Source organism: Podarcis erhardii, assembly GCF_964252035.2.
Source record: "Podarcis erhardii genome assembly, chromosome: W".
Taxonomy (NCBI): Eukaryota; Metazoa; Chordata; class Lepidosauria; order Squamata; family Lacertidae; genus Podarcis; species Podarcis erhardii.
The window spans coordinates 22,424,315-22,496,403 of NC_138506.1; positions in this window are offsets into that span (position 1 = coordinate 22,424,315).

The window sequence follows — 72,089 nt, forward strand, 5'->3', positions numbered from 1 at the left end:
TTTGGTTTTGCTCTTATTTAATTTAAATCCTGCTACCTGCCCGAACTCCTGAATCAACTCCAGTGCTTTTATTGCACTGGTTTCTGGATCCTGTAAAGTTAAAACCAAATTATCAGCAAAGGCTTTTAATTAGTATTGTTTGGATCCTACTGTAATGCCTTTGACCTCCTCCTCTTTCCTCAACATATTTAGCAAGATCTCCAGAACCGAAATAAATTGAGGCATTCTCAAAGTAAAGGACGGATTGAACTCTGATTAATAAGAATACACACAGAGGCTTGAACCAGCAAGACTCTGGGAAGGGTGCGTATAATAATCTGTCTCTCCACCCCCTGGCCCAAGTCGTTTTATTCACAAAAGACCTTTTTACAGAGTGTTCTAAGAACCAATCAGATTTCTTCTGAGCATTTCAATAAACCCCACGTGGGGACAAAGTTAAACTACAAACACTAGTTAAGCACGCATACTTTTGGGGTAAATGAATGAAAACTACAAAGGAGTGCATTCAGCAACCCCGGATTTCATAAACAATCAATACACATGATAAGAAGGATGGCCAGGAAGACAGCGATCATTATCACCTTTATGTGAGACCTGTTTCCTGGCCCTAAGATTAATATCCTAAGATTAACATATCAGAAAAGCTACAGCAAAGAAACTGCCCACTGTCTTTGATGACCCAGGACCCAGGCCTGTCTAAGTGTGTATGTGACTTGTGAAGAAAGAGAAATGGAACAGAGATGCAGAGGTGTGGATTGATCAAGAATCATATCAAAATAGTTTAAACCCAGTCAACACAATGCTTTCATTGCTGACACAGATGGTTTACTCTATATTTGTTGTAATTCTTCATAGCAATCCCACCTGATCACTACAATAAATAGCAGAGGGGAAAGTGGGCACCCTTGCCTGGTTCCTTTCTCAATTCTGCATTAATAGCATTTAGGAATTCCTGTCCAACCTCAATTCTTTCTAATATTTTTTTTGTAAAAAACCAAGAAAAGTTGTCAAAGGCCTTCTCAGCTTCAATAAACATTAACATTGCTTTACAATTTCTTTTCACTTCCAACCTTTCTAATACAACAATTATATTCCTAATGTTATCTTTCATATGTCTCCCCGGCAGAAAACCTGCCTGATCCTTGTCGATATAATCTGATAAAACCTTTTTCAATCTGTTGGCCAAAATATTTGCAAAAATTTTATAATCCACATTAAGTAATGAGATCGGTCTATAGTTTTTCACATCGGATCTATCTTGATCTGGTTTTGGAATCAGGGTTATAAATGCATCTTTCCAGGTTTCGGGTGCTTTGTCTCCTCTTAAAATCTTATTGCATACATCCGCCAATGGCTGAATTAACCAATCTTTCAAAGTTTTGTAGTATTTTGCAGAAAGACCATCTGGTCCTGGGGCTTTGCCAAGCTGCATCTGGTTTATTGCTGTCTCCACCTCTTGTCCTGTAATCATAGCATTAAGTAGGATCCTTTTACCCTTGGGAATTTTTTGCATTTCATTTACTTTGATAAATTGCTCAATTTTTTCTTTATCTTCGTTACCTTTTTTATACAGCAGTTTATAGTATTTCTGAAAACAGATTTTCCTTCTGATACAATATTTGTAATGGTACTTTGTTTCTGTCTCTGTTTTAATTGCCAAGCAAGCAATTTTCCACATTTATTTGCAGATTCAAAATTTCTCTGTTTCATCATTTTTATTTTCCATTCTATTTCCTGGTTAATAATTTGAGAAAATTGTATCTGCAAAACTTTTAATTTCTTTTTGAATATGCTGGCTCTTAGGATTGGATCTTAGACTCTTCTCTTTGTCTTTTAATTGAGACAGAATATTTTCTTTTTTCTCATTCTGTATCTTTTTCTTAATCAAATTTTGTTGTATGAGGAATCCTCTCATTACAGCCTTACTTGCATCCCAAATGACTCTTGTTTCCACCTCTGAATTCATATTTCAAAATAATCTTTTAGTCTTTTGAGCCTTACTAATCAACTGCTCATTCCTCAACAGCTCATCATTCATTCTCCATCTGAAGGATCCCTGCAGAGATAATTTCTCTCCACAAACACTGCATTGTGATCTGAGCAAGTCTTTGGGCAAATTTCAATTTTAGTTACCCTGGGAGCCAAGTCTCTGGATATCCATAAATAATCGTTTCTCGAAAATGATTGGTTTGCATTTGGAAAAAAAGTAAAGTCTCTTTCTATTGGATTTCGTAGTCTCCATATGTCTGACAGATCATATTTATCTGCCATATCAAATAAAGTCTTTGGTAATCTGCCAGCATTCTGAAATTTCGAATAGCGAGGTGAATAGAGGAGCTGTTCCTTGCATTCTGAGCAGATAGACCTCTCCTCTTAAAATACGAATTTCCCAATCAGGCAGCTTTTCACCTCAGAAACCCATTCAAAGCCCCCACCCACACTATCTCAGTACATCCAAGCAGTGACTGTACATGTCAACTCCTTTTGCCTCCAGGGCCCTGATGAGAAAAGATGACGTGAAATTTCTGCGTGTAAAGCAGCAACTGAAGGTGTAGGAGCCTAGCCTGGAAAAAAGAAATAGGAGACCAGCATTTATACTCTCAGAGTCTCCTGGTGAAGGCATCCTGAGTTTTTTTACAGGAAGTTTTTAATCTGCACAGTGATTCTGCAGCAGTGTGTCGGGTGGGACCCTCTGGAGGTTTGGAAAACCGGCTTCGGCAGGATATCGTTCTGTGCCCTGCCTGATGTGGTGGGCCTCTGGGGGACTGCTCGGAGGGAGTCAGTGAATCAGCCCGCGGAGGGTTTCCCTTCTGGGGCTCTTGGATATCCTTCATTCTGTATAGGGCGGTGGGAGATGGCCTCTAAAGACTAACCTGGGGCCGGAATACAAGGTTATCATAGCTGTACATGCGCTATAGCCAAACCCCACTATTATCCTTTTCCAGCTGCACATAAATTGCCTAAATAAGGCAATTTTAATTTTAATGTAATTTTTAGCCGTTTTATTACTGCTGTCCCTTTGGCAGCATTGTTTTATTATTATTATATTCTGACTAGGTTGCTGCATTTGTGAAACAGCGCTGGTCGCATGACTGAGGTGAAAACTACAGGCTTAGGACAATCGCCAAGATCTAAAAGCAGAGAACTCAAAATAGAGAAATATACTGAGGCTGCTGACGAGCACATCAGGCAGCTGCTGCAGAGAGCAGGTGGGAATATAGATTGATATCCCCCCTTGCCCCCCAATTTAAGGCTGTCATACCTGGGGTAAACTGCCCTCTCTTTATATCAAGACAACTTTTACCATGGTTTTTACTAGAAGAACATATAAGGAGTTGGGTATACTGCCTGACTCGGCAATCAGCCCCCCGGGTCCTGGTAAAAGACAAAGCAAAATCACAAATTACTTTCCTAAGATGGAGGAGGGTAAGAGTCCACAAAAAGAGTTAATTCTTGATGAAGTAATACCCCCCTCTCTTTCTGTTCTTGATTGGACGTCTTATTCTAAAGAGATATATCAAGATACTGGAAATATTAACTCCCCATGCAGCCTAGCGCAAGAACTAGCTTTAGCCGAGGAACTTCAGGAGGGAAACACCTCTATTACTAAGGAACAGCTGCCCACGGAAGAAATTACATCAACCCATCAAAACCAGATACCTATTCCAAAATACTCTCAAACAGAATTGAGTGACGGCCGTCCTTTGGATTATTCCCTAGCAATAAGTTCTGATCTAGCCAACATAAAAAATTATTTAACAATAACAAATGGGCTACTGCTGACGTTAGTAGAAAATTTCACACCTCAATTAAAAGAGATAAAATTAAATGATTTGCCCCAAGAACATAAAACCGTTGAGCTAGTGGGGACGAACAAACCAGTAATAAATAAGAATCTGCAAAGACACAACTCAAGGGTAAAAGTGAAGAAAAGCAAAAATATCAAAACAACAAGGAAAGTCAAGTATACCCGCAGTAATCGAAACATACATTGGCAGAAATTGTTTAAACTTCTGCCCTCGGCCCCAAATAAATCGACCACACGGGGCAGTAAAAAGAAGGGTAAAAAGAGGGGAACAAAGAAAGTCACACAGCAACCGGCTAAGGAGGACTCGCCAAGGCTGACTCCAGTAGCAAGTGAGAAGGCAGAAGTAACAATTCAGTCCCTGGATAACCAACTATTTAACAAACCTGATGCTGCGGAAGTAGAGGCCTCTACCTTTGAAGGCAATAAAACACTTAGCAAATCGAACAGCGGGGAAGAGGAAGCGCTTAGTAGAGATGATACCCCCCTTCAGACCTGGCAAGCTTCCAGACAGGAAAGAGATTGGACTTTGATCCTAAATCCCCAAAAATTGGTTCTCACGAACTTCCCGAAGCCTAAGGGCTTCCTTACAGGGAAACAGCGAATAATGAACTTTGTATCTAGCCTAAATGACATACTGCCAGGAATGGTTAATTTTAATGACATCACCTCGGTGGAATATCTACATTATGATGGTCACTCAGTGAGAGCACTGACCACTTTTAGGGATCAGAACCTGGCCAAGTTTATTTTTAGGTCAAGACCTGCCTTCTTAAAAGCACGGATAACAATACTTAGGCTCTTTGAAAATAAGGCTCCTTTGAGCCCCCTTTTGAAAACTAAGCAGGCAAATCTTAGAAAGGGGAAACAACTCTCAAAATTCTGGCCTGACAAACAGAATCCGCAATGCCTTGTGAGCAAAGGTGAGGATTTCTTTACTATGGAAGAAAATATCCTAATTGACCAATTCTGGATGTTCCCACCATTAATACAAACTGACATCTTGGGAAGACTAGACAAGCTAAGAGATAAGCTGGCCGAGAGAGCTTCAGGCAACGAGGTTATTAAGGGGGACCAAAAAAAGACCACAACACGTAACCTTCAGATTAAAGCGGAGATTAACTTTCCACCAAGAGAGAATGTGCCACCCTTCAAGGAGAGCACTCCATCACCCCCCCGAAGGAGAAATATCCCTAAGGTGACTCCACCAGACGTATGGGACAAAATGAGATACCTAGATGAAACAGAACTGGGGCAAAATCAGGCCGCAACAGAATAGCCACAGAAGGAATTTATGCATAATAAAGATCCGGTGTTCACAAACGTGAGCACTTTGCATCCACCTACTGAAATCATAGAGCGGCTGGATAGCCCGCCATACAAAAACGATAGGCGACGGATACATAGAGCGATAAACCCTAAAAGTACGTTAGCTAATAATTGACAAAGACTCGACTGTGATAAAGCCAATCTTAAATTTCTATCATGGAACATTGCTGGTTGGCTCAACAAGGCGACTGACCAATCATTTGTCAATTTTATTCAAGATCATGATATAGTCTTCCTGCAAGAGACATGGCTAACAGGGGACTTAGATGTAAATGGTTTTGCCTCATTTTCGCTCGCAGGTTCACCAAGCAACAAAGGGGGACGAGTTAAGGGAGGGCTAGGCATTCTAATATCCACAAAGTTGAGAGCATCTTTCGTCGAGCTGGAGCCTCTGAGCAGTGTGGCCATGGCATTATTAATGAAATGCAGATATTGCACACTTCTATTGATTAATATATATGCCCCTCCCCAAAGAGGCAAGCAGCTTATCAAAAATATCTGGCATAGGCTAGAATCATATGTCGATGAGCTAATGAATCAAACTCCTGCAGCGGCAGTGCTGCTGGCTGGGGATTTAAATGCCAGAATTGGCCAATCAGACGAAGCGTTATATGCTCACTTCCATGACGTACCTCCCATTTCTGAAGAAGCCCATTCTATTCCCCCAAGGCTCTCAAAAGACAAGGGCTGCAATTACGCAGGCCTATGCCTTCTACGTTTTTCCAACAATCTGGATCTGACTGTATTAAATGGCCGTGTCGACAGAGAACCCAGTGGGGAATTTACATTTCTATCCAACATGGGAGCCTCCACTATCGACTACGTCCTGGTGTCATCTAACCTTTTGAGCAGAGCACGGGAATGTAAAGTGGTGGAGAGGGTTGACAGCGACCATCTACCGCTCTGTTTAATACTGGATGTAAGAAAAGATTTATTTTGCTCTGATAAACTTGTAGCCCCATGTTTCGAAAACATGGAGCTAAGATACTCACGTATCAAATGGTCCAGCAAATTGAGTGATGAAATATCGGAAAGACTTCACTCAGATACTTTTCTTGCTAGAAAGGAGAACCTTGTTAATTCCCCAACTCCTGAGGCTAGATTAGACATGTTCCGAGAACTGATTTCGTCCCTACAACCTTATCTGACCAACAAAAAAACGCCACGGCAATCTCTACACTCTAATAAATCCAAACCTTGGTTTGACCAAGAATGCATGGCTATGAAACGCCTCCTGCTGGATAAGTACAGGAACTATAGAGCAGCAAACTTACCTTCGCTTCCATTAGACTGGTTTGAGTTAAAACGCAGTTATAAAGCTTTGATTAACAAGAAAAAGCTCCAGGCACAAAGGGAGGAATGGCAGTGCCTAGTGGAGGCCTCCCGAAGGAAAGATTCTGCCATGTTTTGGAAAACAATTGCAAAAAGCTGGAGAGACTCCCAATTGAAATCGAATACTCTATACCAGCTGGAGCATGGGAGGCCTACTTCCTCTCATTATATTCATCAAATCAACTGGTTCCAGCTCTGCTTCCTGCTTCAAGTGAATTTGGCAAGGAATGGCCCCCTGTGACCACAGAAGAAATTACTGGCCTTATTCAATCTCTTAAATCAGGGAAAGCCCCGGGTGCTGATAATATTCCACCAGAAATTCTTAAGGCAAATGTTGAATGGTGGGCCCCTGTGCTAGCCGCCTTGTTCACTAGTATAAATCAAGCAGCTATTATCCCCGAGGACTGGGGTTTAGCCATCATCATTCCAATATTCAAGAAAGGAAACAGAACTGAGCCAGCTAACTACAGACCAATCAGTCTATTAAGTATTATTAGTAAACTGTACGCTGCTCATTTATGTGATAAATTAGTGGAGTGGATGGAAAGAGAGCATATTCTATCAGAAGCTCAAGCTGGCTTTAGAGCAAAGCGTTCAACTATAGACCAGGCCCTTATCCTTCAACACCTGGCAGATAAATACTCTAGAAAAGGGGGGTCTTTATATGCAGCTTTCGTCGATTTTAAATCGGCTTTTGATCTAATACCAAGGGACAGACTCTGGGAAAAGCTTGGCGCTACAAACATAGATAAACGCTTATTACGCCTTATTCGTGGTCTATACGAAAACACCAGGGTGAGGGTAAGATGCGATCGGTCAGCCCATCTAACTAAAGAAATTCAAACGCACTATGGGGTTAAACAAGGATGTGTCCTCGCGCCAACGCTATTTAATTTCTACATCAACTCTCTAGCAGTAAATATGGCGAAAGAAAATGCCCACCCTCCCAAACTGGCAGGTTTGCCCATCCCGGTGCTTCTGTATGCGGACGACGCAGTCCTACTCTCCTTTTCCTGTGTTGGCTTGAGGAAGCTTTTGAGATCACTTGCTGACTATTGTCAAGAGGAACAACTTTCAATAAATTACAGCAAATCTAAAATTATGGTGTTTTCAAAAAAAAGAAGGAAACACAAATGGAGAATAAGTGGTCAACCTATTGACCAGGTAGCAACTTTCAAATACCTGGGAATAACTTTTCAGGAAAGGGTCTCGTGGCACCAACAGATGAAAAACGCCATTGCCAACGCAGGAAGGGCCAATAAAGCCCTTACAAGATTTTTTCACGGGAAAGGGGGGAAATACGTTCCGGCAGCCTCCCAGGTTTTTGCTGCAAAAATACTCCCATAACTCACTTATGGATCCCAGGTTTGCAGTTTTAAAAATTTTGCGCCTATGGAGGCATTTCAAACAAAATTCTATCGGTGTCTATTGGGGATCCCCCCCTGTGTATCTAATATAGCTGTCCGCTTAGAAGTTGGACAACCACCTGTTAACGCACGGTTGTGGATTCTAAAGATACACTATTGGTTAAAACTTATTTTTTCCCCAGCCGGTTTGGCTCCTTTAACACTCTTTTTTTTTTTTTTTTTTTAATAATATTTATTAAAGTTTTCCAATTAATTACAAATTAATAAAACATCCAATTTCAAATCTTTTTCCAATTACATCCCTTCAGGACTTCCCCTTCCCTCCCCCCCTTGTATTCCCAATCTCTCAAATGATCTCAACAAGTTCTTCTCCTCAATTCAAACTTGTTATCCTTAACCCAAATTTTTTTTTTTTTAAAAAAACATTATTTTCCATTCCCCTAAAATCGGCTTATTCCCACCACGAGTTCCCCCCTTTAGAATACCATGTAGATGTATATAACCTAAATAAAACGTAGTTTACGCCTTTAAGGATTCCACATTTCCCACCCCCCCTTTTCCCGGTTGCGTTCCCAATGTTCCTCAATGTCCGATATTTCCACGTCTCTCTAAATCATAGCCCTTTGCCAGTCCTCTTTAGTTTCGAATGTCCAATCATGGAAGGATTCTGTCTCAAAGAGAGGCCCATTTTTTCCATCCAGATTTTTATATCCAGGAGTGAAAAACTCCAAATTATAATCCTTAAGCTTGTCAAATCTGGATGTCCCAAATGTCCCCACTTTTAACTTGGTCCAATTCTTGTTATTTTGTTGTTCTTATTGATCACACTCCTCTTTCTATTTCTTTCTGTCCCTGTTTTCCTGCACAAATGTCCTAATTCCAAAAGTTAGTTCCTTTACAGAGGCTTGTTATTCAGAAACAAAACATTACGTCAAGTTCCTTTCATTCCACAACAGATGATTCCATTGTCTTCTTCGGTGTAGTGGCCTCTGTAGTCATAATAATGTTCCATTTCTGCAGTTTCCCAGGAGATAAACAGTTCAGTTCCAATTTCCAGCTAAAACTTGTAATGTCCCTCGGCTCCTCTAGGTGGATTGCAAAAGCTGAGTTCTCTTCCAGATCACATCCATTAGCCCTAGTAACTTTGTAATCCTTATTTAAAACAATTTGTATCCAATTTATAACAAATATAACCAGCAAAGTCCTTGTAACATAGTCTCTATCTTATTTTCCGCTTTGACAGCTCTTTGACAGCTGTCAAAACTTGCCTTTCTCCTCTCCAAACTCCGTCATCGATCGCTCCCGGGGTTCCAGGGGGGGTTGTTTTTAAGTCCGAATTCTACTTTCCTCCTCCAGCTCAATCTCATGTTCTTCACTCGTGAGGTTAAAAACTTGCCAAAATGATGTTACTCCGATCTTAGTTATCAGATCCTTTGCTTTGACCCTTCTACAATGGAGGGGGTGGCTGACTTCCTTTTTTGCGCCTCCCCCGCTCGCTCCGAAATTTTTAAAATTTTTGTCCCTCTTTTTAATCCAAGTTCCAATTACTTACAGGTTGTTCTTTTAGGTCCGAATTTTCAAAGGAAGAAGACAGCGCTCTCCGCCGAATGGCATGCGGCTTCGCACGGCAGGGATAGCAGAGGACTCAAAACACCACGCTTCTCCCCGGCACCCGATCCGTAGCCTTTAAAAAGGCTCCTTCACGAGTCGGGAGGGCGCTAACGGTGTCAGCCGAGTCTCCATGTCCACGGCCCCCGTGGCCGTGGTTTTTAAGGGTCCCCGCATCGCCGGTGCGGTAGGACCCAGCCCCTGCCGTGCAGGCTCCCTCCGGAGCTCGGAGGGAGTCCGCCATTCGGCGATGGCGCCGACCCGGAAGTCGGCTCCTTTAACACTCTTAGACACCTTTCATTCTACCTGGAAAGCTTCCCTGTTTGAAAAGATAAGAAGCTTAGGATTCTCCCCGCAGATCTTGATAGCGGCAGGATATGAGAGAGCCAAAAGTCAAGTGCTTCAACACATTAGGGACATAGAGTTGCAATGTCATATGGGCAAAATGGATAAACATGCCACAATTAGAGACTTTGGGAGAGGGTTTTCACCCGCAAATTATCTGGCTAATTTACAAATACCTAAGTACAGACACTCCTTTACCCTGGCCAGATTCAACGTTCTGCCCTCTGCCCTGCTGCTAGGCAGATATGAGGGCAAACCATATGAGTCACGTGTTTGCCCATGTGGCTCATCGGAAGTGGAAACAAGTCTGCATGTATTGCTGCACTGTAGTTACTACGAGGATTTACGCCTGACCTTTATTGCCCCAGTTCTACAAAAGCTTAAAAATGAACCAGAACTCCAACGTATGAGAGCCTTGGTAGAAGATAAGGTTCCTGAAATTACGATCAACGTTGCCAAATTCTGTGTAGCCGCTATTAGGCGTAGGAAACAAGAGCTTTCCAATGTCAATATGCAGGTGAAGGCAAATACTTAATTTTATTTATGCTGTCTAATTTTAATTTGCTGTTATGGCCTAATCTGTATTGAAATTGTCCTTTGTCCTTTGTTTTTTTCCGGTGTTATGCTTCGCTGACTAGCTGTACGAGTTAATCTGGTCTGTGACCGTTTAATAAAATTTGAAATTTGAAATTTCTGTCTCTGTGTTTTATCCATAAATGTTGATGCTACTCCATTCAGATCTCCCATCAGAATCAATTTATAATCCAAATATTCCAAAAGTTTTAAATCCAGGTTCTTGAAAAATTCTGCTTTGCCATCATTTGGTGCATAAATTCTCCCCTCCTCGTCCTTAAATAACTTTTTGGGGTTCCATTTTTCTTTCACATAAAAAACCACTCCTTTTTTTGACTTTATCTGATGAAATAAATTCCTGTCCAAGTTTCTTATTTTGAAGGATCTTTCTATGAAGTCTAATGACATGTGTTTCTTGTAGACAAATTATATCCAAATTCTGTTTTGCCAAAACATGGTAAACTTGATTTCTTTTTCTGTGTGAGTTCAAACCATTTACATTCCAAGAGTAAATTTTTAAAGCGATCTTAACTTTTTAGGGAGCCGCTGCCCCTGCCCCCAAAGAATGGGAGCTTTCCAATCCAAGTTCCTTTGCGTTATTCTCCAAAAATCTTTTTTTCTCCGACAGTCTTAATTCTTTGCTTTCTCCCTAGAAATTTGAAAGAGAGACCTTCCGGGAACTCCCACCTGAAGAAGATGTTCTTCCTTCTTAGAGCACTGGCTAAATCTGTGTAATTATTTCTCAGGGCCGAAAAATGCTTCGGGATCTCCTTAAACAGGACAATCAATTTGTCCTCAATCTTAAGACTTTTTTTATAATGGTGGCCTAAAATAATATCTCTTTGCTCCTTAGTCTTAAAGACTACCATACAATCATGCGTAATTTTAGAATCTTTTTTGGTCCAAATCTATAGGCCTTTTCAATCCAAGAATTTAATTCCTCTTTTTGGAGATCCCAACAAGCTGAAAATTCATCATTTAGCCAGTCCTTCAAATTATCCTGCTCTTTCTGTGGTACCCCTCTCAATCTCAAATGATTTTCCCTCTCTTTCATCTCTAAAAACTCAATTGAATTAGAGGCTTCTTGCTGTGTTCTCTCCAAATCAGTAACTCTCACTGTTTCCAATTGTGTTAATCTTAATTCATGGCCTGACACATCTGTCTTAACCCCTTTCAAATCTTGTCTTAAGTCAGCAAAGTCTTTTTTCAGTTCCTGTATGCTCTGTTGATTACCTCTTACTTCAGTTTTAATCTCAAGTAACAGTTGCATCACAGACTCTTCAAAAGTTTGAGCTTTAAAGCCCCTCCTTAGCTTTGTTTTGTCGAGCTTTTCTCCTTTCTCTCCCCCATCCATAGCTTTTTTATCCAAGGTCAGTCTCAGTCACAGTCACAAAGGGGAGATGAGGAGGAAGGCAGATTTCCTCCACAAGCCTCAGTTTAAAGTTCAGCAGTGTCTCCTTTCACTAATTTCCTTTTTACCCCTTTAACTCCTCAAATGGAGCTCCCAAATGGATACTGTCTCACTTAGAATTTATATTTGGCGGTAGAGATACTGTTAATAGTATTTTAACAGCTCAGGCAGCTGCAGTTGCTTTGTTTTTCCCAAAGAGGAAAACAAAAGTTGAAAGTATCCTGTACCTTTGTGACGTCACAATGGAGTCTAGCCTTCCCCACCAGGTGGTCCACTTCCGAAAAGAAAAGGTCAATTATTTCCAGTCTATTTTCTGCAGGGATTAATTAAATAGAAAGTTCCCCCCCTTCCCCCTGCTTGAAGGGGGTTCTAAAAAATCAACTTGAAAGTCTTTTAAAAGTCCTATTTTAGTTCACGGCTTTGGCAGAGGTAGCTGTTTTCTCCATTGCTTCAGCGGAAAGGGACCGACCTCCGTTTTTAAGTCCCTTCCCTTACAAATTAAATGTCCCAATTGTATCCTTTCTCCTCATGATTTTCCAATTAAATTTTGGAGAAATTTTGGCCGCTCATGATCGCAAGACTCGGAGCTTCGTGCAGTGAAGAAAGCGAGACTATTCCCAAGTCTCCATCCCCGCTCACTCTCGGAGCTCTTTTTAAGAGCCTACTGGGGAGCGGGGCAGTCGTTCCAGGCACCCTCAGGAACACCAGGTCCTCAGAATGCTGAATCTGAGGGTTTTTTGGGTTACCGTGACGCTCTAGTGGTTCCCCAGCCTTCAATGCACTGGGGCTCTTTCAGATGAAAGGGCTCTCATCTGCCATACCGGGTGACCAACCAGAAGTCTCAAAGCTGTGGAGGTTTTGTCGCATACCTAATTTATTCCCCCCCCCCAATTAAACAAATAAAAGGACATAACAAACATGTATGAGAGAAACAGATCTCTCATACTGCCATCTTGTCTCTAGGCAGATCAAAGAAAAAGACACACAGTACTGTCGGGATATCAAACCCTTTAGGAGAAACTGGCAACTCTCCCAGGCACCCGGCATGATTCCCTGTTGACCTCCCTGGCTGCATTCCCCAGCAAGATCCAGGCTAGGTTGCAATAGGCGATCCTTCTCAGCGTGAGAAGAACACACCCCTCTTTCCTGCCCCCCCCCCGGGGCAGGGGAAAGAGATAGACAGAAACGTATTTACATGCCTTTATTTCTGTCTTTGCAGCATTACAACAAAACGTGACTGCTCTCTTCAAGCTCCAGCAGTCTAGTGACAAACACTTCCTGGATAGGAATAAACGGAAGAGCTCATATTACACTCTGAGCTAATTCCGGTGCTTCGCACTGTGAATAGACTGTCCCTCTGATTCCCACGGGCAGTCCCAACATTCCCATTATGTTTACTTTTCAAGCTAGCACTTTGCAGCTGCATTGCATCCATATCGTAACAAGTAGTAGGGACGGAAGTCTGGAAGAGTAGCTTCCGCCCCCTCCTTTTTCTCAGACAGAAAGTAAAACGAACATGATCTGGTGATCCTTGTAATGGAAGGCATGAAAATGCTGACAGTACCTCTACTTACGGACCCGATCCGTTTCGGGGTGCAATTTGCACCCCAAAAATTCTGTAAGTAGAACACCGCTTCTGTGCCTGCGTGTGACGTGATAGAGCACGAAGCGGCAAACCCGAAAGTAAACACATCCGGGTTTGCCACATTCGTAACCTGAAAAAATGCAATGTGAAGCAAACACAACTTGAGGTATGACTCTATTGTAAACTCTGCCTTTTCAGGAACATGCTTCTACTGTGTGGAGGGCAGTCCAGTCTGGAGGTATCAGCTTGAAGGACAGGCTCACCATAGAATTGCATGGTAAGAGGACCAGGTCAATGAGTTCTTATTTCTTGGGAGTTGTATCCAGTGCTAGTCCTGCTCAGAGTAGACCCGCTGAAATGAATGGACATGGCTAAGTTAGGCCCATTAATTTCAGTGAGTCTGGTCTGAGTAAAAATTAATCGGCTAGAACACTTGGCTTTTGTTGTTACACATTTATTACCTTAAGCTATTCATCAGGTCCTATAGTTCAGAACGCCCAATCATTAGGAAGCTATTGGGTGGGGCTACTTGAAATTGCTGGGGAGGGAGAGGGATTGTTCTGTCACTGATGCCTCCACACTCTCTAAAAGCTGTGGAAAAGTTGAATTAAACTGCCCGGCGCAACTTTTTAGTATAATTAGGTCTTTACCGTCCCTTGAGTTTCTTTTTTGCATTTGTATCGATGCAAGTAGAATTCTGCGTATGGCAAAGACCCAGAGTGGAAGAGTCTGCTTGCATCTGACTGAATGTCAGCAGACATATCCTGGCGGCATCTTTCTTGGGATTTATGGCACATACAGAAGCTAGTCCATTAGGGCACCTTGGGCACTGCCTCGCTAACTGTCATCAGTCTGCCCTCAGCTGGCCACACCTGCTTGCCTTGCTATTCTCATCCAGTCTGAAAAGTGGAATTGCTTGTCAGCTTCTTCTTTCTCAGTCTCAGTATTGCCCTTGTAAAACTCAGCAAGGAGGAGGGTGGGAACAGAAACAGAGTTATTGGCTCCACCTATCCTTGTCTCTGGCTGTACCTAATGTTCGTCTCCCTACCTTCTGCCCCACTACTTCCAGTGGGTACCAGCCACCACTACGTTGTAGCATACCTGTTCAGGAACGCAGTGTGTGCAAAAACGAACAGGTGTAAACATCAATTAATGTGCTTCAGTGGAAAGCTGGAGAGTGTTTGTTGGGATTTTGCCCACATGCAGCTTCCCACAGAGGCAATTAAGAGTTGGCCGAAGGCCAAGAAGACTGAGCAGAGGGAGTTATTTTGCCTAGAGATATGGGGCCTTGGATACAACTCTGCTATTGGCCAAGGTCTCCACATAGGCATGACCTTCCCTGGCTGGATGGTTGGTCAGTGTTGTGTTCTGAGAGTCGTTTGGAGTTTGTTCAAAGAGAGAGTTTAAGATCCGTGCCTGCATCTTGTATATAGTAACTTGAATGAATGAATTTATTAATACGGTCACAGACCAGCATCAACACACACAATATCGTAGATCATAAAAAAATCAGAAAAATCAGAATACAAGGGACAATATGAATATAACAAAGATTTTTTTTTTAAAAAAAAATAATTATTAGCGCCCCCCCTGTAATTAACATTTAGGGGTTTGGTCATTATGGGATACCACTTGCTTCCTGCGATTGATTGCAGACACACAAAATTTAGCTACATTTAATGTAATCTTGGAATTCTTGTCCTCTAGCAGTAGTTTTAAACTATGATATTCCGATTCTTTCCTGGACTTTTGCACAACAGGTGTAATAAAAGTCAGACGTATATCCTCATAAAGACGACAACGTAATAGTACATGTGAAGCAGTTTCAACTTCCAACGAGCCACAGGGGCAGACCCGTGCTGTATATGGTTTACCCTCGAATCTGCCCTGAAGTAAGGCAGAAGGGAGAACATTAAATCTAGCGAGGGTAAAAGACTGTCTGTATTTGGGAACCTGAAGACCTGACAGATAATTAGCTGGAGAGAAACCTCTCCCCTGGTCCCTTATTGCTGGGTGTTTGATCATTTCACTCATATGGCATTGTAATTCTACGTCCCAGATACGCTGACGAATTGTAGTCCTAGCTTTCTCGAAGCCTGTCGCTATCAGGGTCTGCTGTGGGATCCCCAAGCCTTTAAGCTTTTCCAGCAGTGTAGCTTTCCATCTGGATTGGCAAGTATCTAATAAGGTTAAAGGTGCCAGCCCAACCGGGAAGAAAATAAGCTTTAGCCAGTAATGGATCTTCAATATCCATATCCGGGTACTGATAGGAATTTGCCCAACCTCCAAACGAACCGCTATGTTGGATATGCAAGAGGGGATCCCCAGCAGGCAGCGGAAAAACTTAGTTTGGAATGCCTCTAAAAGAGTAAGGTTTTTAAAGCTGCAGATCTGGGATCCATATAACAGTTGTGATAGTATTTTGGCAGCAAAGACCTGGGAGGCTGCCGGTATGTGTTGGCCCCCTTTCCCGTAAAAGAATCTTATTAACGCTTTGGTAGATCTTTCTGCATTTGCAATGGTATTGTTAATCTGAAAGCGCCAGGAGCCCCTTTCCTGGAAGGTTACACCCAGGTATTTAAAGGTTGCTACCTGTTCTATTGAGCGATTGTCTATTCTCCATTTGTGCCTCCTCCTTTTTTTGGAGAATACCATGACTTTGGTTTTGTTGTAGTTAATTATTAGTTGTTCGATGCTACAGTATTTGGTAAAAGATCTCAAAAGTTTTCTTAATGCAACACAAGAAAAAGAAATTAAAACTGTGTCATCCGCATATAAAAGGACCGGGAGGGGCGTACCAGCCAGTTTGGGGGGATGGGCATTTTCTTTCTCCAGATTTCCTACTAGCGAATTGATATAGAAGTTAAATAAAGTAGGCGCAAGAACACACCCTTGCCTAACCCCCTGATGGATTTGGATTTCCTTGGATAGGTGGCCCTGTTGGTCACACCTTACCCGGATCCGTGTATTTTCATATAGACTGTGGATGAGATACAGTAGGCGTTTGTTTATATTTGCGGCGCTTAGCTTTCCCCAAAGCCTGTCCCTCGGTATTAAATCAAAAGCAGATTTGAAATCTATAAAGGCCACATATAAGGAGCCTCCTTTTCTTGAAGTATATTTCTCCGCAAGATGTTGGAGAACAAGGCCCTGGTCTAATGTTGACCGATTTGCCCTAAAACCCGCCTGTGCTTCTGAGAGAATGTGGTTTTGTTCCAACCAGTCCACTAATTTATCACATAGGTGGGCAGCGTACAATTTGCTAATGATACTTAGGAGGCTAATTGGCCTGTAATTAGCCGGATCTGATCGGCTCCCTTTCTTAAATAAAGGGATGATGATTGCTAATCCCCAGTCCTCAGGGATAGTGGCCGATTGGTCTATGCTGGTAAATAGGGCAGCTAGCACAGGGGCCCACCATTCAACATTAGCCTTAAGGAGTTCCGGTGTAATGTTGTCTACACCGGATGCTTTTCCAGGTTTAAGGGATTGGATGAGCCTATAGATCTCTTCAGTTGCTACTGGGGGCCATTCGGCGCCAATATCACTCGAAACTGGGGGCATGGCCTGCAGATGTTGATTTGATGTATATAAAGTTGAAAAGTAAGCCTCCCAAATCCCAACTGGTATAGTATAATCAATTTCAATCGGGGAGTCTTGCCAACTTTTTGCAACTATTTTCCAAAAAGTGGCTGAGTCTTTCCTTCGAGAGGCCTCTAATAAACGTTGCCACTCCCCCCTTTGGGCCTGAAGCTTTTTCTTTTTAATCAGATCTTTATATTTACGTTTGGCTTCGAACCATTCCGCAGGCAGCAAGGGTAAGTTCGCTGATTTGTAATTCCTGTACTTATCCAACAAGGAACGCTTCGTAGCAATACATTCCTGATCAAACCAAGATTTAGATTTGTTGAGGAATAAAGATTGGCGCGATGTCTTTTTTTGAGTCAGGTGGGGTTGCAAAAATGAGATCAGATCCTGGAACAAGATTATTCTAAATTCAGAACATGGTGTGTTTAAGAGATTATCTCTTCTCAAGAGGAATATGTCCGAGTATAGCCTTTCAGATGTTTCGGCATTCAATTTTTCGGACCATCTAGTACGTGAGTATCTCAACTCCATGTTGGGGGACCTAGGAGCTTCAAGTTTATCGTTACAAAAAAAATCTTTTCTTGCATCCAATAGGAGGCAGAGCGGTAAGTGATCACTATCAACCCTCTCCTCCACTTTGCACTCAAGGGCTCTATTTAGGAGATTAAATGATACCATAATATAGACGATAGTGGAAGCTCCAGCATTTGATATAAAAATAAATTCCCCTCAAGTCTCCCTATTGTTGCGCCCATTTAGTATGACCAGGTCCAGTTTGTTAGTAAGACGCAATAGGCACAGACCTGCATAATTACATCCCTTGTCTTTTGAGAGTCTGGTGGGTATAAGATGATTTTCTTCCACGATAGGTGGCGAGTCGTGGAAGTGTGCATATAGTGCTTCGTCAGACTGGCCAATTCTGGCATTAAGATCACCAGCCACTAGCACTGAAGCTGCAGGGGTTTGAGTCATCAAACCACCAATGTATGTTTCCAGCCCATGCCAGGTGTTTTTAGTCAGCTGCTTGCCCCTTTGGGGGGGGGGGAGATATACATTAATCAACAGCAGGGTGAAGAATCTGCTTTTCACTAGTAAGGCCATGGCCAGGTGTTTCAGTGACTCTAACTTTACTAAGGACGCCCTCAACCTTGTAGATATTAAAATGCCTAGGCCACCCTTGACTCTCCCCCCTTTAGTGCTTGGGGATCCTATGAGGGACATTGAGGAAAAGCCGTTAACTTCTAGGTCCCCTGTGAGCCATGTCTCCTGTAAAAATACTATGTCGTAGCCTTGGATAAATTTAGCAAAGGATGGATCAGCTGCCTTTTTTTTCCATCCAGCGATGTTCCATGATAAAAAGCTAAGGTTGGCTTTATCAAGATCCACTCCTTGTCAATTATCTTCCAAGAAACTGTTGGAGTTTACCATACTACGTGGCAGCCGACTATCATCCTTACATGGAGAGCTGCCCAGGTGTTCTATGGTGTCAGATGGTAAATGTAGAGTACTCACATTGGTAGACACTGGGCCTTTGCTATGCAAGGCCTCCTCCTGGGGCTACTCTACCTGGTTGTAGCCTAATTCCGCTTCATCTAAATATCTCATTTTGGACCAGAAGTCTTGTGAGGTTTCCTTAGGCATATTTTTCCTTATAGGGAGCGATGCATTGTTCTCCTTTGTGAGTTGTACTTTCTTGATTGCAGGTAGATTAATCTCTGCTTTTATCTGAAAGTTACGTGGTTGACGAGCCACTGAATCGGGTTCTTGTGAGATGATCGTTTTGGGAGGGCTCTTTCTCTTTCTTTGGACATCCTCCTTGGTTTCCTTATATAGATCTTTCCCGGCCAACTTATTTCTTAGCGTTTCTAATCTTTCAAGGATTTCAGCTTGTATTAAAGGTGGGAATGTCCAGAATTGACTAATTAAGGTATTTTCTTCAAAGGAGAAGTTGTGTGTAAGGGTATCCAGTTCGTGAATCGACTGGTGGTTATTCTGATATTCCGCTTTATTGTTTTCCACCACCTTTGAATAGATGTCTTTCTTATTTACTTTGATGAGGTGCGAGGGGGGGCCGGGCACTTCAAATAGGCGAGTCACTGTCAGGCCCACCCTTTGCAGCTTCTCCTTATTAACTAGTATTTGTTTTGCGGTCGAATCATCTTTAAATGTCAGCATCACTCGATTATACTTATAGTCATTTGGGAGAAAATCTACCTTGATAACGTTACCTTGTAGTAGGAGGCCTCTGAGTACTAAGTCAATTTTTTAAAATATGTACGTTCTTTGTTGGTCCAGTGAATATAATTCTGTACGGTTATACATAGGGCAAATAACCAATCTGCTTCTGTTGAGGATCAGCGTTTGATTATTCTGAGTTATCTTATTGCGAATGGGGGTGATAGTCTCCACAGTAGCAGAGGAGGTTTGCTGCTCTTTATCTAGTTGTTCGATCCAGTCTTTCGCTGATTGAGGGTTAGGAGGTTGTGATGCGCTTGTCGCTTTAGGCTGCTGGTTAATGCTCTGTTTTGGGGTCACGGGTTTAGTATTCTTTATAATTGATTCCTTTATTGATTCCTTTATTGTGGAATTCTCCAGGAACTTGAATAAATTAGAAAAATTCAATTTCTTAGTTCGTGTATGACTCTTAGTCCGCCTTCCCACTTTTATATTTTTTGACTTCTTCTTGTGAAGCAGGTGTATTCTCTGGTGGCGATGCTTCTTTTTAGGTGAGGGATGTGTGACTCGACTGTTGGTGGACATGGGAGTGGCTCTCTTTGGGGCCTTCTCTGAGATACTGGGCTCTGTTGGAATTTCAACCGCTGGAGTAGGGGGGTGTGAGATTGCTCCCTTCCTGATGAGCTCTGTCAGGCTTACTAGCAGACCCACACATTCCGTAAGAAAGTTCCTGATTGGACCTAATTCTTTACTTATGTACATTTGGCATTCTTTCAACATTTCATTAAAAAGCCCAATCAGGATACAGGTGTTGCTATCTGTGTCCCAACAAGCTCCTTTTAACTGGCTTGGATTTTCCTCAGTTCTCTTCGCACTTGAGGGTTCCATCCTAGCCTTTTCGCTGGGGCTGGCTACATTGACTGATCCATCTAGTGTGACTTCCAAGTGTTTCAAATTTCGTTCTTGATCATGTTCTACGAGAGTGTCGGTAACACTAGTAACTTGTAGAGTCTGCTGTAAATAATAAACACCTCTAAGTAACCAAGTTACTGGTAGCAGCGTCTTGTTCCTGCTTCATCCTTCCTGCCTGCAACTGATTGCTTCTGGAAGTCTTCATATGCTCTGCTATATTCAACTGGGTCTGGCTAAGATCCTGCAGCAGGTTAAAGTTGCGAAACACCAAGAGGTTATGGGAAGCAGATCGGATGCAAAGTGTTTCTGAAGCTGTGGACGCCTGGGTCAACAGTCTCCCAGATTCCTAACGAAGGAGTTGGTGAGGACTGGCTGGAGGTGATCAGTGGTAGAGTGTTGTGTGTGTGTCGACGCCAGAAGCTGACCGGCAAGACCTGCGTGTCCTGGACGACTGGACGTCTGGAGCTGCTAAAGACAGACACCAGCTGGAGTGTAGAAAGCTAGTTGTTGCGGATAGCTCTCGGAACCTGTGAGTAGTTGGTTCCTGTTCCAGTTGTTGTGGAACACTGCTCAGAAGAAATGGCTTATCCGTTGGCATTGCCATTTGAACGGCTCAACAGCCACAACTATTTGCTATGGTCTCAGCGCATGCAGGCTATGTTGCAGAAAGAGTTTCTCTGGGAGTCAGTGGACAGGATGTCGGAAATCAAGCCTTTATCGGGAGAAACTGGCAACTCTCCCAGGCACCCGGCTTGGTCTCCTGTTGACCTCCCTGGCTGCATTCCCCAGCAAGATCCAGGCTAGGTCACGATAGGCGATTCTAAACGTGGGAAGAACACACCCCCTCCCTCCTGCTCCCCTGGCAGGGAAAAGGAGATAGACAGAAACGTATTTACATGCTTTTATTTCTGTCTTTGCAGCATTACAGAAAACATGACTGCTCTCTTCAAACTCCAGCAGTCAAGTGACAAAGACTTCCTGTACTTCCTGTACAAGAGCAAGAGGAAGAGCTCATATTACACTCTGAGCTAATTCCGGTGCATTGCCCTGTGAATTGACTGTCCCTCTGTTTCCCACGGAACAGTCCCAACATTCCATCATGTGATGTTTTCAAGCTAGCAGTTTGCAGCTGCATTGCATCCATATCGTAACATACTCCCCCATATAAATCAATGTGTGCTGCGAACAAAGCTTGATCCAGAGAAGAAAACAAACAGTTGTTATACATATAACAATCCCCTGTTGTTTCAGTTCCACCCTTGGAACTACCCGCCACTGGTTTCCCCAGTGTACCTCTTGTCACGGCTAAAATGGCCGCTGTTTCTTTAATGCGAATAAAGCTGGGTCAGCATGACTCAGCGGTCTGACCAAGTTGTATATATAAGTGAGAAATGTTAGTTTGTTGCTGAGGCTGGTGTTTGGGTTGGTTGGTTGGTTAGTGCTGGTGTCTATAGTTATTCAGTCGTGTTTTGCACAAAGACTTTTAAGAATAAAACTCTGCAAGGATATTCTCATGGACTCTTTTTGTGCCAACAAGGGTCCGAGGACCAGGCTGAGGAGACAAAGGGAGGTCAGAACCTTTTCCTCCTTTTTTTGCTTTTTACAAACACTGACAGGTTATGGGCCCAGTGTTTCTGAGCATGTGCAGAGTGCAAAACGACTGACAGCATCTCAGCAGGGAGCTGGTGAGTCCTGGTGGTGTATGGAGCCAGTGGCTGTGCGTGGGAGCAGTTGGTGGCAAGCTGTAACTGTCTGCAGTGACACTGGAGCGGCTAGGATCTGAGGATGAGCAAAGCACTCAGCGTCGGCTACTGGAACAGTTTGAACTGCTAGAGGACCACAGTAGGCGACTCACAGAGCGGCTTCACCAGTTGCAGAGCCAGGCGGGACCTGAGGGTCAACAGAGGCAGCAGCTAGAAGCCGGTGAGTGCCAGCCAGGACCATCCAGTTGGACTCTAAAGAGAGAGTCCGGAGAGATTGCTGGAGACCCCACAGAAGGGGCTCAGCAAGCACCAGCAGAGATGGCAGATTTCCAGCCTTCCCAAGTTGTAAATATTGGGGGAGGCATCCCTTTTGAACTTCTCTCAGAAAGCAACTGGCTGAGTTGGTCAATTAAAATGCAGCAGTTGTTAAGGAGAGATGGACTATGGGACTGTGTTGAAACTAAGGTTTTGAGATGGGACTCTGCTGAGAAAAAACGGCTGGATGAAAGGGCTCGTGCCCAAATTATGCTGTATTTGAGCAACTCTCAGTTATTGCATGTAGCAAATGCCAGCACAGCGTCTGAGTGCTGGAATTTATTAAGGGCAATGCATGTCAGAGAAACTGCTGGAACTATAATTTCTCTGACCAGAAGGCTGTTCAGGACTGTTATGAAAGAAGGTGAGAGTTTGGCAACTCATCTTCAAACGCTGAAATCTCTGTTTCTTCAACTACAGCAGAGAGGTAAGCGTTATGATGAGACTGACCAAACCTACATTATCCTTTCAAGTTTGCCTGAAAGCTGGTTGCCTGTGATTAACAGCATGGAGAGTATGCATCCCCGAGATCTGACCCTTGAGTATGTGGTTGGAAGATTGACCGAAGAAGCGGAAAGAAGGTCAGATAGACAGGCTGAACTCCAAGAGCAGAGGAGGTACAGTCGAGGGGGCCAACAGCAGAATCTGCCAATGGAGCAACGCCAAGGTTTGGACTTGGCCATGGCGGTGAGGAGGTGCTATAGATGCAACCAACCTGGGCATCTCCAATGTCAATGCAGGGCGAGACTTCCAGGAGATGACGTGGAGCAGAGACAGCAATCGACGCAGAAACGTAAGCAGAAGGGGTTCTCTTCAGGGAAGAAGGACACGCGTTCTGCTCAATTTGTGTCTGCATTTTCTCGAGAGGAGAGGAAAATACCTGGAGGAACATGGTTGCTGGACTCTGGGAGCAGCAGGATTATCTGCAACAGTCAGGAAGACTTTAAGACCCTGGGGAAGCCAGCTGATGGAAAAGACTCAATCTATCTTGCTGATGGTCGTAGAAGCAAGATTGATGGCCAGGGAACATGTTTCCTGCAGTGCTTGAACGCTACTCTACCAGAGACTCTGTTTGTCAGCAGTTTGGACTATTGTTTGCTGTCTGTAAGCTGTTTGATTAAAGCAGGGTATAGTGTTAAGTTCACGCAGGATGGCTGTCTGATAAAGAATGGAACTCAGGTATGTGGCCATGCAAAGATGGAGAATGGGTTATATGTAATGCAGGACAAGCCTGTTAAAGCAGCTCAGGTGGTTCAGGATAATTTGCCAGTTCATAAGGGGTGTGTACATGAACTGCACAGAAAACTGGGTCACGCCAATTTCCGTGTGCTTTCAGAGATGCAAAAGGTGTGCAAGAACCTAAAAGTAAATAGCTGTAACTGTTTCCTAGATTGCAATGTATGTAAAATGGCCAAATCTAAGAGGAAGCTTGTGGCTTCTAAAAGTGACAGAGTATCTAAAGAGGTTTTAGAACTTGTCCATTGTGACGTGATAGGCCCTTTCCCACAGAAGACTGAAGGGGGCGCCAGATATGCTTTTCTGGTAATAGATGATAAATCACGTTTTAGTTGGTTGTTTTTGTTAAAGCAGAAATCTGAGTGTTTCCCCACATTCAGAGAATGGGTTGCCCAAGCTGAAAAGCTCTTTGCTCGGCCTGTTGTGCAGCTGCAAACAGATAGGGGCGGAGAATTACTGAACAAACAATTTGGGGCATGGTTGCGACGTAAGGGGATCACTCATCGCTTGACTAACCCTTATAGCCCTGCTGAAAATGGTCTGTGTGAAAGACGTGGGGCTGTAATACAGTCAGTAAAGGACTGCCTGCTAGTGGATGCAGGACTGGGTCACAACCATAGGCTGTGGGGCGAGGCTTTTCTGACAGCGAACTTTTTGATTAATAGAACCTGGTCTAGCTCTATAAAAGATATTCCCTATCATGTGTTGTTTGGGAAAGAACCAGAGTGAACAATGCTCCATAACTGGGGTGCTTGGGCACATGTAAATATCCCCAAAGCTCAGCGCCAGAAAGGGGGCGCTAGAGCGTAGAAACTGCGGTTTGTGGGATATCAGTCCTATGGCAAAGGGTGGGGTTTCAATTTACGCCCAGGACGCGTGGTTCTGTCACGAAGCGCAGCCTTTGCTGACCAGGACAGATGGACTGCGATCCATGCCAACCCAGATTGCCTACTGCCCCTGCAAGTAAGAGAAGAGGCTTCTTCTCAGTCATTGGCAACGCAGGAGCAGGATGAGGAGGGGGCACAGATTTCCCCAAAAGATGTGGCAATAGATAATACTTCTCTAGAGGAAGAGGAAGAAGAGCCAGAGATAAGGGGGGGAAAAGAAGTAGTTGTGCCTAGACGCTCCCAGCGTTCAAACAAGGGTGTACCTCCTCAGCGTTTGACCCTAGGAGGTGTGAGAGTATGCAATGTGAGTTGTGTGGAACCACAAAGTTATAATGAAGTCTTAGACTTACCCCCTGGGGAACGTGCTTTGTGGGAACAAGCCATGAAAGAAGAAATGGACTCTTTTAAACGTAACAAAGTGTTTGAGGTCTTAATGCTGCCACCTGGTGGCAGAGTGGTGTCATGCAAGTGGGTTTACAAAAGAAAAACCCTCGCATCTGTGGAACCACGTTTTCGAGCCAGATTAGTAGCCAGAGGGTTCACTCAGATTAAAGGGAAGAGTTATGATGAAGTGTTTTCTCCCACTGTAAAGAGTGAAACTTTTCGTTTAATGCTTTCCATTGCTGCTGTAAGACAACTAGCAGTGCACCATTTTGACGTTGATGCTGCATATCTGCATGCAAATTTAGACCATGAAGTGTTAATGAGACAACCCCCTGAGTTTGAAGAGGAGAATGGTGCAGTCTGGCATTTGAGAAAGGCTGTTTACGGTCTCAAACAAAGTGGAAGGTGTTGGAACCAGTGTTTAAATGAAGCCCTTGTAAAACTTGGTTTTAAAAGGAGTGTGGCTGATCCATGCCTGTACACTAAGGGGACAGGCAACAAATATCTAATGCTCTTAGTCTTTGTAGATGATTTGCTTGTAGCAGGGAGTTCCACAGATGAGATCCAGAAGTTCACAAGTCAACTGGAAAAGAGGTTTAAGCTTAAAGCCTTAGGGCCGGTAAGCAATTACTTGGGAGTAGAAGTAAGGCAGGAAGCTGATGGAAGATTCCTATTGAGCCAGAAAGAGAAAATTATTCGCTTGATAGAGCAGTTTGGCATGGAAAACTGCAAGCCAGTTCAGACTCCCATGACACCAGATTTCCCAAAGACAGTGTGTGATGATGAATTTGATCAGCCTGAGTTGTATCACTCAAAAATAGGATCACTGTTGTATTTAAGCCAGTGGTCAAGGCCAGACATTGCATGTGCTACAAATGTTCTGAGTCAACGTGTATCTAAACCCAGTACTGCCGATTGATGTGCTTTGAAAAGGCTTATCAGATATCTAAAGGGGACATTAAATGTATGTTTAAAGATATCTACTACACAAGACGAAAAACTAGAAATATTTGTTGATGCGGACTGGGGAAGCTGTGTAGCTACCAGAAAATCTACAAGTGGAATGGTTATGATGTTTGCCAATTCCATAATTGGATGGAGGTCAAAGAAACAAGGATTTGTTGCGACCTCATCCTGTGAGGCAGAATATGGGAGCCTGTCACTAGCATGCAATGAAATCATATGGTTTATACAGATACTAAAAGATCTAGATTGTAAAGTTGATTTGACTATCCAAGTGTATGAAGATAGCCAATCGTGCATTGCATTAGCAGGCTCAGAAATAATGAAATCCGCATCAAAACATATTGCTATCCGTCATGCGAATGTGAGAGATTGTGTACAGAATGGGGTAATCAAACTGGAGTATTGTCAATCACAAGATAATATTGCTGATTTGTTTACCAAGCCTTTGCCAGCAACATGCCATAATGAATTGATGACAAAACTGGGTTTATGTATATAATGTATATATGTATTGTATGTATGTATTGTTTCTGTTGGGGTTTTTCGCATTTAAGAAACAGAAGGGGTGTCACGGCTAAAATGGCCGCTGTTTCTTTAATGCGAATAAAGCTTGGTCAGCATGACTCAGCGGTCTGACCAAGTTGTATATATAAGTGAGAAATGTTAGTTTGTTTCTGAGGCTGGTGTTTGGGTTGGTTGGTTGGTTAGTGCTGGTGTCTATAGTTATTCAGTCGTGTTTTGCACAAAGACTTTTAAGAATAAAACTCTGCAAGGATATTCTCATGGACTCTCATTGGTTATCTCTATGGCACAATCTCCCAAACTTGTACTTGATACAATGTATGTGGAGAGATGATTTCCAGAGCCCATGGGTAAAAAATTTACAGCTGAAAATTACGGCAATGGGAATTTCCCCATCCAAATTACTAGAGCAGGACATAGTTCCAGCTAAAAGAACAGTAACCTGTAAACTAGAGGAGATGGACTTGTAGCAGAAAATGGTCTTGGGCAATGGTACCTGCTCAACTCTAAATCCTGGTTTATTACCCCTCTTAAGGGTCCCAAACTATTTGAAGTCCTTAACTTCTTCAGCTCATAGATATGCCTTTGTAAAGGCAAGATTCAACACCTTCCCATCGAACGTGCTGAGAAATAGATTCTCCAATGGACAGATATCGCTCTTATGTGATTGTAATTGTGGGGCACCGGAATCGTTGCATCACATAATTCTTGACTGTGCTTTTCACTTACCGGCCAGGAGCAAGTTTCTTGCTCAATATCTAAAGGGAATTGCCGATGATACGACTGAAGCCAAACTGAGATATCTACTAATTGATGATGACCCCCTAAGATCACTCATGGTTGCCAGATTTTTGATCAGCGTCCTATCCCTAAAGAAGAGAAACGGACTCCTGTGTGGCTCGGATAATCCCTTTAAACCATGATCTATGTTTTAGGTGATATCACCATTGTTTTAAACCATGATCTATGTTTTAGGATGTAATTAGGTGATATCACCATTGATATCCTTGATTAATTTATTAGCAGAGGGCGATATTTAGGTTACAAATTTACTGTAATGTATGATGGTGGTCTTTGTTTTTGGTTTTGCTTTGGCTCCTGTGTGTCTTTTGTAAGTTTTAGCGATTTTAAATTTGGAGGTTTAAGTATATTATGTTGGTATGAAACTGTCGTGTGACGGGCCAATGGCCGTAATAAAGATCAATCCAATCCAATCTCATGGACTCTTTTTGTGCCGACAAGGGTCCGAGGACCAGGCTGAGGAGACAAAGGGAGGTCAGAACCTTTTCCTCCTTTTTTTGCTTTTTACAAACACTGACACCTCTCTGGTTGTCTGATTTCCAGGAATGAGTGCTTCTGCATTACCTTGGCTAGGGAATGTAGTGTTACGCTTAGCAACTCCCTGTTGTGTCTTTGTCTCTGACTTGGACACACCTTTAACCTGTCTTGAGTTGTCAACAATAGTAACACATGCAATAGCTGAGTTAGCAAACTCTTTAGAATACCTCTTGGGTGCTATGCCCTTTGTACCCCTTTCAGACCAGCGTATGAGGTGCTGATCCTCTTTGCTGACTGGTTCATTCTCAGGACTCTTTGGAGAACCAGTTCCAATAGTAGAATCATAGAATCATAGAGTTGGAAGAGACCACAAGGACCATCGAGTCCAACCCCCTGCCAAGCAGGAAACACCATCAGAGCACTCCTGACATATGGTTGTCAAGCCTCTGCTTAAAGACCTCCAAAGAAGGAGACTCCACCACACTCCTTGGCAGCAAATTCCACTGTCGAACAGCTCTTACTGTCAGGAAGTTCTTCCTAATGTTTAGGTGGAATCTTTTTTCTTGTAGTTTGGAACCATTGCTCCGTGTCCGCTTCTCTGGAGCAGCAGAAAACAACCTTTCTCCCTCCTCTATGTGACATCCTTTTATATATTTGAACATGGCTATCATATCACCCCTTAACCTCCTCTTCTCCAGGCTAAACATGCCCAGCTCCCTTAGCCGTTCCTCATAAGGCATCGTTTCCAGGCCTTTGATCATTTTGGTTGCCCTCCTCTGGACACGGTCCAGTTTGTCCGTGTCCTTCTTGAACTGTGGTGCCCACAACTGGACACAGTACTCCAGGTGAGGTCTGACCAGAGCAGAATACAGTGGCACTATTACTTCCCTTGATCTAGATGCTATACTCCTATTGATGCAGCCCAGAATTGCATTGGCTTTTTTAGCTGCCGCGTCACACTCTTGGCTCATGTCAGGTTTGTGGTCAACCAAGACTCCTAGATCCTTTTCACATGTACTGCTCTCAAGCCAGGTGTCACCCATCTTGCATTTGTGCCTCTCATTTTTTTTGCCCAAGTGCAATACTTTACATTTCTCCCTGTTAAAATTCATTTTGTTTGTTTTGACCCAGTTCTCTAATCTGTCAAGGTCGTTTTGAAGTGTGATCCTGTCCTCTGGGGTGTTAGCCACCCCTCCCAGTTTGGTGTCATCTGCAAATTTGATCAGGATGCCCTTGAGTCCATCATCCAAGTCGTTGATAAAGATGTTGAATAAGACCGGGCCCAAGACAGAACCCTGTGGCACCCCACTAGTCACTCTTCTCCAGGATGAAGAGGAACCATTGATGAGCACCCTTTGGGTTTGGTCAGTCAGCCAGTTACAAATCCACTGAGTGGTAGCATAGTCAAGACCGCATTTTACCAGCTTCTTGACAAGAATATCATGGGGGACCTTGTCAAATGCCTTGCTGAAATCAAGGTAGGCTACATCCACTGCGTTCCCTTCATCTACCAGGCTTGTAATTCTGTCAAAAAACGAGATCAGGTTCGTCTGACATGACTTATTTTTCAGAAATCCATGCTGACTATTGGTGATCACAGTATTCCTTTCTAGGTGCTCACAGACTGTTTGCTTAATGATCTGCTCCAGAATCTTCCCTGGTATTGATGTCAGACTGACTGGGCGGTAATTATTTGGGTCCTCTCTTTTCCCCTTTTTGAAAATAGGGACAACATTTGCCCTCCTCCAGTCTGCCGGGACTTCGCCTGTTCTCCAGGAATTCTCAAAGATGACTGCCAGTGGTTCTGAGATCACATCTGCCAGTTCTTTTAATACTCTTGGATGCAGTTCATCTGGCCCTGGAGACTTGAATACATCTAAACTAGCCAAGTATTCTTGTACTATCTCCTTAGTTATTCTGGGCTGTGTTTCCTCTGCTGAATCATTTGCTCCAAATTCTTCAGGTCGGGCATTGTTTTCTTTATCGGAGAAGACTGAGGCAAAGAAGGCATTGAGGAGTTCAGCCCTTTCTGTGTCCCCTGTTTGCATTTCACCATCTTCTCCTCTTGTCTTATACACTGAAAAATATGGTAATTCCAGGGTAGCAATCAAATCAAATCTAAACCTGCTCTTAAAGAATTCTCACTGCTTCTGCCTCCTCTTTCATCTTGCCTTGTTTTATTTAATTTCTTCTTTTTTTAAAAAAAAAGCAAAAATTTCCCTCTCTTGTAATTCCTTAGTTTGCCAGTGTATGGTGCTTCTCTCCTTAAATGCCAAAATCAATTATGTTCAGATGCAATTTCTGTCTTAACCATTAGATATCACTTCTCAATCCCCACTATTACAATATTTCCAAATTGCTTCTGTTGTTTTGGCTATATTTCTTATTTACTTGGCACCCCCACATTGTTATCAGCGCTGTTTCCCCCAACTCCAAAAAGGAAAAAAAGGAAAAAATACCCATTAAGTGTACATAGAGTCTGAGGGGGAGAGGAAACACTCAGAGTAGTAAGATAGAAGAAGAAAATTAAAGGAAAAGCTTTTGACTGCTTCTGTGGCCTAATCCAAATTATTTTCTCCAGCTTCAGGAATGCTCCCCAAAAGAAAAACAAAACAATATCAAAGTCAGCTTTTAACCCACCAGCAAAATAAATCCAAAAAATAAAAAAAAATCTTTATTTTCAGCCTAATCCACTGTCCCAAGTGATACATTTAAAACAAGAATGAAAGGAGACGTCTTCTGTTCCCAAATCCCCCAACGACCTTCAAATACAAAAATTAAATTTAACGTCTGACGCTCAAGGTAATCCCAATGTCCCAACCGGTTCCTTTTAGATATTAAAAAATTAATCCATTGATACGGAAAGGGGGGGCGCATGCCTTCCTTCACCCTTCCGCCAATCACCAGAGGGTCCGAGGCGATGACCTCAAGGGCACCCAGCCCTATATTGACCCTTCAGCCCCTACACCGTTACACAAGCACCACACTCTACCCCAAGCCCTTAAATAAAGTGCCTTTTCCTTTTCTACACGGGCGAAATAAGCCCAAAATCTTATGTCTCTTTCTCCCTCTATCTTTACTGTGAGTTGACAGTATCCCCATTCCTTTCAATGGCTGCGTTCTAACCAATCAGAACCATGCATTCGCTTCGCAGAGCTAGCTCAGCGAGCTCCTGCACGCTTCATTTAACCTGTTGACAAGCTGCTGACGGCTCCCCGCTGGGGGAACAATGGAACCGAAACTCGTGAACTCATAAAAGTGTCAAATCTTGCAACAATGTATCTATTTCATTTCCAACTTCAATCGCCAATACAAAAACGGACTAAAATCCTTAGAAATTCGTATAAAATCAACCGCAACTCCGATTCCCTTGCTTTTGATGTCGATCAGCTAAGTCTCCTCAGGACTCCATGACACCTTCCCTGCCTCCATGATCCCTCGAGCGAGGTGTCACGTACTCAGGAAGACCCTAATCCGGTCAAATCATTCTGCCAAGCCTTTCCTCCGGGCAATGTCAGGTGGCAGATATACATATTTGGGACCATTGTCTTCTCATCACCGGTACTCAGGAAGTGTTTATCTGCGCATATCTCCGACTCTGCATATTCCTCCTCCCTCCTCCATATGTTAATCCGTGTAACCCAACCTCTCTTTAATGTATTCAGGATGTAATCCGTGTAACCCAACCTCTCTTTAATGTATTCATGATGTAACTACGACGTATTTTGCACTGTATTATGGGACATGGAGGGAAGTTTCAAAAGTTCATGTCACCCCTTTCTCACTGTTCAATCTCACCTTGAACCTGTTGCGCAATAAACTTGGATCTTCTGCAGCTTGCTCCTGTCTCCGGCTGAGCTCATTTTCCTCCGCAGGGACCCACGGACTTAGTCCGACGAGCTGGGTGGCAGAGCAGCCTCACACCCAGATTTTTCCGTAACACCATAAAGTCCTTAAAGTAGAAATTAATTAAAGTTATAAACTATTGAAAAATGAGTCCATTAAAATCCTTCTGCCAGAAAAGAAAAGAAAAAGAAAAACCTCAAGTTCTTTAGAAGTTCATTAATTAAATGCCATTAGAATTTTCTAAATCAAGTTATATTCCAGACTGTACAGTTCCTTTCCTTTCCCCTTTCCCCTTTCCATTCCCCTTTCCCCTTTCCCCTTTCCTTTCCCCTTACCTTACCTTTATATATACATTTTTTTCATCGTATCATGGTGTCAGGCTTCAGGGACTCGGCTTACCCCCCCCCCCTTTGGCAGTAGATACGCAGAACCAAGCAAAAGGAGTCTCTTACCATTTAGAGATTTTAATGAGCACAGTGAGAAAACAAAGAATCCATTTCTAGGACGAAGCTGCTCCCAATTAAGGATTCCACCCACTTCCCCTCTCGTCGTCCACGTCATTTCCACGTCCTGCAACCTGATCTCGCAACCACTTTGCTTTCTGTGCTGTCACCTTATCTGCTCTCTTTGACTTTGGGCTGAGTGGATGGACGCTTTTCAGTGAAAGTGATTCTGTTAGCGTTTTCTCTCCCAGTTCTCCTCCTAGCTGTTCACCACCCAGTTCTTCCCAACGTCTATCTTATGAACTACTTTGGTACCTCGAGTTAAAAATGCCTCAGGTTACAAATGCTTCCGGTTACAAACTCTGCTAACCTGGAAGAGTTACCTCAAGTTGAGAACTTTGCCCCAGGCTGAGAATGGAAATCGTGTGCCGGCGGCGCAGCGGCAACAAGAGGCCCCATTAGCGAAAGCACGCCTCTAGTTAAGAACAGTTTCAGGTTAAGAACGGACCTCCGGAACGAATTAAGTTTGTAACTAGAGGTACCACTGTATGTCCCTCTGCAAACCAATGTTCCAAATTGTCAGGGGCTCAGGAGCAGAGGCACAGGGGAGAGAGGAAACGGAGAGCGAAGGGGAAGAATCTGAGGGCAGCGTAGGGGAGTATGACAGTGGCCCGAGAGATTCCATGAGTTTCTCCAGCGATTCAGAAGATTCCCAGAGGGGGGCGCCGATGGCCAGGGCAAGGGGGGTCCCAGGGGGGACGCACCAGAAGCAAGGGGCCAGCGGGGACTCCCAAAGCAGCAGCGGAAGATCAGGACCAATTCCCCCACCAGAGCGTAGTGGGGGGGAAGAGTCCCATGTGTCAGGGCCAGCGTCTCCTCCAGTAGGGAGAGAAGATGAGTCAGGGCTGACCACGCCTCTATCAGAGAGTGAGAGAACGGAGAGGAAGTCAGGTCCAGCTAGCCCCCCCGAAGAGGGAAGCAGTGACAGGAGCAGTGTAACGGTCAGGAGAAAGGTTGCCGGCTGGGCGCGCGTGCCAAGTTCAAAGGTACAGGCGCGCGGGACGGCAGAAAACCCGGATTGGGAACCAGGTCCTAAAGCCCGCCGGAGGCAGGGGGAAGACTCAGGGGATTCAGCGTCAGAAGAGTCTAGAAAGGGCAAGACCCCAGTGGACAGGCGGACCCAGAGGAGGAAAGAGCAAAGGAAGAGGTGGAGCAAGGCTAGAGTCTTAAACTGGTGTCTGGGGGGGAGGAGATTCAGACGGAGCTTCGGCGGTCTAGAGTTTGAGACGTAGAGCTGCGCGCCGCGGCTTTGAAATCGAAACTGAACTTCAATAAAGACTTTTGTATATAACAACGAACTGGCGTTGGTCCTTTGTGAGCTGGGACCTCGGGCAGCTCTGACAGTAAGCTCCGTCTGCAAATTTAATTGAACCCTCGCAGCGTGAGTTGGCGTAGCGAGGGGCAAAACTTAGTGTTTTGCAAGCTCACGAAGATCGGCAAAGATGACTACAGAGGAGAAGGTGACAGCCCTGCAAGAAGCAGTCACGAGGCTTTCCGTGGAAATAGCAGCATCCAGAAAGAGAGAGGAAGAAGCAGTAGCGCTCTGCCAGGATCTGCAAACCAGGTGGGAACGTTTGGGCAAGGAGGGGCTGCCAGGACCCAAGCCGGAGGGAGTTGGCCTCGGGAAAAGGGGGGGCAGCATCGTATCCCACTTTGACGGGAATCTGCAGCAGTATCCTAACTTCAGAGCAGACATAGTTTTCGCACTCAATTTGCTTCGGAAAGACTTTAGAGATGAGGAGGAGAAAGTAGGCTTCATAATAACTCATCTGCATGGGGAAGCTAAATCGTGGCTGCGCAATTTATGGCGCGAGAATGACCCTGCCCTCAAAGATTCAACAGCTTTTATCAAGGCTATGGACAATTGTTTTCACTCAACGGTTGATGTGGATGTGGCCAGGAGGGAAATGCATGGGCTGAAGCAGGGCAAAGCCACTGTGAGACAATATCACTCCCGCTTTTTTGCGTTAGTAAATGTGCTGGGCTGGGAGAAGGACTCTGCTGCCGTCCGGGATCTGTTCTGGGAGGGGCTTAATGGGGCTGTGAAAGATGAACTAGCGAGAGGGGAAAGACCCAACAGCACCACAGAAGTCGTACAAAGAGCGCTGGCGATAGGGGTGCGCCTGGAAGAACGCCCTTGGAGCAGGGATGAGGGACGTATGGCACGCACACCAGTCAGAACAACTCCCTTCCTACCCAGAGAGACAACGCGCGCGCAATCCACGCCTCCAGTGGGGGGGGGGGAGAAGAGCCGATGGAGATAGGTGGTGCCAGGGCTCAGACAGCAACCAGAGCCCAAACACCAGGAGCAGTCAAGGCGAAGGCTCCTAGAGGGAGCAGGAAGTGTTACATCTGCGACAGTGGACAGCACATGGCCAAAGAGTGTCCCCAGAGGCTCCAGAGGCACACTGCAGCCTCAGCAACAGTAAAGGGAGCAGTTCAGCAGGGGGAACAGCCGCAGGGAAACGACGAAGCCTGGCTGGAGGCAGAGGCACTGGGGCCCAGCCAGGCGAGTCAGTGAAGCAGCCCCCAGAGATTTTACAGCCCACAGACCCCCTCCCGCCCAAACCAGTGGTGCAACTCACCGCATCGCTCCAGCTACCCAATGGACTCACCATGGAAGTCCCTATTACCATTGACTGTGGTAGTAATGCAGACTTTGTAGGAGCGGATTTCATCAAGCAACATCGCATAGCGCTCCTGCCAGCCACGATGCCCCTAAACGTCGTCACGGTCGATGGCAGAGAGCTACTGGGAGGACAGGTGGTACAGCAAACACCGCCAATGGTAATGCAAATTGGAAATCACCGCGAAGTCATCAGCTTCAACGTCACCCACCTGTCGGACACGCCCATAGTGTTGGGCATGAGCTGGCTGGACAGGCACAGCCCGGCATTAGCATGGTACCAGCGTCAATTGACCTTCTGCTCCTCCTACTGCGCAGTACACTGCATCCTGACTAGCCAGGAAGATGAGGGGCAAGAGGATGAACCACAGCTCCTCTTAGGCATGCTACAAGCGGTACCCAACAAGTACAAGGCGTTTTTGGAGGTCTTCTGCGAGAAGGAAGCGGACAAGCTGCCTCCCCACAGGCCCTACGACTGCAAGATTGACCTCCTGCCGGGGGCGACGCTGCCGACTGGGAAACTGTATTCCATGTCTGAAGACGAACTGCAAGAACTCAGGGAGTTCATAGATCACAACTTGAAGCGAGGATTCATCCAAGAATCCAAAGCAGTGGGGGGGCAGTCCCGTGTTTTTCGTGAAGAAGAAAGACACGCCCCAACGGAGGCTGGTAGTTGATTACCGGATCATCAATTCCAGGACAAAGCCCACGGCATTCCCCATGCCCAAGATCGACGACCTGCTCGCGACGGTGAGGAAGGGCCGCATCTTCACCAAGCTGGATCTTCGAGGGGCGTACAACCTTATACGCATGCGGGAGGGCAACGAGTGGAAGACGGCCATGTTTACGCCTTTGGGCACCTATGAATACCGAGTTATGCCATTTGGTTTGCAAAATGGCTCCCATTGTTTCCAGGCCTTCATGCACCACGTGTTAGCGGGACTCCTCTACAAGAAGTGCGTCTGCTTCCTAGACGACATCCTGATCTTCTCGGAATCGCAGGAGGCTCACGACAGAGACGTCAAGGAGGTCCTGCAGAGACTACGGGAGCACAGACTTTACGCCAAACTGGAGAAGTGCCAGTTCGACATGACGGAGGTGGATTTCCTGGGCTACAAGCTGTCCGACAAGGGACTCGCCATGGACAGCACCAAGGTCCGCTCGGTGTTGGACTGGAAGAGCCCGCGCAATCGGAAGGAGGTCCAGAAGTTCGTCGGCTTCGCCAACTTTTATCGCAAGTTCATCAAGGGGTTCGCGATGGAGACGGTGGCCATCACGGACACCCTCAGCTCCAAGAAGAACAAACAAACAAACAAACAAACAATATTTATTACGGCCATAGGCCCATACAGGTAAAAACAACACATAAATAACAGCTTGTGCACGTGGGGAAAAAAAAAAACAGCCGCTAAAACACCACAATAACAATAAAATACTATAAAATAGAATGGCATACTACGCCTTAGTTAGCTTGTAGTGCTCCTTGGCGTCGCTTTTGGGTAAGGACAGCGACCAGGAACCTTGCCACATTCAGGGTCGTATGAGTATCCTTATCCTGCAAGATTTGGGCAAGGTGGAATTTTGGTGGGGTACCCTCTAGTTTCTGTATGATTGATCCCAACAAATTTGCCCGTGGCACATTGAACAGGGGGCAAGTGAACACGATGTGCTGGAGCGACTCCGGCGTCTCCTTATCACATTCGCACGTGGCGGGGGCTTGGCCCTTTGAGAATCTATGTCTCAGGACGTTGGAGGGAAAAACGTTGAACCTCGCTTTGGTGAAGGCCAGTCTATGGGCAACAGTCGAAAGGGAGGAGAGGTATGATGGAACGCAGTAAGTTAAAGTGATACCAATGTTCTGGGGCGAACAAACACCTCCCCCCAGCATATAATTTCGCTGTAGATCGATGTCATCCAGTCTTTGGCGGATCAGTCTTTGAGCAGTAATTTGGTCTAGTTTTAGGGAATCTGAAGGAGAGATTCCATAACTCAGGAGTTTGGCATGAATTCTACTAGACCAAAGGCTAGAGAATTCATCTCGCCATAAGCATTGGACAAGGTAGTGGTTTGGTAATCTATGCCACAATGATAACCAATAATTGAAGACTTGCTTCCACAGGCAAGTTTCTAAGGATGCGATCTTCAGTTCTAGTCGCATGGCTGCGTTGCTTACGCACAGGGGGAGCATTAGGAGCCGACGCAGGAATTGATTTTGCAGTGTCTCAAGAGGAGCAAGATCTGTCATCACGGCCCAAAGCGGGGCAGCATAAGCAAGCACGGCAACCACTTTTGCCTTGAACACCTTTAGGGCCGAGGGAACATGCAAAGCTCCATCCGAAAAAAAGAATCGGAGGAGCGCATATGACAGAGTTTTGGCCTTGTTAAGTAGGTGTTGAATTTGAGCTTTCCACCCCAAATTGTGTTGAAAAATAACTCCTAGGTATTGAAATTTTAGGACTTGCTCTATTTTTGCTCCACCAAGCTTCCATTCGTATAATCTCCGGCTTCTGGAGAAAATCAGAATCTTGGATTTAGCATGGTTGATGGTTAATTGGTTGAGTTGACAATACGTGGCAAAGATCTTCAAAGCTCTGGTTAGTCCAACACGTGTATAAGATAGAATTACCGCGTCGTCCGCATATAAAAGGAGTGGGCAGCGGTAGTCCGCAAGTCTAGGCGCGTGTGTACTTGGAGATGATTTAACTAGGGATGCTCGCATGTCGCTGATGAATAGGTTGAATAGACAGGGAGCCAATATACATCCTTGGCGCACTCCCTTGTTTATTGGTATCGAATTTGTGAGGTCGCCCGCAGGAGTAAGTCTCACTCTAGCAAGGGTACCTTCATGGAGCTGACTTATAAGCCATAGGAGTCTTCTATCAATGCCCTGTTTCGCAAGTTTCTCCCATAGAATATTTCTAGGAACGCTGTCAAAGGCTGCCTTTAGGTCTAAGAAGGCAGCACAGAGGTAGCCCCGGAGGGGAGAGGAGTACTTTCGTGCCAGATGGTAAAGAACTATCGCATGATCGGTTGTAGAGCGTTTAATTCTGAACCCTGCTTGTTCGTGGCCAATCTGATTAGTCTCATCTACCCATCGCAGTAGTTTAGTCAGCAAAAAGCTGGCATAAATTTTCCCTATGATCGAAAGGAGGCTGATGTTACGGTAGTTTTCCGGCTCCATTGGAGAACCTTTTTTATGAATTGGTACTATAATGGCCTCCTTCCATATTTTGGGGATGAGGCCAGAAGCGTTGATTGCATCGAAGGTTTTGGCCAAGATGCCAGCCCACCATTTTGGGTGTAGTTTAATGGCTTCAGCAGGGATCAGATCGGGCCCTGGGGCTTTACCCGGTTTCAGCTGAGCTATTAGCTTGGCTATTTCGTCAGGATCGGTGGAAGGCCAAATAGGTAGGTGGGTAAACAGATGCGTCAGGTGGTCGGAGGGAGCATCTGCCTGTGAGAAGCATTTCTTCAGGAACAATTCCCATGTCGGTGCAGGGATGACTGCCCTTGGGTATTTCCTCACCCTTCTGTTGATCAAAGACCAGAATTCCCTGGATCTGTGTGATTTTGAAGCAATAATCAAAGCCTGCCAGCGATTGTGTTGCCACTCACGTTTGGCAATTTTCTGCGTGCGTTTGTAAACTAGCTTGGCTTGTGCATAACTAGCTGGCAGAGTAGCTGCATCGGAGGTCTTATATACATTATATATAGCACGGAGGCGCTGTCTTGCTTGTTTACACTGAGAATTATACCAGGGGGCACCGTAAGTATATTCATTTCGATTTAATATTTTGGGTGGTAACCTGAAGAAGGACGTAAGATCAGTCGTATGATGGTGGAAGCATTTCAGCACTATGCTATGCTCGTCTGAGGCAGAGCCTATGTTGGGATGGGGCCCGAGGATTACTTTTTGAAAGAATTCCTGGTACCGTTGAGCCTGGGTCTCCGACCATTTGATTCCTCTTACTTGGAGAGATTCGTTGGTTACCATCTGGGTCGCATGTCTATGAGCCTCCGACTGCCAGTTCAGGGAGAGCTTGGCTACAAGGGGAAGATGATCACTAGATTGTATATTCTCGATTTTAAAGGTGGAAATGCACTTAAGTAGATCCCTGGAGACCAACAGGTAATCGAGGACGCTGTTTGATTTAACGCTCAGGTGGGTAAAATCCCCAGGAATGTCAGGGAGACATGTGCCATTTAAGGGGACCAGATTTAAGCGGATGGCCATTTGATAGAGGAGTACTCCAGCCTCATTTGCTCTGTGGTCTTTAGAAGTTCTCCTCATGATATGTTCCAGATCATAATTATCAAGGTTTGGAGTAACCCACCATTTGGCTTTGGTCAGCGAGTCCCAGTTTGCTGCTGTGCGGGCGTTAAAATCGCCACCTATTATTGCCGGGGTATTAGGAAACTTAACATAGCATGAGAGCAGATGCTCTTCTAGCGAGCCCCATTTAGAGCCAAGTTCGGTGGAAGAACCCCCAGGTGGCAAGTAGACATTTGTAACTAGAAGTGAGATCTTTTCCCCCGCAATCAGCCCGGTAAGGGCGTAAGGAGGCAAGGCCTGTACTAGGGTAAGTTTAGAATGTAGGTTGAGGGAGATGCCTATTATTAGGCCCCCTTTAGGGCGGCCTCCTTTCAGGGAGGGGCAGGCAGGGAGTTCTAGAAGCTCAAAGCCATTTAGGACAATTTTCTCTACTTCCCACGATTCTTGGAACAAGATGATATGAAACAGGTTAATATACTCCAAGAATTCTGGATCAAGTTTTTTTTCCCCTCCAGCCCGCAATGTTCCAGCTGAGGACTGATAGGGGGGAGTTCCTGTTGTGTCCAATTCGCTGTCATTTCAGGGAGAGATGTGTGTCCTTAGGGGGCAGGGCAGACCCCACAAAAAAGTCAGTTATTTTACTTTGCATGGCTGGCACCTGCTGAGGGTGCCTAGTCTTGAAGTTGGTAGTGAGGTGTTCTGACTGGTGTAACAGGACGGGTCTCCTGCTGGCTGACCCAAGGGCGGACACTTCAGTGGGAAACTCCACAGGATTTGCTGAGACTGCCCCACCGCGAGGTCTAAAGATCACCGATGAAACCATTTGATTTATATGTCCGGCCGGGTCTTCAATCAAATCCGGGCCATTTTTTGATGTAGGTGGAGCACTCCCCTGGCCTGATGCTAGCGAAGATACTGGGGATGCTTGGCGTACTGGTACCGTTTGTATGTCGGGTCTATGCCGCTCAGGGGAATATGAGGACTCCAGTTCCGGCATTGATGGATTAGTTGGTAAGGAATTGTTTTGGTGGAAGGAACTCTGGGCTACACTCTTCAGCGGGGAACTCTTGGAGGGCGAGTCAAAATTTATCAAGAGTAGAGATGAGGGGCCTACTTGTGAGACAAAACCTGGGTCTGCCAAGCATCGGTGGGTTTTGCCCTCAAGTGGGGGAGGCATGGGTTTAGGAACTGGACTAAGGTAAGGAAGACTTCCTGCTTCCTTAAAACACGGCTCCGAAGAACTGGCAGGATTATCCTGAGAGGTGAGCAGGACTTTTCCGTTCTTCTGGACATGTATGAGCTGATGATTAAGTACTTCTAGTCTATCAATTATTTCTTGTTGTTCCCTCGGTGGGAGGTCGCCAAAGGTGGCTAAAAGCTCTCTTTCCTCTGGCGGGGTTAGAAGATTACTTGCGCCAGTGGGTTTCTTTAGAGCTCGTGGGGGCGTAGAGTAAGTCCAGTTTCGGTGCGGATGGATATCCTCCGGGAGAGGAGGCTTGATGTCCCGAGGTGCTCTCGACCTCTCCGACAGAGTCCGCTCCTTGCCGTGGCCGGCGAGTAGAAGGGGGTGGATCTTACTATCCATAAAAACTCTTGTTGGGGTGATATCGTACCTAGCCAAGAGTGATTTCTGCCTGATGATAGCTGAAGGGATCCTTGGAGAGTAAAACGCAAGCATCACTTTCTGTGGCCTGAAGTGCTGGTTCAAAGGTAATACTGCAATGAGATCGCATTGTGTGGTTTCTATGTTTAGGAGATTGCTTAGATGCTTTTTGACCCCATCCAGAGTGAGCCACCTTGCTGACCCTGCCCCAATGCTTAGGCAGATTTTCTTAGGTTGCAGGGACAATGCTTGATGTTTCAGTGCAGGATTTGGTCTATATTTAGGAATCACACTTCCTTTTTTGGTTGAGGGTAGGGTTCTCCGGAACTTCAATTCCCCCGTATCTACAGATGGCTTAGGCTTTAACCCGAGGTTATCAATTTTCTGTTCGAGGTTACATAGCTGGGAGGATAGCACATCAATCTTCTTGAATATGCAATTAAGGGTTCTGACCACAAGATGGAGATGTTCATGTTGTTCTTGTCTTGCGCAGTCCTCAGTTCCGGTGTCCTGTACCACCTTCAGAGGGACACTCCTTCCTCCTCCAAGCTTGCCGTTTGCAGTTTTAATCTGAGGTGAAAATAATTCCTCTGGTGTTGACGTTGTTTCTGGGGACATTAGAGGGTAGAAACGGTTCTGGGTTTTCACCCTATAGCAGTGTTCTGTGGGGTCACTCCATTTGCCAGACACAGGGGGGTCGGTTTTTGATTGTTTGGCTCTTGGGGAGGGCAAAGCCTCGTCACAGTCTCTTAGGCGTTTGCCTTGACCCATCGTTATGAGTCGTTTAAAATGAGTCGTTTAAAATGGGTCGTTTAAAATAGCAATGGTTAAAAGGTAATAAAAAGTAATAGAGATAGCAATACAGCTGAATGTGAGCTGGCGGGCAACCAGTGAGTCGAAGGCTGCTTCCAAGGCTGCCGGAGAATACAATTATCTGCTCATTAAAGCTGATTTACGATGCAGGCTTCACAGTTATCGGCAATGTGAACTCCTAGCATGGACTCCAACACCCTGGTACTATCTTCAGCAAGAACTTGAAAGGCTGGGAGCCTCAACACAAATTTAAGGAGGATTCAAGATGAGCTCCGGCAAATGCGTCTTACCTCATCGCCAAGAAGAAGAAGTTCACCTGGACGGACCAGGCGGAGCAGTCCTTTCGGAGACTCAAGCGTCTCTTCGCGTCCGAAGAACAGCTGCTACACGTCAACCCCAGCAAACCAATGAGGGTTGAAACAGACGCCTTGGACAGAGTGGTGGGGGCGGTCCTGTTGCAGCAAGACCCGCAAGGGGACTGGAGGCCGTGCGCTTTCTACTCCAGGAAACTCAGCAAGTCGGAGCAGAACTACACCATCTGGGACAGGGAGTTGCTGGCCATTCATGCAGCCTTCAAAGCGTGGCGGCACTTCCTCATCGGAGCCAAACACACAGTGCAGGTCCGCACGGACCATAAGAACCTGGAGTACTGGCGCATGGCGCGGTTCCTGAACCAGAGACACATCCGCTGGGCGGAGTTCTTTGCGGATTTCGACTTCCGGATAAAATACATCCCGGGAGACAGCAACGTCATGGCGGATGCGCTATCCAGGAAGCCGCAGTATCTCGAGGAAGCGGCACCGGTGGCAGCCAAACACATTTTCGCACCGAAAGCGTGGGCGTGCGCTTCAGCCACCGTGGACCTGGACGCGGTACGTCACGCGCTGCAGACGGATTCGTTCGCACAATCCAAGATGGAGGAGGTGCGACGAGGCACAGCGAAAGACGACGAGTTCCAGATACGCGACAGACTGCTCATCCGCAAAGGGGCCCTCTACGTGCCGGGAGACGACCTCCGCGCAAAAGTACTGCAGCAGTTACACGACGCACCCAGTGCCGGGCACTTTGGCAAGGACAAGACGGCGGAATTAGTAGCCAGAGACTTTTGGTGGCCCAAGATGAGGGGAGACGTCGCGGATTACGTCACTAGGTGTGACACGTGCCAAAGGGCCAAACCAGTACACAGGCCGCCAGCGGGACTGCTGGAACCGCTACAGACGCCGCTCGAACCGTGGGAGAAAGTGGCCCTGGACTTTGTCACAGATCTGCCCAGCTCGCGAGGCAAAACAGCGGTACTCGTGGTCGTAGACCTGTTCACCAAGATGGCGCACTTCATTCCTTGCGCGAAGGTGGCCACAGCGGAACAGACCGCCAAGCTGTTCATAGACCACGTGTTCAAGGTTCACGGCTTACCGCGGTCCATCCTGTCCTACCGGGGTCGCCAGTTCATCTCGAGCTTCTGGCAGAAGCTGCTGGGCATCCTGAACGTCAAGATCAACTTAGCATCGGCACGACACCCGCAGACCAACGGACAAGCGGAGAGGGTCAACGCCATCATGCAGCAGTACCTACGATGCTACGCAAATCAACAGCCCTCGACCTGGGTGGACTACCTACCGCTAGCCGAGATTGCCTACAACAACACGAAGCACGTGTCTACGGGGGTGACGCCGTTCTTTGCCAACAATGGGCGGCATCCCAGAACCTTCCCGGGGTTAGAGACGCAGGGGGAGGGGGAGCCACGGGGAGCAGAGGCCTTGGCAGCGGAGTTACAGGAGGTCCACGAGCAACTCCAAAGGCACTTGGAGCTAGCAAAACACACCTACAAAATGCAGGCAGACAGACACAGGAGAGTCGGGGAAGACATCCAGGTGGGGGACTGGGTCTGGTTAGCAGCCCAGGCAGTGCCGGCCAGAACGTTAGCTAAGAAGAAGCTCAGGCACAAGCAGCTAGGGCCTTACCAAGTTGAGGCACAAATCAACCCAGTGGCCTTCCGGTTGACACTCCCGGAGGGCTCCAGAATGCACCCGGTCTTTCATAGATCAGTGCTCACACCCTACAAGGAACCCCACAGGTTTCAGGCGCCAGGGAACGCGCCAGACCCACTCAGCGAATCGCCAACAAGGGGGGGGGTCACCGAGGGCGGTGCCACTCAACGAGGTCACGGAGATTTTAGACTCGAGATGGGGGGAAGAGGGGGTTGAATATCTCCTCGCCAGGGAAGGTACCCCGGCCAGCGCCAACAGGTGGGTACCGTACTATGCTGTGGAGGAGCACTACCTCAAGGACGAGTTCCATGCACTCTTCCCACACAGACCTTTGCCGGCAGATTATTTCGACGAATATCTTTTCACACCCACACTTTCAGCCAGCACGTTCCAGGGGTTCTCTTCAGCTGAGGAAACGGCGCCAGAAACGAGCTCCCCAGAGGGATCACTCTCGGGGTTGGTCACAGAACGCTCTTATTGGTGGGACGATCAACCGGAGGTGGGTTGGAGCAGGGAACTGCTGAGGGGACCCTTATAGGCAGCATTCCCCGAGGCAACAGGGGGAGAGGCGGACATGGACGTGTTGGGGGAGGATCCTGGGTTCGAGCACAGCTGCAGAGAGATGGAAGCAGAGGAGATCGAGGTCGACGAGCCCATTACGGACTGGCCGGATCCAGCCGGCCGGCTGGATACCAGGGGGGAAGAACTGTATCCCGCACTCACCCCCACAGCAGAGGAGCACCCGGAACCCGGACCCGAAGAGGGGGAGGGGGGAAGGGGGGCTTCGAGGGGGGGATGGATGTCAGGGGCTCAGGAGCAGAGGCACAGGGGAGAGAGGAAACGGAGAGTGAAGGGGAAGAATCTGAGGGCAGCGTAGGGGAGTATGACAGTGGCCCGAGAGATTCCATGAGTTTCTCCAGCGATTCAGAAGATTCCCAGAGGGGGGCGCCGATGGCCAGGGCAAGGGGGGTCCCAGGGGGGACGTACCAGAAGCAAGGGGCCAGCGGGGACTCCCAAAGCAGCAGCGGAAGATCAGGACCAGTTCCCCCACCAGAGCGTAGTGGGGGGGAAGAGTCCCATGTGTCAGGGCCAGCGTCTCCTCCAGTAGGGAGAGAAGATGAGTCAGGGCTGACCACGCCTCTATCAGAGAGTGAGAGAACGGAGGGGAAGTCAGGTCCAGCTAGCCCCCCCGAAGAGGGAAGCAGTGACAGGAGCAGTGTAACGGTCAGGAGAAAGGTTGCCGGCTGGGCGCGCGCGCCAAGTTCAAAGGTACAGGCGCGCGGGACGGCAGAAAACCCGGATTGGGAACCAGGTCCTAAAGCCCGCCGGAGGCAGGGGGAAGACTCAGGGGATTCAGCGTCAGAAGAGTCTAAAAAGGGCAAGACCCCAGTGGACAGGCGGACCCAGAGGAGGAAAGAGCAAAGGAAGAGGTGGAGCAAGGCTAGAGTCTTAAACTGGTGTCTGGGGGGAGGAGATTCAGACGGAGCTTCGGCGGTCTAGAGTTTGAGACGTAGAGCTGCGCGCCGCGGCTTTGAAATCGAAACTGAACTTCAATAAAGACTTTTGTATATAACAAGAACTGGCGTTGGTCCTTTGTGAGCTGGGACCTCGGGCAGCTCTGACAACATCCTTTTTTAATCTTAACTCAGTTAAAATTTCTTTAGATAGCCACCCTGACTTCTTTAGGCACCTTCCATGTTTCCGTCTCATTGGTATTGCCTGAAGTTGTGCTTTTACTATCTCCCTCTTAACAAACTCCCAGCCATCATGAACTCCCTTTCCTTTTAGTATTACTGTCCATGGGATCTCACCCAGCACTTCCCTAAGTTTTATGAAGTCGGCTTTCTTAAAGTCAAGAAATTGAGTCCTAGTATGCTTGGCTGCTCCTTTCCGCTGTATAGTAAACTTCAGAAGAGCATGATCACTCGCGCCTAATGATCCTTCCACTTCTACCACACTAACCAGGTCATCAACATTGGTTAGGACCAGATCTAAAATGGCTGTTCCTCTTGTTGCTTCTCCCACTTTCTGGACAACGAAGTTGTCTGCAAGGCCAGTGAGGAATCTATTTGACCTTATGCTCTTGGCTGAGTTTGACATCCAACAAATATCCGGGTAATTGAAGTCCCCCATTACTACTATCTCCCTTCCTTTTGCATGCTTGGCCATCTGTTTCAGGAAGGCATCATCTATGTCCTCCGTTTGGCTTGGGGATCTATAGTAAACTCCCACAATGAGGTCACTGTTATTCTTCTCTCCCTTAATTTTGACCCAAATGCTCTCACTTTGGCTTTGAGGTTCTAAATCTTGGATCTCTTCACAGGTATACACATCCCTGACATATAACGCCACTCCTCCTCCTTTCTTGTCTGGTCTGTTTCTCTGAAATAGATTGTAACCCTCCATTCTTACATTCCAATCGTGGGACTTATCCCACCAGGTTTCAGTGATGCCTATTATGTCATATTTAGTTTGCTGTACCAAGAGCTCAAGCTCATCTTGTTTATTTCCCATGCTATGCGCATTAGTGTACAGATATTGAAGTCCACTAATCATTCCCATGTCTCTTATTTAAGGATTTTTTCCGCCCACCACTAGGTCTGCGTGCTGTTTGCTCCATTTGGTCTATGACATTTGGATGATCATCTTCATCAATTGATAGACTCCTACCTTCAGGAGCACTGTCTTCCTCCCCCACATTAGTCAGTTTAAAGCCCTCCTGATGAGGTTTCTGAGATTTTTGGCAAAAACATTCCTCCCAACCGTTGTGAGGTGCAGCCCATCGCTTGCCAGAAGTACATCTTCAAGAAACTGCAGTCCGTGATCTAAGAATCCAGTGAAGCCAGCTGTTCACTTCCACTATTTTTCCCTCTCTCCCTGGGCCACGTCGTTCAACTGGGAGGACAGATGAGATGACAATTTGTGCATTTAATTGCTTCAATTTCCTGCCCAGAGCCTCGTAGTCTCTTTTGATCTTCTGGAGGCTATTGCTTGCAGTGTCATTGGTTCCCACATGAACCAAGAGGAAGGGGTATTTGTCAGTGGGTTTTATGATTCCTTGCAGTCGTTCAGTTACATCTTGGATCTTAGCCCCGGGGAGACAGCACACTTCCCGAGACATCTTGTCAGGCCCACAGATCACTGCTTCTGTTCCCCTCAGTAGGGAATCCCCTATCACCACTACACGCCTCCTCTTAGGTCTGGTCGGGGTTCTTCCGTGAGCTGTCCGTTCCAAGGTCGCCTGCACATTCCCTGAGGACTGACTTTGCTGCTCGTCTTCATATACCTGATCGACTGTAATGAGGGAGAGATCTTCAAATGGAGTCTGCTGTTCGTCTTCCATGCTAGGGGAGAGGACCTCAAAGCGATTGTGTATTTCTAAACAATCAGAGCGAACCCTGGGCCTCCTACTTCTTTGAGTCACGTTTCTCCATATATCTGGCTCCTATGTTGGTGAACTAGCCTCCTTCTCAGGGGAGTCTCCTGTCTCTTCCTTGGTGGAGATGGTGTGCTCTGTTGCTTCCAAGAAGAGCTTCAGCTCTCTAATTCTTTGGAGCGTAGCTACACGTTCCTCCAGTTGCTGGACTTTGTCTTCTAAGAGGGCAATCAACATGCAATTGCTGCAGGTAAAGCTGCCTGCAACCTTTGGCAAGATGGCAAACATTGTGCAGGAACCGCAGACGACTGCAGCTGTTCCCTCACTCTCCATCTTGAGAACGTGTCGTTGGGGGTGGCTACAGCGGTCCTCCATCATAAGAAGCGTGAAGACAGGACAAATAACTCCCCCCCCAAAAAACCTAGGTCTCCCCCAACAAACGTTTGAGACTAGCTCCCCTAAATCTAAAAGATGGATCAAACCGTGCACGCCACTAGGCGCGCACCGCTGCCCTGCAAGCTCTGATTAGCTCCTCCCACAGCTAATCACCTGCCTCAACCAATAGTAAACAGTGGTTCATCCTTCACCTGTGAAGGTCTAGCCATTGTGTGAGATTTCCTCTCAATGACTGTGTCAACTGAGCTCTTTGAGCTATCTGTGTCACTCTCAGTACCACTATAATCAGCAAAATCAGAATCATCATCTGAATTATCCTCAGTGGGAAATGTTCGAACAATCACTCTCTCCTGTTCAGGAGCACTCTCTAGAAATTTTGTGAGAATCACCTGACCAGATTCAGACAAAATTACTCTGTAGAGACCCTTTTCATAACCCACAAAAATGCCTTTTGCATTCTTTACTCCACCTGGAGCATCAGACTTCACATGAGATCCAAAAACCTTAAAATGGGCAACAGAAGGTTTTCTGTGGAATAGCCTTTCAAAAGGAGAACATTCTATATCTTTTGAAACCTTTCTCAACCAAGTGTAACAATAACACGATAAAGATTCAGCCCAATACTCATGTGGCAAATGTGAACTCAGCAATTGCGCCTTCATGCCATTTTGCAATTCTTTGTTCACTCTTATACAAACACTTTTGTTCCATGCACTTGCAGAAACAGCAACCTTGTGCTTAATCCCTTGCTTATCCAGGAAATCCTGAAAATCCTGTAAAAGAAAAACTGGCTTTTCATCTGTGAAAAGACAATTAATGTTAGCATGATGAACACTTTTAACCTTATCACAAAACTCTTTAAACCTTATTAAGGCTTCTTTTGGACTCTGCAATATGTATATCCACACATAATGAGAAAAATGATCCACACACAAAAGATAATATCTTGCATTGCCTCTAGATGGTGCTAGAGGGCCAATCACATCAGCATACACTCGCTGAAATGCTCTGTTAACTTTTGTCGCCTTCTGGACGTCCTTCGTCACACCTGCAAGAGGAATCATGTTAGACTCAGATGCAGTACAACTAATGCAATCATTTTGATCAAAAGTCAACAAATACAGTCCATCTTTCTCTCTGGCAGAAGGATACAGCTCTCCATCTTTGAAGATTTTGCAGCTTTCCTTATCATAGGACAAGACAAGTCCTTTCTTAGTGATCTGCGAAACACTCAGCAGATTGAACTTTAAATCAGGAACCAAATACACATTGTTAATAGTCAAGTTCAGACTTTTAAGATACACAGTTCCAAACCCTGTCGCTTGGATCTCCTGACCGTTGGCCTGTTTCACAGTGAAGCTTTGCTTCTCAAACATAGAAAACAGTTCTTGGTGCAATGTCATGTGTTGCATCGCTCCAGTGTCCAAAACAAAAGCGTTTTCTGCTGAAAATGTGGCTTTTGTTGACAGCAATGCGTTTGCAGGTTTCACCTGGGACTTGGTATGACTTTTGCCTGATGTCTCAGGCTTTGCAGAGCTCCCCTTAGCTCCTTTCTGTTGATGTGGCTTCTTACAATTCCGCTGAAGATGTCCAGTCTGTCCACAATTGTAACAACGGACAACGTTCAAAGCAACAGCCTGTTCTTCACTAGCAATAGCAGTGGGGGTGCCAGAACTCTGAGCTTCTCTCCCCCTGTCAGCGACATCTATTGCAGCAAGTCTGTCTCTCTCATTCAAAACCAAGGAACAAATTCTCTCCACCGTAAGATCAGCGGCAGGTAGAGAACCCATTTGACTTGCAACTGTTTTATAAGTCCGATTAAGGCTGTTAATAATCATGAAGCAGAATATCTCTTCCTGTAGAGGGAAATTGCGTTGCACCATCTGCTGGCGTAAGAATTTCATCTCTGTCAAATGTGCTTGCACATCTCCATCAGGCGCTAGCCTCATATTGGTCAGCTTTTCAAAATGCAGCAACGCTGAAGCACCAGCATCTCTTAGATGTATTCTACGCAGCATTTCCCAAATCTCATGCGCATATTCCAAACTCCCAATATGAACGAGTTGATCATCCAAGACACACAGAATTATGGCCGTCCTGGCTCTCATATTCTGTGAATTCCAAGCTGGCATTGGTGCAGCAGGGATGGGATTATCAATCACCCCAAAAATCCTCTGATTCTGAAGCAGGGCTTTCATCTTTACAGACCATGAGGAATAATTGTCATTAGTCAGTGGAGGTGGGTAAGGTAAGCCTCCCCCCTTCTTGGCATCCATTTTGAATCCAAGCCTCAGCTCTCACTCTCGAGCCTGTAAAATCCAAAAGTCTATTGGTCGTTTACTGCCTTGCACCTGGCAGCTAAAGCGCAGGCTGCTTTGGAAAATCCCTCCAAGAGCAGTGAGATAACAGACAAACCACCAGTGTTTTTCCAGCCTCTCACAGTCCCAGCCTCACTTGGCTTGTAATTTTCCTCTTTACTTTTCAAGGCTAACTAACTCAGAAGTAGCTGAAAAGTACCCACGTCTCGTTGCTTAGCAACTGGACTTGGCAGACTGCAGTAGCACAGCTTATCAGCCCTAAGGAATTTGAGGTATGTGGCTCTCTTTCAGTGCTGTTCTTTATCCAAAAGCAGCTTCTGTGAACCAGAGAAGAATCAATCTGCGTTCACTCTTTTTGCCCATAAATCAGCATACCTTGGGGTTCCGTCGCTCTTAGCTTATCAGCAAAAACGCCTCCACCAGTGCTCAGCCATCCTTGTAGCTTCCATCCGCTCGCTACCATATCTTCTTCTATCTCCTTGCAGAGGATGAATACGATCCAACGACCTCTTTGCTACCTCCATGTAGCAGAACCATCGGCTCCGTGCTACCAGATGTTGGAAATCAAGCCTTTATCGGGAGAAACTGGCAACTCTCCCAGGCACCCGGCTTGGTCTCCTGTTGACCTCCCTGGCTGCATTCCCCAGCAAGATCCAGGCTAGGTCACGGTAGGCGATTCTTCCCAAACGTGGGAAGAACACACCCCCTCCCTCCTGCTCCCCCGGCAGGGAAAAGGAGATAGACAGAAACTTATTTACATGCTTTTATTTCTGTCTTTGCAGCATTACAAAAAACATGACTGCTCTCTTCAAACTCCAGCAGTCAAGTGACAAAGACTTCCTGTACTTCCTGTACAAGAGCAAAAGGAAGAGCTCATATTACACTCTGAGCTAATTCCGGTGCATTGCCCTGTGAATTGACTGTCCCTCTGTTTCCCACGGAACAGTCCCAACATTCCATCATGTGATGTTTTCAAGCTAGCAGTTTGCAGCTGCATTGCATCCATATCGTAACACAGACCACCTTAGAAGCCTGATGCTGAAGAAAGATAAAAAGACCAAAGGGCAAAAGCCACGATAGTCCTGGGACTGGATTATTTGCAGCTACCGTATGTGCGTGGGCATGATTCTGCAAAGGCAGTGTGGTTAGCACTGCGAAATCTCCACATTTAGGAGACAGCCAGTTCAAAGCTGTCAATCCGGAATGCTCTCTACAAGTCTGAGCTAAAACCAGGAGTTACAATGCAAGACCATCTCCATGATTTGCAGTTGAAGTTTGTGGCGCTTCAAGAGAGAGGCTGTAATTTGCCTGGGGGGAGAAAGCTTGCATAGTTTTAAGCTCTCTTCCTGATAGCTGGGACAAACTTGTTCTCACACTGGAAGCTATGCGTGAACAAGACCTGACCTTGGATTATGTTACTGGTCGACTGCTGGAGGAATGGCAGAGGCGTGACGGCAAGCAGTTGTCGGCTCCGAGTGCTTCAACAAGCGTTCGGCTTGTGAGGAATGCAGGCAACATTCCAGAGGAGAAGCAGCTGAAGCAACATACACGAGCAATGGTCAGTGAGGAATCTGCGTTTGCTGTACGACGCTGTTACAGGTGCAGTTCTACTCGGCATCTGAGGAAGCAGTGTCCGGAGGAGGCCGTATCTGAGGGTCAAAAGCATCGGAAACAGCAGAGAAAGTTTGGAAAGAAGAAGCAGACAGCGCAACTTGTGACGGCCGTGGTCGAGTGTTCTGATGAGCGGTGAAACACCTGGATCATCGATTCAGGGAGTTCCCGGCATATTGTTGTTTCAGAGGTGGTTTTTTTGCCAAGAAGGTTGCTACACCACGGAGCCAGGTGGCGTTGGCTGACGGGAGGAAATCTGAGGTCGAGTCGGGTGGTTCTGTTTTTGTCTCCTGTCTATTCACGAATCTGGACAATGTTCTGGTTGTTCCTTCACTGAGGAGCAACCTGATGTCCGTCTCCTGTCTGGTGAAAGCTGGGTTTGTAGTGCTGTTTCGGGACAGTTGCTGTGAGATCCAGAAAGAGGGAGAGACATTGGGGAGGGCTCTGGCAGAAAATGGTTTGTTTGTGCTAAAAGACTGTGTTCAAGAGTCTGTGCTAGCTATCAATGATACACAACCTGTATGCAAAAATGAGGCTTTTCACAAAAAATGTTTGCATTTATGGCACAGAAGATTAGGTCACGCTCACTGGCGAAGTGTAACCAAAATGCCAGATTTAAGTGACGGGTGTGAGTTACAGAGTTGTGACAAGTATCTTGACTGTAGCGTATGCAAGAAAGTCAAGAGCCACCGAGGTTCTTATCCCAGAAGTGAGAGGGTAAGCGAAAAACCTTTTCAGCTTGTGCATGCTGATGTGGTTGGTCCTTTCACACTCAGCAGGGGTAATTCCCGTTATGTGCTAATGATCATAGATGTTGCCACAAGGTTCTGTTGGGTCTACCCTATGAAGCACAAGGGTGAAGTGTTTACCAAGTTTAAAGGCTGGGTGGCTTATGTTGAGAAGCAGTTTTCTGTCAAAGTGAAAAAGCTGCAGTCTGATCGTGGAGGGGAATTTTTGTCTGGCCCTTTTCAGTCTTGGTTACAGACAAAGGGCATAGGTCACAGAAAAATGAATCCACATTCCCCAGAAGAAAATGGGTTGGCAGAGCGGAAGAACAGATCTCTGCAAGAGATGATGTACTCAATGCTTGAGGATGCTGGTCTATCAAAAGGGTTTTGGGCTGAACCTTTTCTAACTTCATGCTATTTGCAGAATCGCTTGTTCCATAGGTCTATTGGAACAACACCCTATTTCAAGTTGTTCAAGAAAAAGCCCAAAGTTGATCATGTGCACACATTTGGTGTGAATGCATGGGTTCATGTGCCTCGATCACAGTGTAGAAAGGGTGATCCCAAAGCGCAACAGCTTGTTTTTGTTGGTTACCAAGGTTTAGGCAAAGGTTACAGGTTTGCAGTTGGTAAAAATGGGCTGGTTGTTTCAAGAAATGCTACATTCTGTGAGCATAATGGCTGGGAAAAGCTGCATGCCAACTCTGAGGTTTGGTTTCAAATATCAAAGGGGTCTTTGAGTGCTAAAAGAAAACCAGACACAGAAGAGATAAAGGATTCTTCTGTTGAGGCCAATGAGAATGGCAATAAGTTTTCGCCACAGGAGGAATTTCACTCTCCTCAAGGGGGGCAAGAATCTGAGGGGGATGACAGTGTAAGTGAAGCCGGTTTTACTCCCAGAAGGTTTCAGAGGGAGAATAAAGGTGTCCCACCAGATCGTTTTAAACCTGGTACGGCGCATGTTTTCCATGTAGCGGGTGAACCTCAAAGCTACAAGGAGGTGCTAGCATTACCAGAAGACCACCTTTTGCTCTGGAAAAATGCTATGCAAGAGGAAATGGATTTTCTGTGTGTGCATGAAATGTTCACACCCACACCACCACTGGAAGGAGCTAAAGTAGTGGGGTGCAGATGGGTTTACAAACTCAAACCTTTAGCCACTGGTGATTTTAAGTACAAGGCATGCTTAGTGGTGCAGGGTTTTTCCCAAAGACTGGGGCTTGATTTCGATGAAGTGTTCGCTCCTACAGCTAGAAGTGAAAGTCTGCTTCTGCTGCTGGCACTTGCAGCAAAACGCAAGCTGAAAGTAAATCACTTTGACATCCAGACAATTTATTTACATGCTAGCTTGAGTGAGGAACTCTATTTAGCAGAACCCCCTAGTTTTGAGTCTGGGTCGAACAACGTGTACAAGCTACACAAAGCACTGTATGGTTTATGGCAATCTGCAAGAAATTGGAACAAATGTTTAGATGAGACTCTGGTTTCTCTAGGTTTCAAACACAGTGTTGCGGACAATTGTATGTGCGTGGCGCTAATGACAAACAAGAGTTCTGTGTAGTCTTTGTAGACATTTGCTCCATATTGCTAAGGCTGATAAGCAAATCAAAGTGTTTCCCATGAAGTTAGCCAAAAGATTTAAAGTAAAAGACCTTGGTTGTGTGCAAAGCTATCTTGGTTTGGAAGTGTGCTGGGCAGTTGATGGCAGTTTGTTGCTTAGCCAGGAAAAGAAAACTAAACAACTGCTAGCAGCATACGGCATGCAGGACTGCAAAGGGGCAAATACTCCCATGGAACTAGGTTTTGTTAAAACTTTGCAAGCTGATGAAAGTTTGGTGTTTGAGCAACCTGATTTATATCAATCAGCTATTGGGAGTCTGCTGTACATATCACAGTGGAGTAGGCCTGATATCAGCTACGCAGTAGAGATATTGAGTAGGCAAGTGTCTAAATCCACTGAAAGTGCCTGGAAAGCAGTAAAACGTGTTCTGAGGTACCTGAAGCAAACTGCTGATAGTGTTCTAAAATTGAGCTCAGCAGGTGATGAAATGCTAAAGTGCTACTCAGTGACTGGGCTAGTGATTTTGTTTGGTGGATCACTAATTGGATGGAAGTCCAGAAAACAAAGTATAGTCAGTGTATCATCCACGGAAGCTGAATATGCTGCACTTAGCTCTGCAATGAGTTAGTGTATTACAAGCAGTTACTGACAGATCTGGGCATACAATGCAATTCTCCAATTCAAGTGTATGTGGACAATCAAGCTTGTATAACGCTCAGTAAAACTGAACAGTTTAAGTCTAAGTACAAACATTTAGCAGTAAAATACCAAAATGTTATGTGTAGTGTACAGAGAAATGTCATTGCATGTGATTATGTTCAGAGTGCCCAGAATGTCGCTGACATATTGACTAAACCATTGTCATTTGTAAAAAGCAAGCAAATGTGTGAAGACTTTGGTTTGCAGAACAAAGTTGATTAAAATACTTTGTATGTGCTCAGAAGTTAATTGCACTGTGTGAGCTGTGAGGGGGTGTTGGGATTTTGCCCACATGCAGCTTCTCACAGAGGCAATTAAGAGTTGGCCAAAGGCCAAGAAGACTGAGCAGAGGGAGTTATTTTGCCTAGAGATATGGGGCCTTGGATACAACTCTGCTATTGGTCGAGGTCTCCACATAGGCATGATGACTCTTGACCTTCCTTGCTGGATAGTTGGTTGGTCTATGGTGGTCTGAGAGTCGTTTGGAGTTTGTTCAAAGAGAGAGTTTAAGATCTGTGCCTGCATCTTGTATATAGTAACTTGTAGAGTCTGCTGTAAATAATAAACACCTCTAAGTAACCACGTTACTGGTAGCAGCATCTTGTTCCTGCTTCAACCTTCCTGCCTGCAACTGATTGCTTCTGGAAGTCTTCATATGCTCTTCTATATTCAACTGGGTCTGGCTAAGATCCTGCAACAGGTTAAAGTTGCAAAACACCAATAGTGTTTTCTAATCATCTAAAGAATATTGCTGTAGCATCAATTTTCCAGCGCAGATTTCATTTTTCTAGAGGATGCCTCCCTATTGAACTGGGTTTTCCTTGACTCTTCTGTACCTGTTCTGAGGCTGGGAGGTCATTGCCGAAGATCAAACAAAAGACCCTGACAACCATGGTTCACTCACAACCTTGGATATTTCTTCTCCTGGGATGTCTGGACACAAACTAAGCCATGGTTCTGCAGGTATTGTCAAACTTCAGTAGCTCCCTAACTTAAAGGAAGAGCTGTAGATCATCTTATCTTGTATGCCAGAGTTTGAAGGTTCAGTCCCTGATATCTTATTAGGAATTTTGTGGTTTTATATCTTGGTTTTATTCTGTGAACAGCCCTGAGACCCCTGGATATAGGTAAAGGTAAAGAACCCCTAACAGTTAAGTCCAGTCACGAACGACTCTGGGGTTGCGGCACTCATCTCGCTTTACTGGCCGAGGGAGCCGATGTTTGCCCACAGACAGTTTTTCCGGGTCATGTGGCCAGCATGACTAAGCTGCTTCTGGCGAAACCAGAGCAGTTCACGGAAACACCATTTACCTTCCCGCCAGAGCGGTACCTATTTATCTACTTGCACTTTGACGTGCTTTTGAACTTCTAGGTTGGCAGGAGCTGGGACCAAGAAATGGGAGCTCACCCCGTTGCAGGGATTTGAACTGCCGACCTTATGATCGGCAAGCCCTAGGCTCAGTGGTTTAGACCACAGCACCACCCGTGTCAGTATACAAATTCAATAAATAATCATAATAATCTCCAGTTAAAATGATCGGGAACCAAGTGATGAGAAAGACCCCCTTCTGCTTGAGTTCCTAGAGAGACACTGCCTTTCAAAGTGGACATTCCTGAGCTAAATAAGCAAATAATCTGACCTAGTATATGGTAGTGGCCTGTATTCATATTCCAACTTGCTGATGCTTACATTTCTAGATGCTTTCATGCGGATGGCTAAGTACAAAATATATTGACAGATGCTTTTGGGTACAGTTTTCTGACCCAGTCGGGTAGAGAGGAATTTCACCTGGCCTGGCGATGAAGCTGGAGGTCTTTAAATTAAAACAGCGTCAAGGAGGCTATTTGTTACCATGCTAACCAAAAGGTTAGCAGCACTTTTCTAGGATAATTTTTAATGTGCATATTGTAAACTATACTCTTCCCTTTTTCCTTGTTGCTTCAAAGCGATAGAACATGCTGAGCTCTGGGAGATGTTTAAGGATGTCAGCAGTACCAGCAGTGATGAGGAGGTGAGGGATGACCTGAACATCATGGACACAAAAGAAGACTTAGCGAGGAGACTGCAGTGCAAGCTGAATGAAGTCCATCAACATGGAGTCCATCAACATGGAGATCCATGGCTAAAGGAACACAGGATGATCAGCAAACATACCTCATGGAAAGCAGATTTGTCTTGGGGAGCAGGTAGATAATCCTAGTATATCAGGGTTCACTTCCTAGACAATAATTTGAGAAAGAATCTGAATAGGTAACCAATTTTTACGGAGAGTAATACAGCCCTGTGCTGTTTTCATCTTAACCTGTGGCTTGAGAAAATCCACACCCTTGGGTTATGCAGCAGCACAGCCTGTGATTTTGCCGCAGTTGCCTTTCTTTGTGGTTGGTCTGTGTGGGAGGTCAGTGCAGGCTGAAGACCCAGCTGTGTGCATGAACCCCCCCCCCCGCAAAAGAAAACCTATATGTGTTGTGTTCTTTTGTTGGAAAATCACAGCAGCAATAGCCACATTTCCTGTCCATCTTATTTTCTACACCCGCCTCCAAGCTGTGCTGGATGAATTCAAACAGCAGGAAGAGCGAGAGAAGCAGCAGGTAAGGTGGTCTGTAAGCCTGACAAATGGGGAAAGGGCAGTACAGTTAAACGAGCTGCATCGTAAACCCACAAGCAATGCTAAAGTCTTTTCCCCATGTGATAATAAACCATATTTACCCAACTGTGAACTTGAAAAGCTTTTTGTCATTTGAGAAAAATTATGCTGTGCTCTCTGATAAGATACAGTGTGAAATGCTTGCCAGTAGCTGAACTGTCCGCAAGTGCTTTGTAGTGTGGCTTAAAAGCTCTTAACCATATTTTGTCTCTCTGCATTCTGTTTCTCTTCAGCTGGCCTCTCTTCAAGAGCAGCTAGAATCCCTTATGGAAAAGTGAGTCCGGTTTTGACACACCAAGCAGTACAGCTGTGATGCCAACCGAAAAGCTCCAGAGCCTGCCTGCCTGCCTTTGGGGGGGGGTAAAGGTTTTTTATTAACAATTTCAACATAACAAAATATCAAAACATGTCATATTTGTTATCCCCCCCTTTCCCCCCCACCTCCCCATCAACCCCCCGATACTTCCCTCAGCTCCTCTCTCTGATTTCTCACCGCATACTGTTCTCTGCATACTGTAAAATTGTATAAATCCTTATATTATCTGTGTACTGTGTTAACAGTCAATAAATTTGTGTATGTTTATTCAAAACCTGCCAAGGAGTCCAATTCATTCTGTTGTCTTTTTAAAGTAATTTGTAGAAAGTTCCCATTTTTCTTTGAAGTCATAGTTGTCCTTATCTCACAGTTTGTATGTCAACTTAGCCAGTTCTGCATAGTTCATCAATTTCTCTTGCCACTGTTCTTTTGTCGGGGTTTCCTCATTCTTCCACCCTCGTGCTATCAAGACTCTTGCCGCTGTTTTAGCATACATAAATAAATTCTTTGTTTTCCTTGACAGGTATTGTCCTCAAATCCCTAACAAAAATGCTTCTGGTTTTTTTACAAATGTCATTTTAAACATTTTCTTCAATTCATTATATATCTGTCAGGTCTGCCTCTAGATCCCAGCTCACAGAGGACCAACGCCCGGTGGATATAATATACAAAGTCTTTATTGAAGTTTAGTTTCCATTTCAAAGCTCTGGGCGCGCAGACCCACGTCTCGACGCTAGACCGGCTAAGTCCCCTCTGACTCACTGCTCCTCCCACACCAGTTTAAGATCCTCGCCCGGCTCCACCTCCTACGCTGTTCTTTCCTTCTCTGGGTCCTTCTGCCCTCTGGGGTCTCCTCCTTCCTGGACTCCTCTGACGCTGACCCCCCTTGGTCTTCCCCTTCCTTCCGGCGGGCTTTAGGACCTGGCTCCCTACCCGGGCTCCCTGCTGTGCCGCTCGCCTGTACATTTGAACTTGGCGCGCGCGCCCAGCCGGTAACCTTCCTCCTGACCGTTTCCCCGCTTCCTGATGTGGGCGTGACCAAACCTGACTCCTCTCCTCCCGCTGGTGGTGAGAGCACTGGTCCCGATTCCTGGGACTCCCCCTCCCCACTGCGCTCTGGTGGGGAAGCTGGTCCTGATTTCCAACTGCTGCTCAGGGACTCCCCGCTGGCCCCTTCCTCCTGGGGCTTCCCCCCTGGAACCCCCCTCGCTCTGGCCATCGGCGCTCCCTTCTGTGAGTCCTCCGATTCGCTGGAGAGGCTTGTGGAATAACTCTTTCCACTGTCACTGCCTGCTCCCCCCTCGTACTCCTCCTCCTCACTCTCCATTTGCTCCCCCTCCTGTGTCTCTCCTTCTGAACCCCTGACAATATCATTTCCCAATTTTTTTTTATTTCTCTGCATTCCCACCACATACGATAAAAAGTCCCCTCCTTTTCTTTACATTTTCAACATATGTTTGACCCGGTTTTGTACATTTTTGCTATTTGTACTGGTGTTATATACCATCTATACATCATTTTCATATAGTTTTCTTTCAAAAAAGAACAGTCTGCAAATTTTAAATCTGTTTTCCACAGTTTTTCCCAATCCTCAAATTGTATGTTATGTCCTATATCTTGTGCCCATTTGATCATGACCAATTTTACCTCCTCATCCTTTGTTTCCCATTCTAACAGGATACTATTACCTGGGGGGGGCGGCTTTTTAATCACCAGTGTTAGATGGATTTGGTTTCATGACTGGGAATAATAATGGGGGGGGACAATTTTAAATACAGGTTAAAATACAATTTAAAATGCAGCCTCATTTTAAAAGTAGCCCATAGATCAAAACCATAAGGGGAGGGAAACAAGAGAAACTGAGTCCAAACCAAAGGCCAGGCGGAACAGCTCTGTCTTGCAGGCCCTGTGGAAATATGCCAAGTTCCGCAGGGCCCTAGTCTCTTGTGACAGAGTGATCCACCAAGTCGGGGCCAGAACTGAAAAGGCCCTGGCCCTAGTTGAGACCAATCTAACCACCTTGCGACTTGGGACCTCCAAAGTGTTGTCATTTGTGGACCTTAAGGTCCTCTGCGGGGCATACCAGGAGAGGTGGTCCCGTGGGTACGTGGGTCCTAGGCCGCATAGGGCTTTAAAGGACCGAACATTTTTTATGTATGCAACAACGGCAGCAAGGATACTCATCGCTAAGAACTGGAAAACGCAAGATCTACCCACACTGGAAGAATGGCAGATGCAGCTGATGGACTATATGCAACTGGCCGAGATGACTGGCAGAATCCGAGACCTGGGAGAAGAGAGGGTTGAAGAAGACTGGAAGAAATTTAAGATTTATTTACAAAAATATTGTAATTTGGTTGAATGTTAAGAAGGATGCTAGATCATAAAAAATTGTCCACCACTAAATTAGATTTGAATTCGATGATAAGTAAGATTAAGGAAAATATAAACCTTTTGGAGAATTGCTAGATTATACTTAAATGAGCGGATATAAGATTGTAAACAAGATGATAATTTGCTCGAAAAAACTTTTTAACGATGCAAGTGGGAGCGGGAGACGTGAGGGAGTCCAAAGAAGTGATGAAATTATGTTATGATATAAGTAATGTTGTTTATTATTTATGCATTTGTATTCAAAAATTTTAATAAATATTTATAAAAAAATAAAAAATAAAGGTCAAAACCAGCACCTTAAATCTGACCCTGTACTCCACTGGAAGCCAGTGCAGTTGGTAAAGCACTGGATGAATGTGATCCCGCGGCAAGGACCCCGTAAGGAGCCTCACCACGGCATTCTGCACCTGCTGGAGTTTCGGGGTCAGCTTCAAGGGCAGCCCCGCATAGAGCAAATTACAGTAATCAAGCCTGGAGGTGACCATCACATGGATCACTGTGGCCAGTGTTGGGATACTGCTGGGGAGACAGGGGGATCAGGCAGGCCCCCAGCTGGCTCCGGATGATCACCGGTCTCCCGTGGAACAGCATCAGTCAGTTAGCAACACAAGCCTCAGATACGTTTAGAGACCCGTGCACGCCCTGTCAGCAGAGTGTGTAAATCACTCACAGCAGAAGAGACAGACAGAGAAATACGTGCAAGCATATTTATAGCATTTATTCAGTGTAGTTCAGGAACAAAGGAAAAAATGACTGCTTGCCTTCGTGTCCAGCAAAACAGCAGTAACGTAAAAGCAATATACAACGGAAATTCCCAGCAGACAGTGCTGGGAGTAAACAGGCATGTGATACACAAACGTCATGCCTGTACCCATTTAAGGCGGAATGGAACTATATCCTAACATCCTCCCCCTTTCCATGTAACCTGTAGTACCTGTGGTACTACAACTTCTGTACATAAACCTTAAGTTATTCTCTGTTAACAAACTTAGACAACAGATCTGCAGGAATTTTGTTTCCTGGCATGTAGGACACCTGAATGAGTCCTTTCTGAATACACTCTCTTGCACGATGTAACTTTATCTGCAAGTATTTGGTTCTTTGCTTGCCACTCTCTAAGCTCAGCAAAGCCAAACAGGATCTATTGTCTTGATACACCTGTACAGGACATTTCACAGAAACTCTGATGTCCTGAAACAGTTGCATCAACCATTCACAATCCATGAGTGAAAATGACAGGGCATTGAGTTCTGCTTCACAGGAACTTAGGCTTACTGTCGTCTGCTTTTTGCACAGCCAGTCAAACAGACAATGGTTGTACATGTAGCACACTCCAGAAGTGCTTGTGTAGCCTTATTAGATTTTACCGATTGGTAGGGTGAGCATTGCTTCCAGAACAGGGAGGAAGGAGTCAAATGACACCGAGGTTTGGTTCAGAGAAAGAGTTTATTCTGCTCTCCGGATAGCAGAAGACACTGCGTGAATTGGTTCACAGCAAGCACAAAAACTAGAGAAATTGCATACAGTATATATATCCTCCAGGCACCCTCTCCCCCCTTCCCCAGGAATCCAGCCACGTCAGCTTATACACATAAGTTGACATCCATGACCATAAACAGATGTTCCTGTTCCTGTACTCTTGACCATAAAAGGATGTTCCTGTTCCTGTATTCCTTATCTTGGGGTAAGAAGTGAGGAGATTTCACCCCTCCCATTGCAAGAATCTGCTGATTTTCCAGAGAGGAGGGGGCGGATTGTGCTTGCTACTTATTCCGCTCCAGCCTCACTTCAAAGGGGGAGACTGAGTGTTATCTCTGTGTAGATAAGAAAAGCAGCTGTAACACTCAGTGCAGTCCAGCGTCTCCATTTGTATATAGTTTGTATAGTACAGTAGCTGTTAGTGAATAAAAGAAGATATTCTTCAGCGCTGTCGTCCGAGTGATTTATGCTCTGCTATACTCTGCTGCGCACTGCTGTCTTCTGAAAGTGAGTTCGGTGCTCACAGCTCTGAGTTGTGAGTCCACAGCACTTAGACCTGTTCCTGCAGAAGAAGGTCTCTGGAAGTGCTACCCCAGCTTGCCTGGCCCAGTCGGGCTGAAGTGGTTGAGCCCAGTCGGTGGCACTGGCTCAAAGGTGAAGCTGACAAGAAGGTCACCAACTCTAAGAGCACTCCTGGCGTCATTCCCGAGCGTGGGGGTGTCTTGCAAGGTCTGTGCGTCAGTGTGTCAGGATATTTACAACACACAAGATAAAATAAGCCCCAGCTCTGCCATCCTGTCTCCACTTCGGAACTGACAAGGCCATTCATTAAGCGTCACGTACTGATAAAGGAGAGAACTTTGTTTATACAGCTGGGTTCTTGGCTCAAGTGCTCAAGTGCTCAAGTTAATGCATTTTAGCTAATGGAGAAGGAAAGATGGGGATTTGGGGGCCCATTTCAGACTGACTGCACAGTCAGGTTTTAGATTTGGGAAACCCATTCCTTCATTCCCTCCTCTTCTTTTGGACAGCCTTACGGCTCGTCCCAAGGCACTGGCCGGTATTCTCGTGTCAGTGCTATGATCTGGGGCCGAATCATTCGCGACAACATTTTATGCATCATATTTTGCAAACATTGCAATAAGCAGGGTATACAGGAGCAGAGAAGAAGCAAAATCAGCAAGGGGCCCATTAACATCATTGAAAGTCCTCTAAGCCACCCAAGGTTCGGAAACCAATCAGTCCACCAGGACATGTCCCACCCGTTCCACGCTGGGACAGGAACATGGGCTACTTTCTCTATTTCTGCCGCCAAGTTTTGAATAGCCTCACCATGGTCAGAGATATTAAAGCCACAGGCTCCTCCCGTCAAATTTAACGCGGCACAAAATCTGGCAGAACCCAAAATCGGGGCCGTAACTGAGGACTCATTCCAAGGAACAGGGAGGAGGGGTATTCCTCCCAAAGCATCTGTAGGTCCCAGAGTGCAGACCGTGCAATTGGTTCAGTTTGCAGAATAGGCTACCATTTCTGCCATTTGCAACCATTTATTGTATGTGTTGTGGGCACCCCACTCTCTCATTAACTGCTGGGTTACCTTAAGCAGTGTGGGTGCGCCGATGGCCAGAAATAAGAGTACCATCCTGGCCAAAACCATGGTCACCTGCAGTCCTATCTGCGGCATTTGGGCGCAGGGATATATCTATTTCCTAATACCTCCTTCTTCTAATACCTGGGGTACCTCCCACAAAGCTATATACAAAGCTATATATTCAAAGGGAAAGAAAAGAAAAGAAAAGAAAAGAAAAGAAAAGAAAAGAAAAGAAAAGAAAAGAAAAGAAAAGAAAAGAAAAGAAAAGAAAAGAAAAGAAAAGAAAAGGAAAGGATAGAAAAGGTCCTCTTCTAGTCCATGCTGGATTCTTCTGCCGTGTGTAGAGGTGCTAGCTTCTAGGGGTGGCACCAGCAGGGCGGTCGTCTGGTGGGCACCGAGAAATGGTGAGGCGAAGGGGTTGGTGTAGATCAGTCATAACAGTCCAATCTGATGCTGCCTTCTTTGCACTACTGCTCACATGCAGGTAGGCAAACCTTGTTCCGTAGTGGTTAATTTTTCAGACATATAGGCTATGGGTTGGTCACTTCCACTACCTTAGCCATATTGATGGGTTTTTAGCCGCTTTCCTCATGCCTTCTAACACGATTCTATGATATGTTTCTAATGTTGCTCTCCCATTAGCGGTATTATAGTCCCAATTAGGGGTTTGTCTAGGATAAGCTATTTCAATTGCAGCATCATTATTGCCCGCTGCTCTCAGATGCTCTCTAGCCCCGGCATGTACCTTTTAAGTTTTAAACACTCCTTCAAATAGTCCAATTATTTTAGCTGGATCCTCTTCAAAAGAAGGATTCTGGTTTTTCCAATTGCAAACATCCGCACTTTTAAACGGCACATGTTGCATAGTAAAGGTGCGTGGAGGCCAGTTGCCCTCGGCGTTGAGCAGCTCCAAGGGGTCATACACCCGGCGGAGCGGGGCCACCATAAAGTGGGGCTAGACAATGCAGGGTATAATCCCACAGGAATTGGGTCCCCCCCCCCGTTCCCCCCAAATACCGTATTTTTCGCTCTATAGGACGCACTTTTCCCCCTTCAAAAATGAAGGGGAAATGTGTGTGCGTCCTATGGAGCGAAGAAGCCATAGCCCCGCGACCCTCTCCCGGCTGGAGAGGTGACGCGCGGCTATGGCAGGAGCCTCTTTAGCCGCACACCACCTCTCCAGCCGGGAGAGGGTGACGGGGGGCTTCTTTAGCTAAAGAAGCCACCCGGGACCCTCTCCCAGCTGGAGAGGTGATGCGCGGCTATGGCAGGAGCCTCTATAGCCGCGCGTCACCTCTCCAGCCGGGAAAGAGCGCGCACGGCTAACGCAGCCCCCCGCGACCCTCTCCCAGCTGGAGAGGTGACGCGCGACTATGGCAGGAGCCTCTTTAGCCACGCACCACCTCTCCTGCCAGGAGAGCACGCGCACGGCTAAAGCAGCCCCCGCGACCCTCTCCCAGCTGGAGAGGTGACGCGCGGCTATGGCAGGAGCCTTTCCGCTGCGCACCACCTCTCCAGCCTGGAGAGCGAGCTCAGGGCTAAAGAAGCCATAGCCCCGCGACCCTCTCCCAGCTGGAGAGGTGACGCGCGACTATGGCAGGAGCCTCTTTAGCCATGCACCACCTCTCCTGCCGGGAGAGCACGCGCACGGCTAAAGCAGCCCCCGCGACCCTCTCCCAGCTGGAGAGGTGACGCGCGGCTATGGCAGGAGCCTTTCCGCTGCGCACCACCTCTCCAGCCTGGAGAGCGAGCTCAGGGCTAAAGAAGCCATAGCCCCGCGACCCTCTCCCAGCTGGAGAGGTGACGCGCGACTATGGCAGGAGCCTCTTTAGCCATGCACCACCTCTCCTGCCGGGAGAGCACGCGCACGGCTAAAGCAGCCCCCGCGACCCTCTCCCAGCTGGAGAGGTGACGCGCGACTATGGCAGGAGCCTCTCCGCTGCGCGCCTTTCCCTGCTCCCCGACCTGCTCTTTGGGGCTGGTGGTGGGCTTTCCCCTGCCAGCCCCAAAGAGCAGGTTGAACCTGAAGCCTGGAGAGCAAGAGGGGTTGGTGCACACCGACCCCTCTTGCTCTCCAGGCTTCCAAGGTAGCCGCCTGAAGGTGACTGAACGCACCTTAAAAGGCACCTTGTTTTAGAGGGGGAAAACAAGAGGGGGGAAATTCTCCCCCTCTCTGCGCAGCACCTCCTGCCGCTTCGCTGAAGGGGCGCTGGGCAGAGAGGGGAAGAATTCCCCCCCCTTGTTTTCCCCCCTCTAAAACAAGGTGCGTCCTATTGTCCGGTGCGTCCTATAGAGCGAAAAATATGGTACTTTTATTCATGCCTGAAAAATATTTTATATAACTTGCCCCTTTCCATCAGCATGATCTTCACTGACACAAAGATGAAGTAGGGTTAAGAAGGTAACATAGGTGATAATCTGGCATCTGAAATCATTCACACAAACAGAAAGCTTAAAAGCTCATAAGTATTTGTTTGAGCAATTGTTGTCATCACAGCAAGTGTAAAGTCAGACAAAGTTTTTCTCATTTAATAGTAGTATAAGGTCTCTCTGCTGAAAACATGTACCAGATGCTGGCTTTTCTCCATGTTCTAGGCCTGAGCCAGCGTCTGTACCTGTCCGAGATCCAATCTGACAAATATATATAGTGGCTGGCTTTTCTCAGCTTGCCTAGAATGCATTTATACAGTGTGGTGTCAGAAAACGCTTCAGCAGTACCATCTACCTGGTAACCTGTCACCATCGGTGTGTCTGCTGGGTTTGCATCAACCAAATTCAGCCTGGTTAATACATCGGCAATTTTCTGTGTCTGGTGTACCAGAAAATTACCTGCTTGCTCCTTCTCCACCTGCAGAGAAAGATAGTTGGATACCTCACCAAGATCCTTCAGTGAGTTTCGTGTTCCAACACCTGGCACTCTGCTTGAGACCATATAGGGATTTCCCTAGTTTACAGACCATTCCCTTCTGTACCTGCATTCCATCAGGTGGAAGCATATACAGCTCCTCCCCCGAAACCCCGTACAAAAACGCTGTGTTCACATTGTGATGAGAAATGTGCAGTTTCTCCTCTGCAGCAATCTTGAGCATTAACCTAATGCTCTCATACTTGACGGGGGGTGAGTAGGTCTCATGGTAATCCTGTCCTGGTACCTGTGAAAAACCTCTGGCGACCAATCTGGCTTTGTGCCTGACAACCTTGCCAGTCTGGTCTGTCTTGGCCTTGAAGACCCATTTGCTGCCAACCAGCCTCATTCCTGGGACTAGCTCCCAGGTTTGGTTCCTATTCAAGGAATCAACTTCGGCTTTCATGGCATTAAGCCATGGCTCAGCATCTTTAGAGGTTAACTCCTGAACCTCTTTGAAGCTTGAAGGTTCCCACACCTTCTCTGAGCTACCAAGAACAGCAGTTGCTGTCTTAGCAAACTCATCAACAAACCTGTTTGGAGGTTTGCCTTTTGTGGCCCTTTCAGATCTGCCTACTAGGCACAAGTCTTCTGCACTCATCTCCTCTTCCTTAGGAGAAAAGTGGCCAATGGTGAACAGTGGTTCTTCCAGTTCAGTGTCAGATGCATCAGATGGTCTGAATGAGGCCTTTGCGCTCTTGTAGTCTGCTGTGTCATCACTGTAGCTGACATCAGCAGCAGTGCCGCCCACTGAGCTGGAATCCAAACTCTGATCATCATCCTCAGCTTCTTCTTCAACCTCATCATCTTCATCCTCCTCTCCTGAGTGACTCTGGAAAAATTCCCACACCCCCCCCCCATTTAGGATTGTACTCAACACTCTTTGTGAACCTAATGGACTTAGAGTCAGTCATGAATACCCTGTATGACCTTTTTCGTACCCCATGAACAAACCATGCGTCCCACACTTCCCAAGCTTGCTGCTCTGTGGGGTGTGAACCCACATGTCAAAACCAAAGATTCTCAACCAAAGACAGCAAAAAGGAGGTGGACAGGATTAAAATAGAAGTTAAAGAGATAGGAAAGATACAGGAAGAGCTGTTGGGTAACATGGCTATGACGCAGATGAGACAAAACCAACTAAATTTAAAATTTAGAGGAATACCGGAGAACTTAAATGAGAACATAAGATCTAAAATGGTTAAAGAATTAGCAAGTTGGTTAGATAGGAAGGAAGAAGAGATAAATTACTCCTTAGCAAATATCTTTCAAATAAGAACAAAATCAGCTAAAGCCAAGGGGGAAAAATTGCCAGGAGATGTATTAGCCATGTTTAATTCATTGGAGATAAGAAATGAAATACTGAAACAGAACTACAACAAAAGATTATATATTGAAGGAATTTTAATTATTATATTTAAAGAGATTCCTTCGAGATTTCTTCGAAGGAGAGATGTATACAAAAAATTAACCAATCAGTTGAAGAAAAACGGGATCTTGTATAGATGGGAGTTCCCGGAAGGTATTTCATTCTATTTTAAGGAAAAAAGATTTAAACTGTCCACTCCCTCAGAGCTTGAAAAATTTGCAAGGAGATACGAGAAGGATTTTGGAAAGATGGCGGGGTGGGAGGAGATGGGGGAGAGGCGGGGGGAGGGGGGGAGGGGAGTGAAGAAGAAGAAAGAGAGAAAAACCTAACAGAAGAAAAGGAAGGAGAAGGAAGACAAGGAACAGTAGTTCTCATTTAGATTTGATAACTTATTAATAGAGTATAACAGATGGCGTTAAAATTACTGACCTGGAATGTGAATGGGTTGAATAATAAAAATAAAAGGAATCAGATTGCACATATATTATTGAAAAAGAACCTTGACCTAATCTGTCTACAAGAGACTCATGTAATAAATAAACATAAGTGTCAGGGGCTCAGGAGCAGAGGCACAGGGAAGAGAGGAAATGGAGAGTGAAGGGGAAGAATCCGAGGGGAGCGTAGGAGAAGAGGACAGTGGCCCGAGGGATTCCATGAGCCTCTCCAGCGAATCGGAAGATTCACAGAAGGGGGCGCCAGTGGCCAGGGGTAGGGGGTTCCCAAGGGGAACGCCCCAGGAGCAAGGGGGCAGCAGGGACTCCCAGAGCAGTAGTTGGAAATCAGGACCAGCTTCCCCAACAGAGCAGAGTGGGGGGGAAGAGTCCCAAGTATCGGGGCCAGTACATTCCCCACCAGGGAGGGAAGACGAGGCAGGGCTGACCACGCCTCCATCGGAGTCGGACAACGGAGGGGAGGTCAGATCCGGCCAGTATCCTGGAAGAGGGAAGCAGTGACAGAAGTAGTGTAACGGTTAGGAGAAAGGTCACGGGTTGGCGCGAGAGGCAAGTTCAAATGTACAGGAGCGCGGGACAGCAGAGAATGAGGATTGGGAACCGGGTCCTAAAGCCCGCCGGAGGCAGGGGGAGGAGCTAAGCGACTCAGCGTCGGAAGAGTCCAGAAAGGGCAATGCCCCAGCGGGCAGGAGGACCCAGAGGAGGAGAGAGCAGCGGAAAAGGTGGAGCAGGGCTAGGATCTTAAACTGGTGTCAGAGGGGAGGAGACTCAGACGGGACTTCGCCGATCTAGGGTTTAAGACGTAGGGCTGCACGCTGCGGCTTTGAAATGGAAACTGAACTTCAATAAAGACTTTTGTACATTAAGACAGCCTAGCGTTGGTCCTCTGTGAGCTGGGACCTAGAGGCAGCTCAGACAGTAAGTCCCGTCTCCCAAAAACCTCGCAACGTCAGTGGGCGCAGCGAGGGGCGAAGATTGGTGCTTCGCGAGCTCACGAAAGCAGGGCAAGATGATTACCGAAGAACAAATGGCAGCCCTGCAAAATGCAGTGACACAGCTTAACGCGGAAATATTAGCTTCCAGAAAGAGAGAAGACGAAGCAGCCGCGGCCTGCCGAGATCTGCAAACCAGGTTGGAAATGTTGACTAAACAGGGGCTACCGGGAGCCAGACCAGAGGGGATTGGTCTAGGAAAGAGAGGAGGCAGCCTTGTGTCTCATTTCGATGGGAACCTGCAGCAGTATCCTAACTTCAGAGCAGACGTGGTTTTTGCGCTTAAGTTGCTGGAGAAGGACTTTAGAGATGAGCAGGAGAAAGTAGGCTTCATACTAACTCATCTCCATGGAGAAGCTAAAGCGTGGTTGCGCAATCTGTGGAGAGATAATGACCCAGCCCTCCGAAATGCGGATGCCTTCATTAAGGCGATGGACGCTTGTTTTTTATCAGCGGTAGATGTAGATGTCGCCAGAAAGGAAACACATGGATTGAAACAAGGCAGAGCCACTGTAAGGCAATATCACTCCCGCTTTTTTCAATTGGTCAACGCGCTGGGATGGGAAAAAGAATCAGCTGCCGTCCGGGACCTGTTCTGGGAGGGGTTGAACGGGGCTGTGAAAGACGAAATTGCAAGGGGGGAGAGACCCCAGAGCACTAAAGAAGTGGTCCAGAGAGCACTGGTGATTGGAGTGAGGCTGGAAGAACGTCCTTGGAGCAAAGACGAAGGGCGTTGGGGACGCACACCAGCTAGAGCACCTCCTTTCTTTCCCAGGGACACAGCGCGCGCTCAATCCACGCCTCCACTGGGAGGGGGAGAGGAGCCGATGGAGATAGGTGGTGCCAGGGCTCAGTCAGCAGCCAGAGCCCTGACACCGGGAGCAGTCAAAACGAAGGCTCCTAGAGGGAACAGGAAGTGTTACGTCTGTGACAGTGCTCAGCACATGGCGAAAGAGTGTCCCCAGAGGATCCACAAGCACACTGCAGCCTCAGCAACAGTTACAGAAGCAGTTCAGCAGAGAGAACCACAGCAGGGAAACGACGGAGTCTGGCTGGAAGCGGAGGCACTGGGGCCCAGCCAGACGAGTCAGTGAAGCAGTCCCCAGGAATCTTACAGCCCACAGACCCCCTCCCACCCAAACCAGTGGTGCAGCTCACCGCATCACTCCAGCTTCCCAATGGGCTCACCATGGAAGTCCCTATTACCATTGACTCTGGTAGTAATGCAGACTTTATAAGAGTGGATTTCATCAAGCAACATAGCATAGCGCTCCTGCCAGCAACGATGCCCCTGAAAGTAGTCACAGTCGATGGAAGAGAATTGCTGGGGGGACAGGTGGTACAGCAAACGCCACCAATGGTGATGCGAATTGGAAATCACCGGGAAGTCATCAGCTTCAATGTTACCCACCTGTCAGACACGCCCATAGTGTTGGGCATGAGTTGGCTGGACAGGCACAGTCCGGCACTAGCATGGTACCAGCGCCAATTGACCTTCAGCTCCTCCTACTGCGCAGCAAACTGCATACTGCCTACCCAGGAAGATGAGGGGCAGGAAGATGGACAGCAGTTACACTTGGGCATGCTGCAAGCGGTACCCGACAAGTACAGAGGGTTTTTGGAGGTCTTCTGCGAGAAGGAGGCGGACAAACTACCCCCCCCCCCAGACCATACGACTGCAAGATTGACCTCCTGCCGGGGGCGACGCTGCCGACTGGAAAACTGTATTCCATGTCCGAAGACGAACTGCAAGAGCTCAGGGAGTTCATAGATCACAACTTGAAGCGAGGATTCATCCGGGAGTCCAAAGCAGTGGGGGGCAGTCCTGTGTTCTTCGTCAAGAAAAAGGACACGCCCCAAAAGAGGCTGGTAGTTGATTTCAGAATTTTAAATTCGAAAACCAAGCCCACGGCGTTCCCGATGCCCAAAATCGACGACTTGCTCGCGACGGTGAGGAAGGGACGCATCTTCACCAAGTTGGATCTACGAGGGGCATACAATCTTATACGCATGCGGGAGGGCGACGAGTGGAAGACGGCCATGTTTACGCCCTTGGGCACCTATGAATATAGGGTTATGCCGTTTGGTTTGCAAAATGGCTCCCACTGCTTCCAAGCTTTCATGCATCACGTGTTAGCGGGGCTCCTCTACAAGAAGTGCGTCTGCTTCCTGGACGACATTCTGATCTTCTCGGAATCACAGGAGGCTCACGAGAGAGATGTCAAGGAAGTCCTGCAGAGACTACGGGAGCACAGACTTTACGCCAAACTGGAGAAGTGCCAGTTCGACATGACGGAGGTGGATTTCCTGGGCTACAAGCTATCCGACAAGGGACTTGCCATGGACAGCGCCAAGGTCCGCTCGGTGTTGGACTGGAAGAGCCCGCGCAATCGGAAGGAGGTCCAGAAGTTCGTCGGATTTGCCAACTTTTATCGCAAGTTCATCAAGGGGTTCGCCATGCAAACGGCGGCCATCACGGACACCCTCAGCTCCAAGAAGAAGAAGTTCATCTGGACGGAGCAGGCGGAGCGGTCCTTTCAGACACTCAAGCGTCTCTTCGCGTCCGAAGAGCAGCTGCTGCACGTAAATCCCAGCAAACCCATGAGGGTTGAAACGGACGCTTCAGACAAAGCCGTGGGGGCAGTCCTGTTGCAGCGTGACCCGCAAGGGGACTGGAGGCCGTGTGCTTTCTACTCCAGAAAACTCAGCAAGTCAGAGCAGAACTACACCATCTGGGACAGGGAGTTGCTGGCAATTCACGCAGCCTTCAAGGCGTGGCGGCACTTCCTCATTGGAGCCAAACACACAGTGCAGGTCTGCACGGAGCATAAGAACCTGGAGTACTGGCGCACGGCGCGGTTCCTGAACCAGAGACACATCCGCTGGGCGGAGTTCTTTGCAGATTTCGACTTCAGGATAGAATACATCCCGGGAGACAACAACATCATGGCGGATGCGCTATCCAGGAAACCGCAGTATCTCGAGGAAGAGGCACCGGCGGCGGCCAAGCACATTTTCGCACCGAAAGCGTGGGCATGTGCTTCAGCCACCGTGGACCTGGACGCGGTACGTCGCGCGCTGCAGACGGACTCCTTCGCACGGGCCAAGATGGAGGAGGTGCGCAGCGGCACAGCGAAGGACGACGAGTTCCAGATACGCGATGGACTGCTCCTCAGAAAAGGGGCCCTCTACGTGCCGGGAGACGACCTCCGAGCAAAAGTACTGCAGCAGTTACACGACGCGCCCAGCGCTGGGCACTTCGGCAAAGACAAAACGGTGGACCTAGTAGCCAGAGACTTTTGGTGGCCCAAGGTGAGGGGGGAAGTTGCGGATTACGTCATGAGGTGCGACACATGCCAAAGGGCCAAACCAGTACACAGACCGCCGGCGGGACTGCTGGAACCGCTACAGACACCGCTCGAACCGTGGGAGAGGGTGGCCCTGGACTTTGTCACGGATCTGCCCAGCTCCCGGGGCAGAACAGCAGTACTCGTGGTCGTGGACATGTTCACCAAGATGGCCCACTTCATTCCTTGCGCGAAGGTGGCCACAGCGGAACAGACCGCCAAACTGTTCATAGACCACGTGTTCAAGGTGCACGGTCTACCACGGTCTATCCTGTCCGACCGGGGGCGCCAGTTCATCTCGAACTTCTGGCAGAAGTTGATGGGCATCCTGAACGTCAAGATCAACCTAGCGTCGGCAAGACACCCGCAGACCAACGGACAAGCGGAGAGGGTCAACGCCATCATGCAGCAGTACCTCAGATGCTACGCGAATCAGCAGCCTTCGACATGGGTGGACTACCTACCGCTGGCCGAGTTCGCCTACAACAACACGAAGCACGTGTCCACGGGGGTAACACCGTTCTTCGCCAACAATGGGCGGCATCCCAGAACCTTCCCAGGATTAGAGAGAGTGGGGGAGGGGGAACCACAGGGAGCAGAGGCCTTGGCAACGGAGTTACAGGAGGTCCACGAGCAACTCCGGAGGCAGTTAGAACTAGCAAAACACGCATACAAAATGCAGGCAGACAGACACAGGAGGGTTGGGGAAGACATACAGGTGGGAGACTGGGTCTGGTTAGCGGCCCAGGCAGTACCGGCCAGATCGTTAGCAAAGAAAAAGCTCGGACACAAGCAGCTAGGGCCTTACCAAGTCGAGGCACAGATCAATCCAGTGGCCTTCCGGTTGACACTCCCGGAGGGATCCAGAATGCACCCGGTTTTTCATAGATCAGTGCTCACGCCCTACAAGGCACCTCACAGGTTTCAGGCGCCA